This window comes from Melanotaenia boesemani, chromosome 19 (assembly GCF_017639745.1).
Source record: "Melanotaenia boesemani isolate fMelBoe1 chromosome 19, fMelBoe1.pri, whole genome shotgun sequence".
Taxonomy (NCBI): domain Eukaryota; kingdom Metazoa; phylum Chordata; class Actinopteri; order Atheriniformes; family Melanotaeniidae; genus Melanotaenia; species Melanotaenia boesemani.
Window position 1 is genome coordinate 18,873,092 of NC_055700.1, and position 52,244 is coordinate 18,925,335.

At 38.5% G+C, this 52,244-nt stretch overlaps 4 protein-coding genes across 5 annotated transcripts; 3 read left to right on the top strand and 1 right to left on the bottom strand.

Annotated features, from left to right (window-relative positions):
- The first annotated feature begins 440 nt into the window (after positions 1-440).
- On the top strand, positions 441-23,124 carry ulk1b (unc-51 like autophagy activating kinase 1). 2 transcript variants are annotated; one of them, XM_041969885.1, is made up of 27 exons: positions 441-1,084; positions 2,002-2,094; positions 2,378-2,419; positions 4,726-4,758; positions 6,545-6,581; positions 7,264-7,437; positions 9,238-9,311; positions 9,515-9,616; positions 11,462-11,520; positions 11,933-12,015; positions 12,269-12,319; positions 12,487-12,578; positions 12,783-12,948; positions 13,088-13,142; positions 13,293-13,379; positions 13,745-13,888; positions 13,978-14,126; positions 14,560-14,819; positions 14,927-15,156; positions 15,465-15,586; positions 16,116-16,238; positions 16,700-16,884; positions 17,126-17,307; positions 18,230-18,348; positions 18,435-18,592; positions 20,102-20,237; positions 20,436-23,124. In XM_041969885.1, the coding sequence occupies exons 1-27, from the start codon at positions 995-997 to the stop codon at positions 20,489-20,491; spliced, it is 3,102 nt and encodes a 1,033-aa protein (XP_041825819.1). In that variant the 5' UTR covers positions 441-994; the 3' UTR covers positions 20,492-23,124. The 2 variants fall into 2 exon arrangements, with proteins under 2 accessions (XP_041825819.1, XP_041825820.1); XM_041969886.1 differs by having other exon boundaries at positions 13,091-13,142.
- A 675-nt stretch (positions 23,125-23,799) lies between these two features.
- On the top strand, positions 23,800-28,609 carry si:ch211-222n4.2 (uncharacterized protein LOC101885505 homolog). Its single transcript, XM_041969887.1, has 7 exons — positions 23,800-24,376; positions 24,921-24,968; positions 25,199-25,316; positions 26,112-26,313; positions 26,462-26,562; positions 26,659-26,718; positions 26,876-28,609. The coding sequence occupies exons 1-7, from the start codon at positions 24,073-24,075 to the stop codon at positions 27,060-27,062; spliced, it is 1,020 nt and encodes a 339-aa protein (XP_041825821.1). The 5' UTR covers positions 23,800-24,072; the 3' UTR covers positions 27,063-28,609.
- Positions 28,610-32,760: 4,151 nt separating this feature from the next.
- Positions 32,761-42,593, top strand: crkl (v-crk avian sarcoma virus CT10 oncogene homolog-like). The gene is made up of 3 exons (XM_041970107.1): positions 32,761-33,982; positions 34,231-34,699; positions 40,358-42,593. Exons 1-3 carry the CDS (start codon positions 33,672-33,674, stop codon positions 40,490-40,492), a joined length of 915 nt encoding a protein of 304 aa, XP_041826041.1. The 5' UTR covers positions 32,761-33,671; the 3' UTR covers positions 40,493-42,593.
- Positions 42,594-47,968: 5,375 nt separating this feature from the next.
- LOC121630239 (T-box-containing protein TBX6L-like) lies at positions 47,969-51,626 on the bottom strand. The gene is made up of 9 exons (XM_041970394.1): positions 51,573-51,626; positions 50,984-51,131; positions 50,663-50,765; positions 49,930-50,094; positions 49,673-49,819; positions 49,432-49,508; positions 49,213-49,286; positions 48,887-49,100; positions 47,969-48,687 (listed from the first exon to the last, which is right to left on the bottom strand). Exons 1-9 carry the CDS (start codon positions 51,586-51,588, stop codon positions 48,498-48,500), a joined length of 1,134 nt encoding a protein of 377 aa, XP_041826328.1. The 5' UTR covers positions 51,589-51,626; the 3' UTR covers positions 47,969-48,497.
- Between the last annotated feature and the right edge of the window lie 618 nt (positions 51,627-52,244).

A 52,244-nucleotide genomic window follows, 5' to 3' on the forward strand; every position in this document is an offset into this window, starting at 1 on the left:
CTCCTCTTTTCAAACGTGTAGAATGACAAAAAGAATCTTGAACCATAAATACTTCACCACCAAGATTCCTAGAAAGCAGCGGCAGATAAAGAATAAATATATAATAAGAAGACATAAATAATATTAATTTGTTTTAGCGTTATTTGTTTTCCTCTACTTTTCGATGTTTTGTTTTTCTGTACATCATAAAACAGAAAGGTATTTTTATTATTTGTTCATTTTGTGCTATTAGTTTTTATGAACTTTACAGATACAAATATTATAAATCTTTATGTGAGTCGTTGTTCCTCGCTGGAAAACAGTATCCCGATGATCCCTTTAATTTATCTGGTGTTTACAGTCGCGTAACTTTTTATGTTGTCATTTTATGGCTGCCAAGAAAAACTGACGAGTGACGTCAAACCTACAGCTGTAATTTCACTGCGCATGCGCACTGCAAAAGCGAGACTGGAATCTGCTTTGTTGAGACCATCGATGCTTTGACTTTCGGCGAGTCAGCTGTTAATTGCAGGATATTGCGGGGAGTTTTCACGGTGCTTGCTGGATAATAAACATTGCTAACGTCTTGTGAGTTGACAGTTGACGCCTTTTTCGCCGTATGGACGCTTTAGACGACAGAAGTCTGGACCTCCTGTATATAAACAAAACGCTGCGAGCTGCTTTTTAAGGTGGCACGTCAAAGACAGCTGCAATCAGCAGAGTCGTCCGTTTCCCGTTTGTTAAGTTAGCTAACTTCGCGTTGGCAACTCGATCTGAGATGGAAATATCCAAACAGCTTTGCTAGGAGTTAAACTCCTAAACTTATCCGTGCGAACATGAGAGAAGAGGACAGTTTGTTGTTGGGAAGCCAGCCCCTGGCAAGTGAAAAAGGGGGTGAACGTCCCTGCAGCTGCCCCCAATTGACAGAGGAGAAAGGACCTGCCAACAAGAAGTGTGACCTGAGGCCTCCTGGTCATTTGTTCAGGTCATAGTAGAAGAAATTCATACCTTTGACATGGAGACGGTGGGGAAATTTGAGTTTAGTCGGAAGGACTTGATAGGACATGGCGCATTTGCTGTCGTCTTCAAAGGCAGACATCGAGAGGTGATTGTCTCTGCACTGTTTACACAGCCTTCCATACATAATGTGCAAATCATAGACGAGAAGTCATTTTAATGCTATCCGTTGTATTGTTAGAAATGGGCCATCTGGGGCATTTGTTGTCATTGTACGGCCTTAAGAGGCCTGGCCGCACATACAGGATATTCCTCGAAAAAACAGCCAACTAACACATAAAATGCTTGAATGCTTTTTTAAAAAATACTTGTGGCACATTTTCAAAATCCATGGTTGCTAATACAATGATTGTATACTTTTTCGGCATTTATGTGTCATAGATGTTGCTGTCAGTTTGGCAAATTCAAATATAGGCCAGCAGACTAGTATTGTTTCCTTTAGAAAGCTCCACACTGTGGCCATGAGTAGACATGTTGGTACATGTACTATACCCGGATTGAAAGCATATAAACTATAAATGCTGAGATTACATAGACAGCTTGATCTCCTAGCATCTGCTGAGACACCAAGGGGGACATTTGACCTGCAGCTTTTTTGTTGCTTCATTACTAAAATGGCTCTGGGATAAATCTTGTTCACATTAGGGGATTGCTGTATTTCATCACATACTGCAAAACACAGCTCAAACAATGCATTAAAATTAGTTGTGAATTAAGCAAATGTACTGATAATGGCAATGCATCGAATTAGAGAAAATAGAAGGGTCAATGATTGTGCAAAAAAAAAAAAAAAAAATCCCTTTGTGCCAAATAACAGTATGAGAACTACATATTAATTAACAAATATCTGCTTTTTAGTGACATCTCAAATATCTAAGTGCAACAAATGTGGCAGAATGCATCAATGTGTTAAATATCTTAACAACAATGGGTTTATGTACCAAGCAAAGGCAGTGTTTGTTCCTTTCACCAAAAAAAATCTTTCCATATAATCTGTTCCTCTAGAAACACGACTGGGAGGTGGCAGTAAAATGTATAAACAAGAAGAACTTGGCCAAATCCCAGACACTGTTGGGAAAAGAGATCAAAATACTGAAGGTAAGGCAATTATTGGGATGCAACGAGGATACACAAGACCATGCCTAATTTAACAGCATTAACTGAGACATCTGCTGTTCAGTGCTAAAAAGGACAGGGAGGTTCTCTCTTGCCAGTCAGATTTGTGAAATTGTACATTTGCTGTTGTAAAAAAGTTTTTAATTACAGCTTATGTTGATGTGAGCATTCTATGCAGCATGGGTTTGTTATTGTTAAAGGTTGATAAGGGTTTTTTGTGTACAAAGCAAACATCCAAATGTTTTCTCTTTTGTCATTTCTGCAGGAACTCAAACACGAGAACATTGTTGCATTACTGGATTTTCAGGTCTGTAATGCTTGAATCACAAATTGCATCTACACTACGTGTTCAGGCCTCTGTTTACATATGATATCACACCTCTTGCTCTCCCACATTTCCATCAGCTTGCACTTGTAAAGTAGAGCAGACACTTTGATGGACATATCTTTTCCACATGACACACATTTGTCTCCTGTAGTTTGAACAGCTCTGAAAAGCATTTCTTTTTTTTTTTTTGCCTCCCTCAGTGGGTAGCTAATCGTTCTAAATCTTCAGTTTGAACTCTGGCTTTGTGTCCTGTTTCGCTCAGTCATCATTTCCCGTGTTTACATTGTGTCTGCAGTCACGTAGCCTGTTTTACTGGCCTTCTTTATCAACATTTTCTGGAAAAGTGTAAATTTACTCCTGTCTCAGATGTTTCTGCTCATGCAAAGGAACAAATTAAATGACTTCCACACAGATGTGTTATATGCTTCCCTAACTGTAACTCTTGTCATGCTGCATGTTTCTTTGCTGGTTAAGCAAAAAGAATCCTCAGTAACAGCGATGCTGTTGCCTGTAGCCTAGTAACCAGTCTAAAGCTCACTGTTTAACACCTGCTGGATAGCTGATGAATCATGTACACAGTCTTATCTGAACTTAGCAGGTCTCTTTTTTTCTTCTTTCTCTTAGTCCATCATGGCAAAGTTAAAAAAAAAACAGGATGTTAATTTGCATCATACTAGAGGTCACATACACATTAGCTCAGTGGTAATCCAAGTATGCACTTTTGCAAGAATTCTACGTGTTAATGTGTTGCTGCTATTTATTGATTTATTTTCTCATATTAAACCTTTTTTTTGAAAGTTGAAGATCTCTTTCACATGAAATGGTTTCATCATGCAACAAGTCACAACCAGTTGCACACATTTCTATGAGCGTGCAGTGCAGCGTTGTCGTGTTGGTGGCAAATATGGACGTAACCGCGATGCTAGGTCATTATCAGTAGCTTGAGAAAAATCACTTGCAACAGGTTTGCAGTGTCTCTGCCGTGCAGAGCGCAAAGATTCTTCACTTTTATTCTCACTCACAGCGGGTGAGTCTGTACTCTTTCTGGCACGAGGACAGTCCAAGCTGCTCTCTAAGATTACAGGTTTCTTGTGACACAGCAGGAAGCAGTGAAGATGTTCTATGCAGGAGCTGCTTCGATCCACCTATTTAAGTAGGTCAGAAAGAAATTGACACCAAAGTAAACACTGGACTTCAGCAAAATGTGTTTTCTGCTATGTTGTATCCAAACGGACTTGAAATCAGTTTACATGTTTTCTAGGTTACAATAGCAGAGATGGTAATATATAAGAAAGAGTCCTAAAGCCATTAGTTCATCAGTCGGACAGCTGATAAATCCTTGGGTCTAGTTTTCCAAAAGGCTTTTCTCTGATCTTTTTTACCAATATAAACCAAACAAGCCTCACTGAAAATTTTCCACCTTATAACACAGGAAATACAGTGTTGGTTTTCAGGTCTGATGGTTGTATCTTTATCATGATAAAGTTGCAGCAATAACATCTCCAAACATTCTATCATAGAGGTGTGGTGCCTAGATTCCCAGAGACAGCCTGTGAAAACCAGGCCGTTGGCTCTCTGCCCTGAACCTGACTTGCTGCCTGTTTGCTGTCCATCTTGTCTAAAGCCAAAAGCAGCAGACTTCAAAAGCCCTGACTCAGCAGAACTATAGAAAACACGCTGGCCTCTGACCACTGCGTTCACATAGATACTGAATTGATGTAAAGAGTGAGAGACGGCAGTCATCTGTTGCCTTGTGATAAGAGAACTTTTTGAAGTTGGCTGCAGCATTTTTTATTTCTTAAACTCTACGTGTTTCTAGAGGACAGTGGCTGGCAGTAAATAATAGATCCAAGTCCCTCAAATTTACAATATTAAAAGCAGCTTATTATTTATTATTGTTGAATAAATTATATTAATATTACTAATAGTGTCAATTTTGAATGCACTTGTTCTCTTGCTTCTTTTCATAATTCTGTTGACAACTTTGTTTCCCCATTTAAAAAAAATAGATTATTGCTACTCGCAGATATAGAATCATTAAAGAGTTGAACCTTTTTTTGTTCCATAACTAGAAATAAAAGTCTTTTACAGAGATTTCTGCCAGACCCACAGAGTAAAGATTTAGTAGTTGTTGGTATCTGAGTGTATTCTGTACCTAAATGATGTACCTAAACATAGTTCATTTAGCTGGAACATGATTAGTGTGTTTACTGATGAGCATTTGTCTTGTTTGTCTGTTGCAGACATGTTTCTTTACGCCCACCTTCATTTCTCTTCTCTTTTAGGAAACTGCCAGCTCAGTGTACCTGGTAATGGAGGTAAGCTTGCTGCGGTGCTTGGTTTTGTTTGCTCAGTGCTGCATTGTCTAAATTCTGTCAGGGCCCGAGTTATTATTAGCTGACCCCTCAGGCATTAGGGGGTAAACAACTGCCAGCCGACAATCATATGGTGTTTTTGTTGTAACTTGATAGGTAAAATCTCTGGGTAATGCTCACCAAGGATAACAATATAATTTAATTCTTTTCTCTGACCAGTGCTCGAAACTGTTCTCTGCATATTAATCATTCCTGTCAAACCTTAAGGCTCTTCAGGTTCTTGTTTTTCTGTGCAGTACTTTCCAGTGACTTTATAGTCATTTTTTAGGTAGTTCATGTATGTTGTGAAAATACATGCATCATATTTTCCAGCCATGCAGAACAAAACTGTTCACACAACATACAGCAGAAGAAATACACCTTTGTAATATATATATTTACTACGCAGAGTTTAAAAAAACTCTAAAGGTCATATAAAATGACAATCCCATTGAAATATACATATACACTGTTAACAAATTGTTGGATAGATATTCATCGCAAGAATCATCACAGGACCTAATAAATTGAGAAATTATTTACACACACACACACATATGGATGAAGAATTCAGTAAAGTGGAATGAGATCAGGAGCTTGGTAAACTTGCTCACCAGAAACTTGCTAGTTGGAGTTGCTGGCTTGTTATGTTAACTTGGCCTATTCAGCCTCCCAGGTATGTTTTTTATGCTATTATGAAGCTGAATGCGTTCAAGGTTTCTGCTACATAAATGATCACCGTCACGGCAAAATAAAAGCTGTCATGCCTTCAGAATTATGATTTTTTTTTCCCCAGGTGTTACAAATGTAAATTATATTGTATGAATGGATCCATATGAACATAAAGTCTCTATATGCGCACATTTACAGTCCATATTAAGAGTGTCTTTGTTTTTATGTGCAATGAGCAACTGACCAGGTTATTTCATATTTAATGTGAAACTTCATCGGCGGTTGTGCACGTCGCTGTGTCATTAAATGCCAAATGTGATGTATACTCTTTTGTACTTTTTCACCATCTCAATCAGCTGTTTATTAAGTAAGACTAGTTCTCCCTCACAATAAAAAAAAAAAAAAAAAATCCCGATGGAAACCCTGGTGTTACGTTAATATACCGTAAACATATTCAGCCTGTTCTTCCATGTGCTACACTGTAGATGAGTAACTTGCCTTTCCAGATTAAATGTTTGTTCTTGGCCTTCGATTTTGTCAAATAAATTTCTAAATAAATGTGACTTATATGTGTTTTTTTTTTTGTTTTTTTTTTCTTCTTTTCTTTTCATGAAGCATTTTATGACAGATGCAACTTTTACTCCCAAAATTACGGTACCTGTATTGGAAAAAAAAACCTGTGTACCATCCTTGCCAAGTCGAAGTGTACAATCCCATGTCCCTGAACGCCACTGATGTTTGCTGGTTTTTTACATTCTCAAAGTAGATCATGTTCACTTTTTTCTCCTTCAAGTCTTTTCTCTGGGTCTTGGAGAACAAAATGACTTATGAAGCAGTATTAAAGAGACATACCTGTCCTTTTCTGGGTTCATTTATATTAATGGCAGGAACAGGAACAAGGTTGTAAATCTGTGAATGCGTCACTCTTCAGAAAATTACTCCTCTGATCTCATCTGTTTTCCAGTCTTCTCAGGGACAAGGTTAAATGAGAGTAATTGTACAGCAGCCCACCGTGTTTACTGAGTTTTCTAATGTCTTTCCTTTTCATCTCTCTCTCCCATCCTCATGTTGATCTCAGTACTGTAATGGCGGTGATCTTGCAGACTACCTACACTGTAAGTGCAACAATTTATTTGTTATTACTTGATCAAAGTGAAATGCCTCTCAGTAGGAAGAAAAACAGCTCAATTTAATCTGTTACTTGACAGCACAGTGAGAGTCCATAATTTATGAAAAGGTAGAGGCAAACAATGTTTACAAGAAAACAGGTTGATCATGAGTCATTTGAAACAGTTTGAGCGCTGATTGAAGGAGGAATCATTTTAACCCACTGAAACCTAATGCAGCATGCATCCCACTCTGATATTTAACCTTAACCTGAATGTGATACATCACCCATATTTTCTGTACATTGTCCTAATATATGTGTTCCTGGAGCAGCTTGTTTATTGACTTTTACAGATATAAGTAGATTTGACGTTGTAGAAAGAAATGTGTGCAGAGACGCCACTTATTTAATCATGTTTTAGTTTTTTTAAGTGCACCTTGGTTTTACCATAAGTACTGACAGAGTCAGCAGAAGACTTCATGAAAACTTTAATAGTAGTTTCAAATGACCTTGGGCTGCAGGTAATGCTTCTCCTTCTGAATCACATTACCTGCAGCACAGATCTGGGTAGGAGGACACATTAAGCTGCCTTGATTTAAGCTATCAAGCTATCAGCTTAACATTATGTGTACAAAGTTAACTAGTAGTTGATCAGCCTTTTCTGTATTAACTTTTTGCTTTGTTTGCAGCCAAAGGCACGCTGAGTGAGGACACTATTCGGGTTTTCCTGCAGCAGATCGCAGGGGCCATGAGGGTCCTACAGACCAAAGGAATAATCCATCGGGACCTCAAACCCCAGAATATTCTGCTCTCCAACCCACCAGGGCGCAAGTGTCACTCCAACAATACCTGCATCAAGATTGGTAGGTTTTAATGCGATGAGGGTGTGCAATAAAAATGGACGACCAGAGACGCAGAGATATCTAGAAATGATTAAAGGGAAGACAGAGGTTGTTGGGGTCCTCTGGGGTTTGATTGTAAAGTATTAAACTCCCTTACAAAGCAATAACCAGCTGATAGGAATGATTATTTCACTGTGTAATAAACCTTTTTACAGAGTTTTATTGTTACTGGATCGAACTGTGGTTTCCCTAAAGTAACTGTTGACTCCAAGATTAAACTGAACCAGAAACAGGAAATTGATTTAGATTAGATCTTGGATTTGATGGGTTTTTTTTCCTTTTAGCTTTTGATAGAATAGACAGAAAAATTGCAAAGACACAGAGGATCTGTGCAAGGATACAGTATAAAACAGATTAATGTACCCCCTTGGGCCAAATGGTTCTAAATTATATCAGGTTGAACTGTATTCCGTTAAAAAGAGGGGTTAAAAAGAGAGAACTCGGACTTCTGTTTTACTGAGATTTTGTATAGAATTTTTTTAATAACTTGTTTTTTTTATGAAAGACTTAATCCTCCTCACCATAGAGGATACTGGTGTTGCAGTCATTTTGAAAAGATGGTCTTCTACTCTTCAGAGATTTCATTTTCCATCTGTTCTATGCTGGAGGGGTTGTGCAGCTTGACCTTTTGCTCTAAGAGAAAAAAAAAGTCACATACTTGGCCAGGTCATAGCTCAAAGTTCAGACATTCATGGTTTCATTTATAATGTCATGTCCAAACACCTTTTGCACTCAGCAAACCTTCATTTGGTGGGCGAGGATTCTGTCCATAGAGGATGACATTGTGCAGCGTCTTTCATAATGACTGAGTTACCACAGAAACTCTGATTTCTACTGATAACATCTGTGTCAACTCAGAAGCCTGTTTTTTTCTGTACGTGGCTTCACTGCAAGTTTATTTTCAGTGGTCATAAGTTGGACAACTTCTTTGTGTATGCTTTCCAGATACATGATTTCTTTATATTTTAATTGCAGTTCTTTAACTTGTGGCGCCTTGATGCAGACATGTACACAGACATAGCCCTTAGATCCAAAACCACAAAAGTTTTGGCCCCGAGAAAGAGAGAGAGGGAGACAGGCAGCAAAAGGCCCCAAACCCGAACCTACCTGGCCTGTTTGAGCTAATAAGTGTCAGCCGCTACCAGAGTTAAACTACTAGTGGGAAAAGTTAGTATGGAGCCCAGTTATGATGATGGATTATGTTCAGGCATTTTAGAAATTCTCTTAATCCTTAAGCTTATTAATGCTTTTTTTCCCCCTCTGGAGTTTGAGTGGGAGTAAAGTGTGAGGCAGCAGCACAATGTTATAATCCTCATGACTCTGGGAAAGCAAGCTCGGTCACACACACACACACACACACACAGTGACTGTAGATGGGACCCTTCCACTCTTTGGACTTACATAGATGCAGGGATTACTGAAATGTTTTGTTGATATGTTTATGTTTTTTAAATGTATTTTGCTGAGCAATTTAGAAAGTGGAATCTGGCAGAAATGACAGATGTATTTGGTAGCTTGGTACTTTATAGTGGATGTTGCATTAAGCAATGGTTCTAAAATGTGTGAACTCCTATCTGCTTATTCTAAATTATTTATTGGTAGATTAGACTGTTTAACTGGGAATGTTATGCAGATAAAATATAAAAAAAACATTTTTTAAGCCCCTGCATGGGAGCGGAAGGGGTTAACTTGCTGTATAAAGATCCCTACAGTCAGTTTGTGTACCAGATAACTTCATCTTTTCTTTTTTTCTCTCCACAGCGGACTTCGGTTTTGCCAGGTATCTGCAGAACAACATGATGGCGGCCACACTCTGTGGTTCCCCCATGTACATGGTAAGCATATTGTAGAGTTTTTTAAATATAGGGAAGATAAGTATTACCATTTTTTTAATAGTTATCCTATCTACTAGGAAGAAATAATTTAAAATTGTGTTTAAAAGATGCCTTATCTTTGAATGTAGTCTAAGTGGCACAGGTCTGGTTATAATGTCTACATTAACAATAACTGTTCAGTCTCACTATTTTTTCCTTCACAGGCCCCTGAAGTAATCATGTCCCAGAACTATGATGCCAAGGCTGACTTGTGGAGTATAGGAACTATAGTGTTTCAGTGCTTAACTGGAAAAGCTCCTTTTCAGGTAATGCACACATGCGTTATGCTAATAAGACTGATCCAAGCCAACACTGAAAAAAAATGTAGGTTTGTTGCTTTTATTTATTAATAATTATAGTCAGCTATGTTATATAGAATGTCAAATATCATAATGTAAATAAAAAGGCATTTGTAATTAACATGCTGGCTAACTCTGAGACAAGAAACTCACATAAAACTGCAGAGGTGGCATTAAATTTACATTTTTCCCTTGAGAACTTTCTTCTAAATTACATTTAAGATAGTTGGTGAATTAATCATAAAATACTGTTTCGTTTCAAAACTCTGAATTTTCAAGAGCTGCACAAATGTCCTACAGCAGCAGGGACGAAACAAGAACGCCAACTTAGCAACTACATTTCAGTCGGTCTCTGACAGCAATCCATCGCTTCCTCTCTTCTGAGTTCCTTATCTTTGTTCTCATCATCTTACTAACTTGCTTTATTGCCTGTTGTATGTACATAAATAGATTTTTGTTTGCGGCAGTCTGAAAGCACAGGCTAAAATGTGGTTATATAAAACACACAAACTGCACAGAATACATACACTGGTGTTCTGGTGATAATGGACTTAAGGGAGGGCACTGTCAGTCTCGTGGCAGATAGCAGTTGTAATGGTGGGTAAAGGGGTGAGTGACGTCATTATAAACCTGGTTCAAAATTCAAGTATAAAGAAATATGCTACACACGCCAGATCTGGGACAAGAGTTCATGCTCTGGTATTTGTCTTCCAGGGTATGAACTAGTTACATAAGCTGTTAAGTTCTTTGTTTTCAGGTGATCATTGTGGCCTATTCACCTTGTCTCTTTGCTAAAATGAGACATAAAGCAGACTCTGCCCCAAAAGCTTAGAGCTGAACTCAACCGTTCTAGTATTTAAAGGCCGAGACATAAGCCTTAAGACACAGTCAGCCTCACATCTGAATGCTGCTGTTTTTCTAGCTGATTGATATAAAGAAGTTGGTGTTCATTTACAAGATGTCAAGACTAGATATTGTCTTACTGCTGTGCAGGCAGGTGCATCTAGGTCCTTCATTCCCTCTAAATGGCAAATCAACATTACTAATCCTGATATTTCAGCTTGAAGGTCACAGTAACAATGATGACCATGCCTTGTTTGGAATTATCTGAGTTGTAGCATCAAGCATAAGAAAAAGATTTATAACCATTTTCCGTTTTCAAATATCTCACCTGCTTGTTTTTAGGGTTGGAGATTTCTATTGTTTACCACTTTCACTGTATTAGCTGATGTCAAAGATGAGCACACTGCTATCGGTTGTTCCCAGATATTTCAGCTAAAACCTGATTCTCTCCTCCTTTTCAAACACAGTTATTTAGTTTTAATGGCACTGAGGCCATGGAAGCTGGAATAAAAACTCATTATTTGCTGTTTGATTGTGCATCCTGTTTGTTTCATGCAGGATAGAGGGGGAAGAAAACCTCTGTGGAACAATAGCTTTCACTTGTTTACTATAAAGATGTCATTTGTTACTGACTTCATTGGGGAAAATAAATGTATTATTGTATATGGAAAACACATCTAGTCATTTAAAACCATGAAATCAGCTGCATTCACACAAAACCATGTTCTTTAATTTTTCTTGTTATTTTTTATCTAAATTGCTCCAGCAGCATTTTTTTAATTAGATTAATTCATTCAGACATGAAATGAAGTCTTTGGTCATTATATGAGTAAGTAGAGACTGTCAGTAATGCAAAGACAGCTTCAGCTATAATGGAAAAAGCAATCAACAGTAGAATTAAAATGTGTCACAGCTTTGTGTGTGCATGCAGATATTTACATGTTTTCCACTTTTATCTCCGACCTCTAGGCCAGCAGTCCTCAGGATCTCCGGCTGTTTTATGAGAAGAACAAAAACCTCAGCCCCAAGTAAGGACTTACAGTGAGATGCCATCATTTATAGGACAAAGACATGAACTTCATGGGTCTCTTTTTTTCTGCAGTGGTTGTCAGCGTGTTGTTTACAGGAACGGAAATCTGTGCTTTGATGCTTTTAGATTTGATCAACTGGAAGAGAAGCTGCGACCACTATTTTTGTGAAAACAAATTTGTGCTGGCACAGTGCAGATCAGAGGAGTTTCCAGTTGGGTTCATAGCTGCCAAATAAATGCTGACTTTAAAGTCCTGTTTTCAGTAACAGCTGCGTTAATTATAAGCAATACCATATATTTCAAATCATGCTTGCTACTGTAAATCTTTGGTGCCAGTAAGGCATAAAGAGCAAATGAGATGCAGGTAGATGTGGTGCAGTGTCTGCAGTAACAGTTATATTTATTTGCAGCATCCCCAGAGAAACCTCACACCATCTGAGGCACCTGCTGCTGGGTCTGCTGCAGCGCAACCACAAGGACCGCATGGACTTTGGTCAGTGAATATCTAGCACAGTAAAATTAATGAAGCAGTCAGCTATGTATCTTTTGATGGCCTTTGGTGAAAATCTAGTTCTTATATCGGGATAAAATAACATTCCAAGAAGAACCACAGTGTATAATCTAAGCCAAAGTTGTGCATGGAAATAATTTTTGTACACCAGTCATGTTTCCTTATGTTAGTTTTGTATAGATTTTAAATGTCTGGTTCACTACTTCCCATTAATCATTATGTCTGTTTTTGGTAGATGACTTTTTTTGTCATCCTTTTCTGGAGGCAAGCTCATCCATTAAAAAAAGTAAGTACAAAAGTATTAATCTTCCTAAAAGCTTCTTTTTTAAAAGAATAGCTGCAAAACTTCATTCTTTTTTTGTAATATAAACAAACCAAATGTACATTTTGTGAAAAGTTGTGGTCTCCTTATTTCTAACGTAATTTTTTTTTTTTTTGCTTTGCCCTCCACAGCCACTCCTACAGTGACCATGACCTGTTTGCCCAGCTCTGCATCAGCTAGCTCCTGTAGCAGCTCCTCAACCTCTCACCTTGCCTCACCACCGGTTCGAGTTCATTATTTTGATATGTCATTGCTTCTCATCTTTTTGGCATTTGCACTTGATTTATAAGGCTGTATATTAGCAGCATACTTGTAGATGCAGGCTAAGCAGCTACCTGTCTGACCTTTCCCTCACCAGTTGCTATTTTATACATTCCGTTGTGCATTTTTTATTTATCTGGTACCCTCTGTCTCCCTGTCACTGCAGCAGTCTCTTGCTGAGACTCAGCAGATACGTGCCAAAGCTCTGGCCTCTCCGACTCAGGAGGCCACTGGTTTTCTCCTGAAGGACTCGTCTGGAGGAGGCGGCAGCAGCAAGAACTCCTCCTCCTGTGACACTGATGACTTTGTAATGGTGCCTGCTCACTTCACCAGTGAGAAAACCATTTTTTCCTTCCATAAATTCCACTACTTGGAGCCACATTAGACTGGCCACTATTTCTTTAGAAGGGCTGCCGATATATTTGAAATCATTGAGTACATTATTTACTGTTGTTTATGCTGCTTTTCCAGCAGGTGAGCTGACAGGTGACAGTAAACTGCTGCAGGACAGCCTGATGAATAGCGGGTGAGAAGCAAAGACTATTTCTTCATAAACTACAAACGTGACACAGAATACAGCCATGCTTACTGAATTTATCAAAAGTGAGAATACACAGTGTATTCCTTGTTGAGGATGTGATTGTGAGACCCTTTTTTTAATCTCTGCTTTAAAAAGCTCCCTTTTGGCTTCTGCTGGTCTGTGCACCCAAGACAAAACACCACCACAATCTCCATCTTACAGCGGATCTCCAAGTCCTGTCAGGTAACAGCACAAAGCTGATGTTTGGTGTTGGTGGTTTGAAGGGAGCTGTTTGGTTCAAATAACAGGACAACCCAAGAAATGTTTGGTTATTTTATAACGAGGAAGGAGTCATGTCTAAATCTGCTTGTGGAAGTAAATTGGTTAATTTTTGTCCTTCAGAGTAAGCTCAAGAACAAAGTTATTTTGAAGTGAACCTTTTTGTATTTAGACAGTTTGCGGTGTTGTCTTACATTGTCCTCATTGAGCAGCGTTGTCAGAAATGGAATATTTAATCTGGGAAATAACAGCTTGCATGTATCTACACAATCACAGTAACTTTCTTGTGCTTCTCTGCTTCCTTCTGTTCTTCTCACTTCTTTTGTCAGGCCCAGCGAGTTCCCGGGAAGTAATTGTCATGGTAACTATGGAAACCATGGTCAGTCATTACCTATCCCAGTACCCAGTCAGGTCCAGAATTACCAACGCTTGGAGCAAAACCTCAATTCTTCCAAACAGAATGGCTCACCACGGTCTGCATCAACACGTGCACTTTGTTTGTTTTAATATTTACATTTTAAGATTCAACTGCAGTGATGCATCATAGTTTTTACGTTAATAGGTTTTCAACACCGGTGCGACGTTGCAGCAGTGGCAGCTTGCTGGGCTTCGCTAGAACTGGACCCTCACCCCCTTATGGGCAGGTAGCGGCCCCCACCTCCCGCAGGCTCTCCCTGGGAGGTGCTAGACCATTTCAGCTCTCACCTCAAGGTAGATGAGATATTTCTGCTTTTATAACCCCTTCTCCAACCTTTTGACCCAGTAAAAGTCTGTATAAAAAACCTTCTCACCAATAGTTGGTTTCTTACAAAAAGGAAAAAGTTTTTTTTTCTTTTTTACTGATTTAAAGATTTACATTGAGAAACTGATCTTTGCATCATAGATAAGGCAGAAACACTTAGCAGTCTGGTTTCTTATATATAATTAGTCACTTTTTGCATGTTTGTATTTTAAAATAATCAGTTGCTAGTTAATTTAGTTAGTGGTATTGGATGAATCTTGGTTGTGCAGTCTTCCAACAAACAGGGACATTTGTCCACTTTTCACTTCATTTTGGGGACTTTGTTGTTTTCTTAAGTGCTTGACACTGAGTAATGTAAAGAAGAACTATTTTTATCAGCTTCTGTCCTACTTTACTTTGCAGCTCTGCCGCAGACCGAACCGAGGCCTACTTCTCAGCAACACCCACAGACTGTTGGGCTTGGCACACGGCTCAACAGTGCCCCCTGCCTGTTGGAGTGTGCAAGTGGTGGTGGCAGGCATAAGATAAAGAAGCAGCACTCTGACCCTGTGGCTGCCCCCTCAGCAGGGCTGATGACTGTCCGCCCCCTACACTCTTCCCCCAGACTTAGCGAACTAATGCAGCGTAACCCTCTCCCCACTATCCTGGGCTCCCCCTCCAGGGTGAGTCAGTGTGTGTGTGTGAGATTCATTTTCCTGAGTTGCACAGAACAAGAAATACTGCCAGTCAGTTTAAGCTAACTGTAGGTGACTTTCATTTCTCTTCTCAGACTATCCCCCCGTTTGAATTCCCCAAACCTCCCAGCTCTCCGAACCTTGTGACTTTCCTAACTCAGAAGGGTTTGGTCATCGGCTCGCCTGGCAGCAGGACTGCCCCAGCAGAGCTCAGAGACCTTGCACTTCACGAACGAGACTTCATCAGAGACCAAGCACCTTCACCAGGCTCCCACCCTGCCCACTGCATCCATAGACTGAATGATGACACCAAGAACTTTGGAAGGTTCAATTGTTGTATTTACTGTTCATCTTTTTATATTGAGCTCATTGCTTCTTATTTATATTATACTATATAATATTATTATTAATATTATTATACTATATATATATTATATATAAGATGTTATTCAATAAATGCAATAACTTATATACATTTCGTATCTGAGATAAACTGCTAATATTTTAATCATGAGCCTCATGGAGTGGATGGCTGGACTGCGAAAAAATGGCAATAAGTAAAAAAGAAATGAAGGCTGTTGGCAGCTACTAAAAATATACTCTCTGTCCCTGTTTCTGATTTGTTGGGCCCAGGTCACAGAGTGCCGGTCGTCTGTCCGACATGCTGCTGATGGCTGCATTTGGAGCAGGTGGGCATGCAGGTGACCGAGGCAGCATGGAGAACCTGACCTCTGAAAAAGCCATAGACATTACAGGTTTGTACTGTCAGCAAAGAGGAGCAAAACATGTTTGTTTGTTTTGGTTTTTTTTTTGACCATTTTAAATGTGGTGTCACATGCAAAATATTTTGTTTTTCTTTAGAAGATGTACCACATTATTTTAGTGCTATAATCAAGAAGTACAGCTGGTGGTGTTTGTGGTTTTGTGTAATTGAAAGTGTAGCTACACCCACTGTTTTTTCAGCCTAACTAAAAAAAAGAACAAGAAAAAAATGTGAACTGATTAAGAAGGACTGAGGAAGGAGGTCTTTCTCAGTTCAACACTGAAGAATGGATAGACATACCTGGACTCTGTCCATATCATTAATTTATTTTAATGTAATGTCAATATGAAAGAAGTTTCTGATAGCTCAATCCCTTTTTTCTAATAATTATAACTACAGTTATAAAATTCTGTTCTCATAAAAAATAAAAAAATAAATAACTGTACAGTGCTTCTGAAAAGAAAATAAAAAGTACAGGAAAAAAATAACTCACTTTTCTTGCTTTCCTTTTTGTCCATTAGTACCTCCTGGTGGTGGAGGCTTTGCACCTGGTTCCGGCAGCCCAGCGCAGGTGGTGTTTACTGTGGGTTCTCCACCAAGTGGCAGCACCCCACCAAATGCCTCCAGACAGAGGAAATACTCAGGTATAAAATATATTATTAAAGTGAAATACATTAAGTGGTCTCCACATCTCTTCTGTTTCTGCAGGGAGGTGGGCGGCAGCATTATGCTGCACATATCACACTATACCACATAGAATAGATATATAATACATACATTAAATTGAATGTTTCAGATATAAGAAATTAATTTTTTTCCATAAAGATGGATTTAGCTAATTGTGAACATACACGGGAGGAAAATTTCTACTTAAATTTTTGTTTATGGTATAAACATGAGCAATAAAGAAGCATGGGTGGCAGCAACCACTACTATACTTTTTATTCATAGTTTTGGATCAATCTATTCATGTATAATAATATCCATTACCTATTAGACGGTAAAGTGGGATGATTTTGTTAACCTAATAGTGGTTGAAATGCATTAAACTTTATAGTAAACTTTATTGATTCACATTATTGCTGTCATTTTCTGACCACCACAGGCTCCTTCACTTCAGTTAGTCCTGCAGGCTCCTACACCAGCCGCTACCCCCAGACAGGCACCCATGCGGATGGCTTTGAGGCCCCTCCCAGTCCTCGTTATAGCTTCACTGATCCCATCTCAGCCAACATGGGCGGCCCTGTAGCCTTTGAAGCTCCTGAGCTGCCTGAGGAGACGCTAATGGAGGTGAGGACGTGCAGGTTTCCCCACACCGCACTAGCATGCCTTAAGACAGGTGTTGAAGTGTCTTTATCTCAAAACAATGTGGCGAATAGCTCATGGCAAGAAACTTAATATTAGGATGCAACAAATGACCTGTGTTCATATGGTGCCAGTGTCCGATACAGACAGGATGCAAAGCCACACTGTGGTGTCTGCTGTTTTATCCTCTCCCTCTGTCCCTCTGCCTGCCTTTGTCGGAGTTTAGCAGGAGCATACGGACACTGTGCAGCACCTGCGGTTCACTTTGGAATTCGCCCATTGTCTAATGGAGGTGGCCGGCGCCCGCAGTGCTTCAGTGGAGAGGGGACAGGGCGACATTTCTCATCCCTCCCTTCAGCAGCAGAGCCTGGTAGCTGATCAGATAAGCTCCCTGAGCAGAGAGTGGAGGTGAGGTCAGCTTATCATCAGATACAACTGCCTGTTGTTTATCCAGCTTTGAGAGGAATTTTTTTTTTTTTTTTAAGAGTTTGGCTTTGCAGCATGTTTGCTGATTAACTTCTTGGTTTTGGCCACTGTTTTCGTTTTAGCTTTCTTTCTACGTCGTACTTAACACATTTCAATTCAACCATAACTACTGTACCACAAGAAACTGATCATTAAAAATGAATATAGCTAAATAATTTTATTTGTGTATGTGGCTAAAAGGAAACCTACATGTGTTTAATAGCACTGACTGCTATTGAGAGGGAAAATAAAAAAATCTATAAATTGTCTTAAAGTTATCATACAGTAAAACACTTATGTTGTAAAATAAACAATTATAATGTAAATATCAATTTCATAGAAGAACATTTTATGCTCTTTAAATACACTTTTTGTTGTTTCAGAATTAAGTAATTTAAGAAAACCTGACTTCATCCACTGTTGAGGCCATAAAACATTTTAGATTGAGATTCAGAAATTCTTTATTAATCTCCATGAGGAGATTCTTTCATTCTTTGGTTTGGATTCTTCATACTCTGGGTTTCAGGAAGCTTAAAGAGCTCCATTTATTTCTACTTACAGAGATCCTGCAGGGTTCAAAAGAAAGCCAAAAGTAAAGTCTACACAAGACATCTTTATATATTGTGGAAATAAGATCTGTCCAGTCACACTTTTACGTTTTAGTCAAGGTTTTTGCTCTACTTGAGAGTCGGGGCTCAGTTTGGTAGAACAGTAACTGTTAGCTTGAATGCAGTTTGCTGCAGAACAAACGCATTGTGACTTACACAGTGGAACTTTATCACCAATATTTTAGGTTTTATGTTTAATTTGTCAATGACTTATGAAGTTTTAAGTATTCTGTATGTGTGTGATTTTGTCTCTGCAGTCATGCAGAACAGCTGGTCCTCTACCTTAAGACTACAGAGCTTTTGTCCACAGCCTTACAGACAGCCATGGAGCGAGTTAAACAGGGCAAACTCTACCCGTCTGCTACTGTCAAACAAGGTATAAGCCTGTTTATCTTACTGCAAGAGAGTCTTTTTAACAGTTATTTCTAATCATGGTTTTCTTCTTATTCTGTACATAAACAGTAGTCAGAAAGCTGAATGAGCTTTACAAGTCAAGCGTGACATCCTGTCGCACGCTCAGCACCCGCCTGGAGAAATTCTTCTCCAGAAAGCACCGTCTAATGGACCAAATCACCTCCATCACAGCTGAGCGGCTGCTCTTTAGTCATACTGTGCAGATGGTAAGCCAAAACACACCACGTATAAAAGGCTTAAAGGCTGGCAGGCTATATGCAGGCCATAATGAAATTGTACATATGTATTGATGTATTTTTGTGATTGAGTCTACATGTGTGTCCCAATTCAGGGTCTACGTATGCGCTGGTGTGCACAGACAGTAGCTGCTATTTCCAATGCAGGTTTTTGCAAAATAAAAACGATATTTAAAAAATTTAGACGAAGTGCAGTTGCGATTTGCAGGCGTTTCCATTAAATGGTGTTTAGCGCGTTAGCCGTTATTCTGGTAGAATCTTGTTCCACTTTGAGGAGGAAGGAGAGTTCTAATTCTTTGTAAAACTCTGCATTTCGCTGTTGTTCGCTATCAAGGATGGCAGTTATATTTTTTTCTTTAATTATTTGTAAAAGGATTTCCGTCTCCTCCTGTGTAACATATATTTTACCCATGCTGCGCCATCTTTACTTGACATGAACTGGTCACTTGACCGCCCTACGTCACATCCAGGTAAATGAGTTTCCTTTAAACATTTGCGATTTACTTTGATATTGACACATCTGAAAAATCACCTCATGAGAGTGTAAAAACTTTTAAGCAGTATCTGAGAGGTTTTTAGAATTTAAGGTGTTTCCATTACCAGTTTTTTTATTGTGATACTTAGGTTTTGCGCAATTCTTCAGCTTATGTAGGCTATGGAGTGGCATAAGTAGTCTGCTTACCGTTCGTAAAATGAGACAGCCTACCTAGTTGATGAGAATTTCCCATAGCAGCAACGTAGAATATTGACAGGAACAAAAAGCTAATGTTAATCATGTTCTTATTAACAGTGTTAAACGAGTCATTAAATGAATAAATAATAATATTTTATTTTACTGTTAATTCAACATTATAAATTGTTACTAAATAGTGTTCGAATCAATTAAACCTCTGAAATTCCTAAGTTTTGCATATTACAGGACACTTTAGTGAATGTTAACACCGACCGAGTTGGTTCTATCTTAAAAAAGCATTTTTTGAGGCAACTTTAATCTTGCTTTGACCGTGTATGCCATATTGTTGACAGCCTGTGAGGTAAATTTAAAAATTAGACTATCATTTGTTTTCAAAACTGCTTAAAATCCACAAATATCAAATATTACAGGATTTTAGTGCCACAGTTTAACAAGCATGTTTTTGTATTTGGTTTTGTCACATTTCTACTACAGTGAAATACACTTAAAAAAAACATACTCGTTGAAACTGTGTTTCTCATTCGCCACCATCTTGTGTGAAATGAATTCTGGGAGAACAGAGAAGGGTTCACCAGTAGTCTTTGCTACATGCTAAACGGAGTGCAGGTTTTTAGGGTGGATTCAGAGGCGCCTTCCAAATGGGACAGTTCTTGGCGTGCCACTGTGAAGTATGTAGCCGTCGATCCTGCACTTCGAAGTGTGTAGACCCTGAATTGGCTCATAGCCTACATATGCACACTGGGGATTTACCAGCATTACAGTTAAACTTCCTGTCGCGATATTAGGTTCAAGCTGCTGCGCTGGATGAGATGTTCCACCAGGGGGAAGCGTCGATCCTGCGCTACCACAAAGCTCTCTTGCTGATGGAGGGTTTGTCTCTGCTGCTTACTGAACAGGATGACATCCTCAGTGTTAGCAAATGTAAGCATCACCATCAGTTCAGCTCAGTGCTCCATCATTTAGTTGAAGAGCTACATATCTCATTCTTGTGGTTTATTTGAGAAACTCGATTTGAGAGGAGCTGTGACTTGGAGGAAGCTGTATTGAGAAACAGATTGGAGATAACTTACTGTGTTAACCCCCTCTCTGGCTTTCTTTGCTTTCTCTTTCTCTCTGCAGGTAAAGAGTGCATTGAACGCCGCCTCACAGCTCTGCAGTCGGGACTCTGCGTTTAAGTGTTCCAGCATCATGTCTGGGCGCGGTTGTGATGTCAATCATTTGCATCGAGCACATTACTAACTAACCAAATCTCCCTCCACATCTCATGGTTTCACTTAGAAACACTTTCGTTTTCACGAGAAAACCTCAAGGCTTAAATTTACACAGAAACTGGAGGGTTTTTTTTTTTCTTCTGAAAATTTTTCAGTTCATCAGTGAATGTGGCAGGAACTTCCTCATTGTTAAACTTGGACCAGTGTTCATAAAGAGGACTTTGCTCATTGTTCTGAAGCTGTCAAGTAAAGCGGGAACAGTTATTGCCAAGTAGTCACATTCCTACATATTGTAGCTACCTACACATAAACACAGCGCTTTCTAAAATCGCCAAATATTGACGTTTTGACTTTGCAGCGAGCAGCTCTTCAAGTAAAATGTTTTACCAAGATCACAAGCTGGAGGAAAAGTGTAGCATCTGCTGCACGCTAATGACAACATGAGCTAATAAGGACTGATGGTGTTCAAGCATTCATCATATGTTGTCTTACACTTATTATTTGCTTTGATGGTTTTATTTTCTTCTGGGTTTTATCTCATTTCATGCTTGCTGACAGGAATGTATGACAACGCTACAGAAGGTGGCTAGAAATGTCACAAAAATGTTGCCAAAATAACCCCCAAAAAGTAATGTTTTTTTGTTTTAATGCTAGTATGCTGATTTAGAAGAAAAAGAAAACACTTTTTGACACTTTACTGATCCTATACTTGCTTAATATCAAAAACGCTGTCCTGATATTGACGTTACGATCTCTGGAAGGGACTAGCATAGTTCAAATAAGATGCCACACCCAGTAGCTTTTCATTTAAGCGAGACTGAAAGTGATCTGTCAGCGTCTTTTTGTTGCAATGACAATAAAGTTCTATTCATCACAGTCATGTAAAAAAAAAACATGATGCAATAATCTGGGATGCATTCTTCCAGCACATGAAATCTTGCATCTTGCTGGTAATTTATATTCATGATTCCATAGTCTTGTTTTTTTTATATATATATTTTACCTGTCAGTCATGTTGGTGTTTAGCAAGTATAATCAAATATGAATGTAGGGCCGTCAGGAGAGAAGCAGCATTATTATTAGACTGAATGTTAGATGATTAACATTTAGGATGTGTTCTTGCACTGTTGAAGTACTGTATTGAAAGAGTGGATCATGCTAAACTCATCCAGCTTTTTGTTTTTTTTTGTTTTTGATTTGGTGTAGTTTTTAGTTATTTTGCAGTTACTGTCAAAAAAGTAGTGTGTTCGATGAGTTTTGAGAAAGAAGACGGTATAAGCTAAGTTTTCTGGAAGGAGAAATAGAAAAAATGTTAACACTGAAAAAAACATTGCATTGATTGTTTTGTGTTGTTTCCGGGTAGTTGTTGTTTGCTTTTGAAAAGTTACATATTAATTGGGAGTGCTAGTGGAAAATGTGTATTCTCTGAAATATTTTTATTGTTGATGTTTAAATTAGGCTTTTACCCCTGAAAGATTTCTTAAATTGTCTACATTTTTTTTTTTTTTTTTGGACCAATTGAAAATTTCTTTCAAAGTTTGTGTGATTGGTTGGATGTGTGAAGTGTTGTTTTTTTGGGGGGAGCTATTTGAGTTATTACAGGAAGTAGGGTACCAGCTTTATTTATGAAGCTGGTACATTTAAAAAAATCACATGCTTCTCTGCTGTAGCCCACTTTTAGGCCCATTCCTAATTTATTTAAACTAAGATGTAATTTCTTTGGCTTTTTTTCCTTTTTTTTTTTTTTTTTTTCTAAAAATGTTGAATGAGTGCATATTTTATAAGATGTTGGCAGATAATCCCAGCTGAAAGGGGTTAACAGTGAAGCCCTACAGTAGCTCTGTCAGCAGAACAGAAAGAACAGTTATTGAAATAGCTATTGTGTGTATTTGCTTTGTTGCCTTTTTATCTTTTGTCATAAAAAAAACTCTGCATGTTTGTTCAAGTGTACATTCCCAATACAAATTTATTCACAGGCTCTCTGTCTCTACACATGCTCTTCTGATCTCTAAACGTAATGTCTTGAAAGAAAAGCTGATGCATTTGTCACTTTTTAATCGTTCCATACAATCATTGCAATTGGTCATCCCGATGCTGATTATTCTTGTTAGGAATCAAAAGCATCGTGAGGGGTACAATGTGGAGGTGGTGGAGAAGCAACACCCTATGATGTTCCACTGTTCAGTGTATCACATTGGAGATAAACTGAAACACATTTAACACCATTAATATTTGTCATCATGTATTCCAACAGTAGATCACTTCCTGATTTGCTTTGTTTTTCATAGAAAGTACCAGGATGGGTTTTAATTTACACTTTACATGACCTGATTTATGCTGTGCTTCCTGTTAATATTGTAAATTAAATTATTGATATTGTATATAGGACACTGTTGGCATAGAGAGAACGGTACGTTATGGCCTGTACATTTCCAAAGACTATAGGCTTTCTGCTTCATCTTCCATATTTTCACCTGCTGTTGCAAAAGCAGTGTAATGTCATATTCATAGCAGGCACTATCACAATGTCCTTTTGTGTGAGATGTAACCTTTCCTGTTTGGGAGCTGCATTATGAATAAAGTGGAAGGAAAGTTAATTCGGCTCTAGATGTTGTAAATTGCCAAAGCTGATGTGTCACTTCAAGTTATAAAGTTTGTTTTACTGGAAGGGAAAGCAATGGGCTTCTTTAGAACTGATTTCTTTATAGCTTCCAGGTAGGACTTCCCAGTTTACTGTTCTACTTTGTAATTAACCTTGCCAAGCCCAATTTCCCCCACAGAAAGAAATCAAACTGCTGTTATTGGCTGTTCTCCTTGTTTGTCCCCATACTGCAGGGTTTTGATACTACATTGCAACTCTGATTTTATAAAAGGTAAATAATTAAACCAAATAAATACTTGTAAATCATTTAACTAAATTTTATATCACTTAGATTCTATTATTTACTGGATGCTTCAAAGGCATTGGTTGACTTTTATTTTTATTTATCTATTTACTCCACAACGAGCCAACTTACTAAACTTTCATTTTTCCTCGGCAGCCTGCTATTTTGTGAAGTTGTGATACATAACTTTTTCTCAAAATTTATGGTCGCTATTGAACTGAACGCAAATATTAATAATTTAATGGGAATACCGCCCCCCGCAAATTTCACCAATCAAACGGTTATGTGTCCGCATTTGCCTCTTTTGATTGAACGGTGGACGTGTCAATCATTTTTAAAACGCAAACCTAGCCAGAGACCTGTTTGGTTAGCCTGAAATACCGGCGTCAAGAAAAAAATGTTGCCATGGCAACGCTGTGTATGAATGCAGTGCATGTCAAGTGCCAAAGTAATCCAGAGTAGGCCTATTTGAACTGGTTACAAGTAATATTGTTATCGAGTTAACTACTTGCTTGTTTCATGACAACAATCTGCTAACGCTAAAATGTAATGGGACGAGAAAACGGCTCGCTTTTTAGTTAATCTAGTTAGTGCAGAAAGCAGTCGTCGCCCTCCGGCTGAGGGCTTCACGGGGGCTCGTTAGAAGAAATAACCAAAAAGATGTCAAGTAAAAACCTCCCACCTCTCCAGCATTTGCCACACTGGACCAGGGTCGGACGTCTCGGCAAATCGTGCTTTTCACGACGTTTACCTGTGAGCCAACAACTGCAGTCGCCGCATGTTGCGCCGCTAACAGACAGAGGAGTGCAGGAGGCAGCAGCAACAGAAGAGACGTCCCGTGAAGGCCGCATGGACCCCCGCATCGTGTCATTGCAGAGGAATATCCTGTTCCTGCAGCAGCAACACAAGGAAACTCTAGAGAAACTCCATGCAGAGATAGAGTATCTCAGGAGGGAGAATAAAGGTGTGAACTCCAACAATATTACTGTTAGATAATGACCGAACAAGGGAGACGTATTTCACATTTTCTTGAATATGCAATACTTTAGCTTGGGCTTTTAAATGATGCTTTATTGGACCATGTAGAAAGTTCCAAATGTTAATTCCAAGAAGGGACTTGTAGGGCTGTGCTATTCATTAAGGAATCACCCAGTGCTCATCATTATTTTCCATTTACAAGCAGGGAACTCAATGACTTCTGTAATGAATTCAGGTTCATGACAAAGACCTGACTGTTTCCTGATTAAGTGCTGACAACTGGGACATTCAATCTAGGTATGGTGGTAGCATAGCAACTCTGAGGTTTTGACAGTTTCTCAGCAGGAGGTGGACAGAGATCTGGTGTCAGAACAGGGCGACAGCATCTCACCACCCACCAAGGGACCCAGTTATCTGTATAATCCTCGGTCAGAAGAGTCAGATCTTCATTGACACATGGGCTCTTTGCTGGGACATTTCCTTCCTGCAAGGTTTTTTAAACTAAAATTTTCTTATTATGGATGTTGCAGAGTTGCAGTATAAGCTGATCATGGAGCCTCCCAAGTCAAGTAGAAAAGGTAAGATGCCATCCTGGCTTATTATTTTTTCCATCATGTCTTATCTTTAATAGATCATATATTATTAATGTTCATAATAATATGAAAATAATTAATAAAAAATAATTAATATTTGAGGTAGGCATGACTTACATTCAGATTGATCACATTTTGAATATGTTTATATTAGCATACATCCAGATCCGAAAGGAGTTAAATTTTATTTTCTTGCTGTGTTTTCTGTCTTGTAGGACTGGCACACAGCCAACGAGCCATCAGACCTCCCACTCAGGGCAGTGAAGCCCACGCTTCTCTCTACCTGGAGGAGCAAATCCAAGACACACGACCCTTACAGGACCAGGTTCTTCGGTGAATTTCCATCCCAGCACAATATATCCATATTTCAACTACCTACTGTACCTAAAATCTTAGAGTGTGGTTATGTTTATGGGGGATTTTTCAAAAGTTATACATACACACACACACAAACTCAGAAAACTGAGGATGCAGTCAAGTTCTATAAATATAAAACAGACTGAGCTAATTCTCTCTAGCTTGGATGCTCAGATGAGTCTAGCACTCAACTGTAAATCAGCTGTGAAGTCTCATTTTTTCATTAGTGCTAAATTTAGGTTTTTATTGTCTTTTAGAAAATGTATAACTTTCCTGGGAATGAGGTTTGTAATTCAGACTTCCCAATTCGTAAAAATGTTGAAACACTTGGCGCAAGGGAGATGTGCATGTGCAAGCAGACAACAATAAATTGTAGATATTTGTTTCAAATTCAGATTTTTGGTTCTTCTGACGCAGATTTTTTTAAACTGTTTTTTTATAGCTTATCACATTCATGCTCATTAGTGAGCTTTTGCCTCTTTGTGTCTTAGGATTTAATACGTGTTTGCTTTTTCAAAAGATTCAGCTTAAGTTATTTAACACATGACCACTGCAGGTTTTTACGAGAACATGCGGAAAATTTGATCCAGACTTGTTCCACAGTTGTTGTTCACACATGCACATTACAGAGGGAAATTCTGCCCAGTGATAATGTCCAGCTGAGTAAGTCTTGTTTCATATCTGGAGGTGTAGCAACTACACACTGACAGCCAAATCTGCCCATAACAAGTATGGTGCATTTTCATTAAAATCATCTCTCTGACTACTCAGAAAAAGCTTTGTTGAAGCCAGCGAAGTACTGGGATCAGCCAGGCAGGACCCTGGCTCAGACATGAAGGGTCGCCTCATCACTTCCTTACAGCCTCTACGGATCCACAGCAGTCCCTCCCATCCACCGCGCCCTCCCACACTGCGGGAGTGTGAGGTCATCATCCGGCAGCTTTACAATGCAAACAGTTTACAGTCTCAGGAAGTGAGTGCCTATCACCCAACACTCAGTGAGAATCAGATTATATTTCTTTATATGGTGCTGTGAATCATGGAAAAGCTGGAGAAAATTTTATTTTATGGCTTCTACCATTTCTGCTTAATTACAGCTCTTAGACCTTTGTGTCTTCTAGATTACACGTGTGAAGGCCCTGCTGAGAGATATTGTCCTGAGCAAGAAAATCACCCCTGAAAACTACATTCTGACTAAGGCCTACCTCATCGATGGAACTTGGTAAACCAATTTCATCATTTTCTTCATCGAAAACTTTGAGTTTAAAAAAACGTTTGTGCAGTTGTGATAATGTATTGTTTTATGTGTTTTTTGTAGCAAATCTGTAGAAGAAAAGAAATTTCCTAAACTCAGCCTTCAGTCATTTCCAGAAAAAACGTATGTTGATACATTTCCTGTACATGTATTTTCCACTAATGTTTGCAACCCATTGCTCAAATCTCTGCTCTACTACTTTTCATGAAATGCACGTATATAATGGCCTAAAACTGTGTTCTGATGGAAATTTGAGTGAAATCCACATGTCCTCTCCCAGGTCTGGACTGTCTCAGTCTGGGGTCGTTCTTCCAGCCCTCAAACAGAGCTTCACCTCCAACATTGCAGACAGACAGAGGAAGACCCGTGCTTTGCAAAGAGAACGCTTGAAAAGGATCTCTCTGACTGGGACAAAACTACCACAGCGTGGAGGTTTTAATGATCTAAAAAACTTTAGTCATAAATAAATCATCTTTAAAGGCTTTTCATTCAAAGTATTCATCAAAATGAATTAGAATGGCTCTTTTTAAGCAGACATTTTTGAGCTGTCACAGCAAGTAAAATTCCTGAATAAACTTGCATGTCTGTAGCTGGACCTACCCTTAGTGGAATGTAGCCACCGTGATTACACATGTGCTTTTCCAGCTATAACATGTCAACATATAGGCTGTTAAGTCAAGTCTGTGACCCAATCCTATTCTCTACCCAGAGGCCTACTCACTAAACCCTCACAGACATTATTGACGTCACAACTGCAGTGACTAATCTTGAGTTCGTGAGGGCTTGAACTGGAATAAACAGGAGCAGAGCATCCTATTGTGACGAAAACACGGTGCTTAGAAACTATGAGCCATTAAAAGAAGGAATACAAATAGCCAAACTCCCTGTATGGACTTGCCAGTTGTGCTAAAGGATTTTATTTCGTTGCAGTCATTGTTTGTGGCATTTAAACATTAGCAAACACTGATATTAGCCACAAAGCCACAACCATCATAAAAAAATGATTAAAAATACAATAAACAATACAAATACAGTAAATAACCACAACAGCTACAATTTGATATCTGTTACCTAAACGTTCACTTCCTAATAGATTTCTTATCCACATTATCCATATTTGGTGTGTGTATATGTCATTGGGTCAAGGCAGTAGTGTACATGTCCTTGCATTGTACCATGAACTATTTGCAAAACATAGACTGGAAGAAACTGTGCTAGCACAAATGAAGAGTGCAAACAGCACTGAAAAGTTTGCATGAGAGCACTTGAAGGAAATTTAATGATGTAACAGTGGGACAGCTCTGAGTCCTCACACACCGAGTGGGAAGAGCGTGAGTATGGTGTCTAGTTTCAATATGTGTTAGCCAGTAAAGGTTGCAATTTGAATCAAGCCTTTAAGGACAGTAATTACCTCATAAAGCACAAGTAATATGCAATGAGAAAATTAAAAAAAGGCGTGGTGACCTGAAATCTTTTTATTTTTAAGAGAAAAGATAATTTCTGCTGTTAAATGGCATTTTTGGACATTTAGATCATTTAAGTGTCCATATCTATGTGGAAAGTCAAACAAGATAAATTATTATTAATATTATAAACCAATAGATTTACATACTGAATCTGGTCATGTTTCACTGCTACATTTTTACAGTTTGCAATCAAAGAGTGTTTTTATGTTGTAGCAGTCACTGTTGGTCACATTTGGAAGCGGGGAGAAGGAATTCAGATTGTTTTAATCTGCTACTTTTGCTGCTCTATTACACTATAGTACCAAATAATAATACTGTACACTTCTTTTCAGGATCTTTTTATATGAATCAACACTGTACCGAGACATGTCAAGCTTTACCTGAACAGGGGATTTCTAGTCATTCACCTCTAAAATAAGATGAGCACAATACAAACTGATTGTTTTAACAAGAAACAGCTCTGTTATGTTTAGGCCTAATTTATGCCTCTTCATATGTATAATTTCATTATATAATATTTTTCCTCATGGTCAAGATTGTATTATATGATCCAGTTTCTTTTGGGATTAATAAAATATAGCTCAATTTGATGTATGCAGTGTTTTGTATGAATGTATTCATTCCTTGTCTGATACCTGCTAATGCTGAGAAAGTGGCACACACTAAAAATCAAGGTTTAACTTGTAGAAATCTTAGTTAAAATTATGAGGAAGTGGGTTTTTTATAAGCAGCCACAGGCTTGTTGCATTTTCTGTTTCTAGCAAAGCTTAAATATGAGGACAGATGACCACAGTGGGTGATGGCACTTCTGTTTAATGTGACATATACACACACACAAGAGAAGCTTCAAACCTCACCCAATATTTAGTTCATTCATTGCAGAAACCTTCATTTTCAATAATTATTCAACAACAAAAACAATACTCAGCAAATACAAAAATATTTGGACTATTTTTCTATTATGAATACTTAGAAATGTGCAGCAGTGTCTGTAAGGAGGAACTGCAAGCAGCCAGGCCAGACAGACAATTCCCAGAAAGAGTCTAAAAATCAGTGACTGGATTTTTATGTTACTACCTGATGTAACCAGCTCTAGCACCTGTTTAGAGACCTGCCTGAGACAAGGCAAATAAGAGGCTGAAGGTCTGAACAGACCTTTCTTGAGCCCTTAGTAATATTATAATAAATCAGACTAAATTGTACTGAAAGTTCTCCTTTACTCTGCACAGTTATTTCTCATACTCATCTGAAAGTTCATCTGCACATTTAATGTGATATCTTTTGAAATAACATTACATTAGGATGATCAAAACTACAGATCAATCATTGGTGTGTAGATTTTCTGCAAATCTATCATCTATATCACTGACTCTGTAAGCATTAATGGACAGCTAGACACTTTTTAAAATGATACTACTTAGGGAAGCATGATATTGCATCCGATATGCCGATATTTTACAAGTCATTTGGCCGATAACTGATACAATATTCCTTCCCAAACCTAATCGCATAGATTATCTAGTTTCCTCTGTTGTGAAATTAAAATACAGCATTATTCTGCATACTCTTTCCCATGTTAGCCTGTTTGCAAATGCAGACATAAAAAAGCAAACAAAAACAAATAATATAATATTCACTCCTTGTGCAAAGTAAAAAAAATATTTTAACTTATATTATGTACATGTCAACTTGAATCCTGACAATAGTTTTTAACTATTGTGCATCCTATCCTACTTAACAGACTTAGATTATGTGCTCCCAGCACCTGTTATTTTATTGGTTAATTGTATGGGTGGAATGGCGGATATCAAATATTTAATTTTGAAGCTGATATCGCCCGATACTGATATTGTACCGATTATATCATGCATCCCTACAGTAATACTCCTCAACTCATATGTACAATTTAGTGAAATTTCCTGTGTAGTTGCACTGATTCACATTGCTTTAAAATAACTGCATCGTTGGACTTCCACTGAAGTGGTGCATTTTTTAGTTGTTGATGCATTTACCTAATATCATTTAGCTCGACATGTTTAACACCGAAGTGATGGCCAGAGAAACAGTCCTGAGTTCCAGCTCATGCTCCGATTTTGTCCAGGAAACACCACTAGATGGTGATGTTTCAGAAGAAACCTGTCAGTGACTCACAGTGAAGTTTGACAGGACGTCACACAATTCACCTCAGTCTTATTTTCCAAAAATGCCAACTTTTTGTTTATTTCTTTAAACTATTATTATTTTCTACTCAGGGTGGATAACACAACTATTTACATGGCTTATAATGATTTACCAAAGTATATGGGAAAGACACAGTATGGTTCATGTAAAAGTTATAAAAGTAATGATGCAATATGTGTCCATAAATATAAGCAAATTTCAGAAGAGGAAGATTTCCCCCCCCCCTAATTTGCTGCATCACTGCTTCTTTGTTAAAATGTGGGAATCGGCAGTCTTTAGCTATTTAAGACCCAGTGGGTGAAAATCTATTAACATTCAGAGAGTGTTCCAGAGAGAGCTGCTCTGTGCCAGCTGTAGCCTCATGAGGCATGGCCACTAAAATCAAAAGCACTGAGCTGCAGTTTTTAGATATATTTTACTTTCATTACCAAGCAGAAGCAGCTCTGCTGCATCACACCGTTTGACACGTTGACCGTTTGACTGATACATTCTTTTGTCTGTATTGTGTTATATCGTGACTTTTTTTTTTTCTTTTTTTTAGGCACTGCCCCCTGCATTTAAATAGACTCTCCCTTTCAGCATATTGTACTGTGGGTTGGGACAGAGCTTCAAATCAATGTGTCACAGCTCTGTGCCTCAGAATTCTTTTTATGTGACTGAAGGGAAGGGGAAGTTGAAGAGCAACAGGAAATGAAAATAGAGAAATGTGTAAAAGACTTTACTGGTGATAACTGAGCAAAATATACGATATTTATTAAATTAAAGTCAACATTTCAGTTTATTACATAGGAAACAGTCCTGCAGTATATTATGCCCCCTGTTGTAGTTTAAATAGCTTCACATTAGGTAATAAAAATCTATGTTCTCAGCCAGAGGCCACTTCATAAAAGACTGGTTGTAGAATTGCATGAATTTTTACAGCTGGAATCACTTGGTAATTCATAGTTTAGAGAAATTAGATATTTAAATCAGCATAAAAAAATCAACTAATAAATAAGCTTGACTGGAACAATCAACAGTGAAAAACTGCTCACATGTAATTAAAAATAACAAAGTTTAACATAATGTATCTACAGAATTTCTCTGTATTACAAGTTTATATACTTAAGACTGATTAAAAATGAAATAAAATTAAGTTGACAAACTACAGGAACGTGTAAACAGAGTAAGGTGTGGCTGACATCTCTAGAGATCAGGAGGCTGTTGTGTTTGCAGCTTGGCAACAACTGAGCTGAAGAAATCATGAACAGCATCTGACTAAAAGAAGTCATGCAGGGGACACATCATCTATACACAAATGTAAATGCCCAGTTTCAACATGTCTCTTTCATTTTTAAGTGGTATTTGATGTCTTTATAGTATTTAAAACATCTGTACCTTCTTGGGTTTTGATGGGTTATACAGATGCTAATAGAAAGGGGTGCGCTCACACACTCTTCCCTGCAGCTCTTCCTGTTTTCTTTTTTTTTTTGTTTTGTTTTTTTTTGTGTGACTGCTAACACGCTTAAATTTTTCTACTTTATATTTTAGCAATATTCCCCAAGATTATTGAAAGAGGAAATGGTTTAAACTTCCTCCTCTCCTTTCTTTCAGTTTTACTCCTATCTGAGTTGTCGCCTCAGCAACACATCTGAAGATAAGTTGAGATGAGTTTGGAGATTAAAATCAGAAGCTATGAGCCATAACAGTGCTTGTCAGACAGAAGGAAAACATTTAAATATGCTACGTTTAATAATGTTTCAGAAAACATGTAATAGGAAAAGTTCCCGGTGAAAACAAATGAAACAACAATTTCTTTGTGTAGATGTCTGGGATTTTTCTCTAAATTTGAAATCTCCAGCCCACTTACACTTAGACCTAGCTTTCTGAAGAATATCTACTGAGTTCTAATGTGTTTTATTTTATATTGTGTATAGAGCTTTACTTTAATCAACATAAAGAAGGATAAGGCAGAAATGGGGGAGGGGGGGGAACAAAAATTTATATTGTGGCTTTATACACATGGAGATTCAGAGAACTAAAATAAAAAAATAAAATAAAAATCCTAATGAACCTAACTACTGAGGCAATTTAATACTGATTCGGATAAGTTTACGAGTTTACCATTTAAATTCTGGATTAGGCTATTATTTTGTCTGGGTTGTATAGGATATGATTCAATGACTCTAAGGTTTATTAATTTATTCTTAAAATTTCTTTTACTATGTGAAGATTTGGCTTTTTAAGTAATTGTAATGGAAACTACTTTCATTTAATAATTTTTCAAAAGTGTCGTGTCGCTGCTATAATTAAGTCTGAAACTTTTTTCTGATTTTCACATCGTTGGTTAATTATCGTGTGATGAATAAGTCATATCCTGTCTTACGTATCATGGAAACATGAGCGACACCAGTGTTTACGTGGGGGGTGGAGGCCTGTCAGCGTCCTCGTCACCCGCCCAATTTTCTTCCCCCCCTCCCATCTCTCTCTCTCTCTCTCTCTCTCAGCGTCAGTGACGTACAGTTAGGAAGCGGGACCTGCCCTCCCGTCGCCATTTTTCGGTCTCGTACTCGCACTTCTGCTGGCTTGGAGTGAGGGGTGGACTAACCGAATTAAGGGAACGTATTAAATATACAATCCTCAACTCGGGATCCCTCGTGAGCGGCTGGGAATGCACGTGAGCGCTTTAGCGTACGATTCCCGCTCCTGAGATGCACGCGCAGCAGACAAGTGGCGGCTGTGAAATCATTTTTTGTGTGAAGACGTGTTGCGGGCCGCCATTTTTTTACTGTGTTGCCTCAAAAGTCTGCTCCGACCAGAGAGAGGGGACTCGGAAACCTATTTCCATGACGTGTGCCTTACCGTAAAAACGACTGGATTTAAACTAATAGTTTTTGTTTCCTACCTGCGACCCCTGCTAAACTTATCTGTGCAGACATGGGGATTTATCAGATGAGATACTGAGGCAACCTTTTCCGTTCTAATAACTGACTGGAGTAGATAAATTATTTGAAAAAGAAGCCTGGTGTTTTCTCGGAAGGCGGAACAAAAAGGGGAAGCTTTATCGATCATTTGTTGATTCGGCCTCCGTCGATGTTTGGCGGTAGTAAGTTAGTCGTTTTCTCTCTTTTAGCTGTTCCAGGTTTTGCTCAGCCGTTGGCTGCTGAGCGAAGGAACAACATTATGCTACAAAGTTGGATCAAGTTAGTCGCTGTCTGTTCCTGAAAACGTCAGGTTGATTTTTTTCTTCTTTCTTTTTGTAAGCCAGGGTTCACCTAGCCTGCAGCGTTTGTGCAGCAATCACTCGAAATCTTACAGGGGGACGAATGCCCTGCCCTGCATCTTCCAAATCTTATAGTGTGCTGTGATAGGCCGGTTGGATCCCCACTTTTAATTTATTGTATACTCACTTTTTTGTTTTTTATATATTAAGTTATTTTCGTAGCAGAAATGTCAACTGCTCGGTTTGACTCCTCTGATCGATCCGCTTGGTATTTTGGACCCGTGTCACGACAAGAGGCACAGAATAGGTTACAAGGACAGAGACATGGCATGTTTCTTGTTCGAGACTCGTCAACCTGCCCCGGTGACTACGTGCTGTCAGTGTCTGAAAACTCCAAAGTTTCTCACTATATCATCAACTCTTTGCCCAGCAAGAGGTTTAAGATAGGCGATCAAGAATTTGAAAACCTCCCGGCCCTCCTGGAATTCTACAAAATCCACTACCTGGACACGACCACGCTAATAGAGCCTGCCCCCAGGTATGGAAACCAGCCAGTAACCTTCCAGTAAATATTAACTAAAATATTCTTTTATATACAATGGCGTTTATTATCTTTATGCACCTGTTTGACCCAGCAGCATGGATAAAATTTTGTTTTGAAGGATTAGGGCGTGTGATATATGGTTTGAAACTTGGTTTGAGTTAGTAGTTTTGGTGTTTTTTTATTTATTTCAGTCAACCAAAATGGGATGTAATACCTTTAAATTGTTACTGTGATATTTCAAGGTACCCAAGCACTATCAGTGGTCCCATCCAGCCTATGGTTGGTCCAGAGGATAACCTCGAGTATGTGCGGACACTATATGACTTCCCTGGCAGCGACGCAGAGGACCTTCCATTCAAGAAGGGGGAGATCCTCATCATCCTGGAGAAGCCGGAGGAACAGTGGTGGAGTGCCAAAAGCAAAGATGGACGGGTGGGGATGATTCCAGTGCCCTACGTGGAGAAATTAGTACGACCCTCGCCCCATCCTGGCCAGCATGGATCTCGCAACTCCAACAGCTATGGGATCCCCGAACCCTCCCACTCTCTCGTTCACGCCTACGCCCAGCCCCAAACACCTTCTCCACTGCCCCCTGGCACCCCTGGAGCTGTTATCGCCCCTCTACCCTCCACGCAGAATGGCCCTGTTATGGCAAAGGCCATCCAGAAACGAGTGCCCTGTGCTTATGACAAAACAGCTCTTGCTTTAGAGGTATTGTATTTTATTTATTTATTTTACTCTCTGTTAATATGTGTGCCTTACCTCTTTTCCTTCTTCTTCCCAATTACTTTTACAGGGATAACACTGACGTTAACTGTTAGTAAGGTGATGCGTTAATGCATAACATTGTCTTATGACTATTGCATCGATTCAGCCTTATTTGTGTACGATAATGTTTGGTAACAGTACAGGTATTCTCCAAGCCAAGTCAGAGCCAGAAACAAAACAGAGATTCAGGTTGAAGCTGTACTGACTCAAAGTAAAAATAACATCCAGCTGCATAATTTAACCAAACATAAGCTTGCCCACTCTAACCATAAACAAAAAAAAAAGATTTTTGTGTTTTCTCAAATGATCACAGCCTGACAGAGATCTCTCCTTGGCAAAGCTGTCATTTTTGCATGAGCAAAGTCAAACGGTCTCAAGCTGTAAACAGAGCTCCAGTTATTTTGTTTGTTTGACACATCCTAAATTTGGACACAGAAAAAAAGTAGTCCCAGCTAAAAGTGCAGGTGTAGAAATATTATCTTTGGCACTCACTCACTTGATATTTCTTTTTGTGTAAGAGAAGAGGGGTAAATACCAGTGCAACCTACTAAGTTACTTTAACGGTAGGTGTGAAAATAACTTAAGATAAGCTGCACCACTTCTCTGCTGCTTTTGTATTTTGTATACTTTGTTTTTGCAATCTGATCAGATCAACAGATTTATAGCCAAACAGTGGGAGCTCTTACTGCTTGTTGCCTGTTTTTGTCTCTAGAATACAGATGTGTATTGTTAGCTTTCTAGGTCAGGAGGTTTCCGACTCTTGTCTGTGTTTTGTTAATTAGCACTAAACTGAGCTGTCCAACTTCCTCTTGCTGCTCTGTGTTCTACCATCTCCATAAAGATGTAGTGGTGCTCAGTGCTAACTGAAAATGAGCGAACTGTATGTGTTACTTGACGGTTAAGACATGAATTCTCTTGCTCACCATGAGATGAACAGTCGTATCGAATTAGCAGTGTTGAATATCTTCAAAGTGTATTTGATTGGTTTGGTGGAGTTTTAAATGCACAGTGGCAGCTGTGACAAGAGATTGGGTGGAGGATCTGTGGAGAAGCCGCAATATCATGACTTGGTTTCCACCACTGTGTGGGTTGATTGATAGTTAGTTCTAGCTAGCTGTCTTACAACATGTCAGGGTCACTTTTCCTGGTAGCACTGTTGCTACTAAGTTGGCTGCTGCTTTAACTGCAGCATTGTTTCATTTCACACGTGTTGCACTTCTCAGAAAGGCACTCTTGACAAATTCTGCTTTGGCTGTGGCAACATGTTAAAACATGCAATCTTGTGTGCTTGGTGCATGCTTCAGATATAGTGGGGCTCCAGAATACTTAACAGATAGAGCTGTGGTATTTTTTTTTCTTTTTTTTTTTTTTTTTAATTCCTCCCCCCAGGGGTGAGATAAAAATGGCTTTGCTTCCATTTATTGACATCAGTGTTGGTCAGCAGTTGTGTGAAGTTATGTAGGCCACTAGTGATGAGTAGTAAGATACACTTTGTCCCTGTGACTCTTGCACAGAAATGAGTTTAAATTTTGCACACAGAACAAACCTGATAAGTATTCATGGTGAAGGTTAAGGCACTCTCCTTAGCAAGAACAGTCCTTGGCTTTCTACTGTTTACTCCTTGTCTTTTGAATTGATTTTTTAAGGAAAAAGGCTCATATTTCATTCAAAGCATGTGAGAATTTAAACTAAAATGTTACTTTAATATCACTCATCATACTGTTTCATCATAGTGAAAGGTACAGAGCTACAAGGATAAACTAGACTGCAAATAACTTGCTAAAAACCTTTTAGTGAATCAGTGTTAAATGCATCAAGTCCTTCAAGAGAACAATTATCTGTTTACTGCTATGCAGATGATATGCATTTGTAGAGCTTGCTTCACCCAAATGTCTAAACTCCACAGTTTGTTAAAGTGCTTAGACTCTTGGTAAATGGTGGATGGCAGTTTTCTTAAATAAAATCAAGACAAAACTAAAATTGCATCAGAAAAATGCATGTGATAAGGAGACACCTGGACCTCTTGGTTCTTTGGCAAAATCTACTGTTAGGAAACTTGGCATAAACTTTTCTGGTTTTACTTTGGATGCACATGTTTATGGCTCTGGTTTGTTTCTGTTTTTATTATCTGAGACATATTGCCAAACTAGGCTCCACTGTGTCACACCCTGAACTGGAAATAATAATTATGTTTTGTATTTTAAATAAATAAAGAAAAGTGCTTTTGCCAACATCTTTTCACACCCGATCGAAAACTTTGTGCAAGACTGAAGGTTCAGGTGCAGTTTATTTATTTATGTTTTTACCCTGTCTTCACACTTCTATCTGATTGGGCAGTTTGATTTCTCATTATCCAATCAGAGAGCAGACAGCTTCCTGTCTTTCTGCACTGTTGCAGGCTCTTTAATGAGAGTAGGTACATTTTAAAGATGGGTGATGTTGCAGCCACAGTGGTTTATTAAATGGCACTGGATGCGACGACTACTGTGACAAAATGAATGTGATGAAGTGAAATTAATGTCATTCAGTCTGAGTCTGGAGCTGCAAAGTGAAAGTGATAAACTGATATTGTTCAGTCCGAGACTCGAGCAGCAGGTGCTTCAGACTCTTTTCTGTAAACTGACACTTTTGCATCCACCTGGTTATTATTGTGGGTCACCTCACTCTCCAGCTAGCCTCTCTGTGCCGCAGTTACTAGGCTACATCAACAGCATTTGGGTTCTGGGGTAGCTGCTTCTGCATTAGGAGGCTCACCATGGTTCTCCAAAAACCACATTCTGTATGAATGTGCTGTATGACTCACTAGATGAGTCTTTGTTTGTTGTTCCTACCAGTCCTGCTTCACACATTCTGTAAGCTTTGCTCTGTGTTTCAAGTGTGATCTGTTTTTATTTAGTGCATTTTAGACTTTGGACTTGCTTTGTGTTATGCTGGTTTATTTTAGCTAGTGTCATCTTTTAAAAGTAGTGCTGACTGTGTAATACCTGTAGTCCTATTAAAACATAGATAGGTGATTTATTTAAACTTTAGTTAGACTCATTCGTGTTGTCCAGGTTGCAAATCTCCACAAATAGCCGTGTACGTGTTGATGTCTCTGGTGTTGATGCCGTTTTGGCTTGTGTTATAAGACAATATAATTATTGACAAATGGTCTTCAGCTCTATCCTGGGCCTATACTCTGTTGCATACGGGCAACATTGGGTACCACACCTCTTCTCACAACCTTTATTTAATCCACAAGGACTAGTACTTTGATGCTCTGGGATTTTTTTCTAAGGAGCTAAAATCATTGAGATTTTGGTTTGTTTGATTCTGCTGGGTGTCAGAGTATACTGACTGAATCTACAGTACAGTGACAGAAGTGAAAGGAGGAACTCTAATGGAGATGCATTCACTCAAAGTGTTGCACCTTATTTCGGGGTTGTTTTGGTAGGTTTTTGTAATTTAAGCTGTATTTTGACAGTAGGTGCTTTTTCTAGAAAATTGGGTCTTCTGGATTTTTTTTTCTTAATTTTTTTCTTTTTTGAAATGCACATTATTTCCCCTACCATTATTTTAGGGTGGGCATCCTGCCCTCCCAAGAAGGCCAAGTTCATTTTGTTTAAATGTGTGACCCATCTAGATTGAGGTTTGGGTTTTGACTCGGTCATTCCAACACATTAAAACATTTACCCTTAAACCACTTTGCTGAGAGATGAGGTGTTGGGTGTGTAACAGTGTTTTTCTTGATTTCTTCTATATGTATTTTGTCCATGACCTGTTTGAAGAGCTAATTGGGCTTTATGGTGTCACTTTCTTGCCTCATGATAGTGCGATTGCACGTTTTCATTTTACCAACTTGGTCTATTTTGTGTAGATCAGTTACAACACAAACCATGTAATTAGACACAACAAAACCAGAAAAAAGGGAGCTGAATGCTTTTGCAAGCCACTGTGTAAACCATATTAAATGTAGCTCATCTCTAGGATCATCTTATTGGGGTGAAATATCTCCCCTGTGCTCTGAGCATGCAAAAGGTCCTACAGTTAAATATGACTGTTGTATCTGTAGGAAGAATTGTACTTGAGTGGTTGGACATGAATAAAAACAGTGTTTTCTTTGCAGATATTCTCACAAGAAATTGGGGTACACTGTTCTCCATAGAGACTTATGATCAGTAATGACCTTCTAATAATGGCTTTTACATCACGAACACCATGAACTCCACCACAGCAGACACATGGGCTCTTTTTAACAGAAGCAAATATAAACCCGAAGGGTTTTCTGAAGGCGTCTGTGCTGCATTGCAGTGCAGGTACACTCACTGCTCCTCTGGGATACGTTTCTCACTTGTCTCCACTTTACTGAGAGAGTGCTAAAAAATACGTTTTGAGGAAAAACATTTCCTGGTGTGCAGTCTGTTCTTAATTACTTTTTGCTTAAATGTTTAATAGAATAATAATAAAATTAATGGCTTTTTAAAAATGTTAGATTTCATTAGTTTGCTCAGTAATACTCCTTTTACAAGAACAATCCACTAAAACAAGATAAATAATTCTCATCCCCTGCTCAGTAGCCTTTAGAGTAGTCATTACTCTTAAGTCTGCAGTACATTCAGAATCAGTCCAGTACTACCACAACCTCCCAGAGGACGAACCTGTAACTACGGCCTTAAGCAGGGTGGTCTTACTGCTGTATCCTAACGACTGTGCTGGACTACAGCTGATAATAAAACACAACTCTGCCGTCAGTTTCAAAGCCACCATGTGTGCCCATTCTTTCATTCTCAGTGAACTTAATCAAATGTTATAAACTAAATCTTGAATTTGAGTTGATAAGATCAATCTTACTATTCTTAAAGGGAGATGCTACCTTTGGCTCAGAATAGGTGATGGCTTCTAGCATATAACCCTGTCGTGACTATTTTGGGGCCTCTGGGGTTCAAGAAACAGAAGCTATGAGTCATTACTTATTCATTTCAGAGATGGTGCACAACAACGTAAATTAGGTTGTGTCCTCAATATTTCAGCCTTTGAATTTTTTTTAATGTTTGTTGAGCGGTGTGAGATGTGACTCTTTTTATGCACCTGTACGCTTTTTGTCTTCACATTAGATTTGATGTTCTTTAATACTTGGTGTTTATTCAGATTATCATTGACTTGCTGTGCTCGGTTTAAAATGAATTTCAGGACACATACCCTGACATATTAGGATATAGAAGTGAACCAAACGTTACAGTCAAAGATCTAAATGATTTTTTCCAACATTGCTTTCATTCCAGAGTTGTATGAGGGATTGTTTGATAGTATCGGTCGGTGTTGTCCTTGAACCCTTTATTCAAGTTAACGCTATGAATGATGCACCCTCACATTGTAGTTTTAATCCTGGTGTGAATGGAAGAGACTTTCCTTTCTAATCCTGCTAAAAAACATATGGCTTTAACAGATTTGGGTCACATGGGTCTGACCCCCCTTCTCCTCTTTTTATTTATTTATATTTTTATGTGTGGATAAATATCTGTGGATGTTTAATCCCACTCATGTTTTGTTAAATATCATAAAGTCACAGTATGGAATATTTGAGCTTCTCTCAAACCAATCCTCTTGTCTTTCTTTCCTCAGGTTGGTGATATTGTCAAAGTTACACGGATGAACATCAGTGGCCAGTGGGAGGGGGAGGTGAACGGACGGAGGGGTCTATTCCCCTTCACCCATGTAAAAATCATAGACCCCCAGAATCCAGACGAGAACGAGTGACCCAGGAGTTGGAAATGGAGCCTCGCACCAGAATCGACGTGTTATCTAAACCTGCTGGCCATCGCCACCTCTCCCGCCAGTGTCACGGTTATGCGCTTGCCTGCTTGGGAGGGAGGGGGCCTGTACCATGAAAGCGACCCCTCTAATGTTGCCAGCCTTTGCAGGGCTTTCTGACTGTTTACAGTTGTGGACGTCAAACTTCAGACTAAAATCCCAATCCCTGCTTCACCCCATTTCCCTTTTCCATGTCATAGTTGCAAGCTGGGCAGTGTTTTTTTTTTTTTTTTTTTTTTTGGGGCATTAGTGTCCTTTTCATTTCCTGATCACTGGGCATCAGTGTGAGTGTGTATGTGTGGTTTTATCTGCTCATGCGTGTGCCTGTTAAATGGATATTTACCACATTTCATCACAATGTGTTTTTTTTTCCTCAATATTTCTTATCTTTCTTGTCTTGGGGACTTTTGAAAGTGTCTGTTTTGTTGTTGTGAGGATATTAAATGGGGAAACGCAACATCCCTTATGGACTTGGGAAAGCACTGAAGCAACGAGGAACTAACCAGCCAGTCAAATGTTATTTCTCCAAACAATCAAGTCACTATCGTACCTTAACTATAAGCAAGCACATACAGACTCATTGGATATGATTTATTTGTCTTGATGGATTTTTATTTTTACGGATGAGTGTGTATGTATGTGATGCTTTTTATGTGTCACAAAGAAACAGAGCATCTAATTTGAATTATGCCATAGTAGATCACATCCCATCCATCCTCCACCCGGCTGGCTGATGAGACGTATTTATCTTACTTTAATAAGACATGACAGCCATATGTGATTTCCTTCTTTTATTATTTGTGCCAGATGATCAAAGAAAGTTTTTTTTTTGGGGGGGGGTCATTTTGTGACATGTCGAAAGGGTAACCGTTCGCCTGGTACCTCTTCACCTTAATTCTATTTTAAACTCAGACATTGCTTAGATATTAGCTGGTTTTTAGTGCTAACAGCATCAAGCACTAAGAGATGTTTCAAGTTTGTATAGGAGTGCCAAGCTATTAATACGTTTAAAATGTCAAATAATGAGAGCAGTAATGCTGGCCAGCACTTTCCAAAAGCATCTGACTACAAGGCAAAGTGAAAGTGCAGTGTGGGCATGAGGACTGAGGTGAAAGACTGCGGTTGTCTGAATGAGATCCCGTCAATGCCTTCTTGGAGTAAGATGTATCTTACTTTTAGCACATGCAATTCTATCTTTGACCTTTGTTTTCTAATGTGGTACATATGTCCATGTAGGATAACCTTTTCAACCTGCTTTATTCCCTTTTAAATATTTGATCTGTGCACATTTTCTTTAATGCAAACAGGCTCAGATTAGGTCAAAAGAATGTTATTTTGCAGTTCTGCTGATCAGAAGGGACTGGATTGAACAGCTGTTCAAAGAATGCAGATTTCTGCTGTAAATCTAACAACCCCCCTCCCCCCGAACATCTCTTTTAGTGCTTACATTTCAAATCGTTGCCCAGCCATTCTCTCAGCAGTACTGTGCAGCTTTTATTTGTATCCCCTTTTTTATTTTTGGTCAGTACGTAGTTGGCTTTTAAATAAAGCGTATTGAATATTTGAATATTAAACAGAAAAGTGACATTTTACAAAAGGGAAAAAAATGCCTGCTGGTTGCCTTTGTGCATGACCTCTTGGCCAGGAGATGGTTTCTTTACCTGGCCATATGCTGCTTATTGTCATTTATCGTCTCATGAAATAAAAGGCTATTTTAATTTTCTCTGCTCTGTGCCAACGGCTCAGAATTGGTTTTCATTATCAGGCTTAATGAAATCCACTAATTAAGCAATACATCCTGATTATTTCCTTACCTGAGGTGAACTTACTTTTTGTCTTGCTTCTGAGTTATTTTTTAATGGCATTAACAGTATTACTGTTCTCATATTCTAAGAAAGCCTGTCTTTTACTCAAGAATTGAAAATTGTGCCTTTTTTATTTTCTTATACCATTTACATGTGTTAATATTTCCCATGGTTAACACCTGTGCTGGTATTGACCCTTTATGTACAGAACAAGTAAATAAAATTTACGTCTACTTCTTTAATTGGCTTTGTAGTGTGTGTGTGTGTGTGTGAACTTGTTTGTGGCTGCTTGGCGTCACTGGTCACGTTTCTGGAGCGCAGGACAGTTGTTCTAATTTTTGACAGCTCCAGTTTTGATTCAGTTTGTGCCCAGGAGAAAGGAAGCAATTAATGAATTTTAATGAAGTGCTAAGAAAAGAGCATCAGCTGACCTGCAGATGGGGAACAGAAAACTTTTCAAGGGCGATGTTTTGGAAGGCCATGTTCTGTGTTCAGCACCTTTCAAACAAATGTGGTCTACAGCGGGGTGGGGGGCAGTCATGTTTATTGTTCTACCTGCAGCCATTCCGTCCTTTACACTTTTATAATGTATACAAATCAGCACGATAACTGTCATATTAGATGAGGTGTGGGGGGTATTTTTTATTTATATTTTTGCAAGTGCAGTTTGTTACAGACAGACATGCCCACCCACATCTCGTTTTAGCAGATAGAAAAAAAGGACCTACAAAATTCACGCAAGGCAAAGTGCCATCTTAAAATCTAAAAAGGTCTAAAATACAGTAATGGTTTTTTTACAAAGAGTATGAAGCCAGAATGTGGTGCGTTTTCTCTCAACAGTTTAATGGATTTCTGCATTTCAGCTTTAAAAGAGGATGAAACAGAGGGATGCAACATTTCTTACTCTGTCCTTTCTGCTAAGAGGGTGTGCTTGAAGGTAATGTTTTCAAGGCAGCATATGTTGTGCTGGAATCTCAAAAGTGTTCTGCATTAATGTTCCCATCCCAGATTGAACTTTGCAAAGGGCCAGATACAACCCTGCATCATCAAACAGCCTGACTTTGGGACTTTGATAACTGTTGATGCTCTCTACTGATCGGGAGCACACAGTGCCCATTTACTCCAGAAAAGATCTGGAATACTGATTTGTCTAAATGACAGTCTACATTTTTACTTTTTTTTGCACCAGTGAGCCTTGCTGGTGATTTAAAGTATGATCTGCTTCTTGTAAAAAAAAAATATTCTGAATGTACAATCAAAGAATTTGTACCATTGGCATGACCTGCTCGTTACTTGCTATGAGCACACTGAGAAACCTGGATCCTCTTCATGCAACAGAAACTAGGATACCACTGCACAAAGACCTTATCCTGGTCTATGAACACAGATGTTCAGAAACTTGAAAACTGTATCAGTTATATATATATATATATATATATATATATATATATATATATATATATATATATGTATATTGAGATATAAATAGCCTGATGATTGCAGTGCCATATAAACACCATTTCCCAACACCAGTATGAGAGCAAATGTGACTATAAGTACAATGATTACGTAGTACATGCACCACAAGTGTACAAATACAAATGTGCTATTTTCTTTTATCTTTCAAAAGAAGAAAAAAAATGGATGAGTTATAAAAGGCATTAGGTCTACATCATAACTATGTTTATGATGCTGTAAACTGTTAACTCATGGAAATGTTCTAACAAAAGTGTGTGAGGCATATCTCCCTCAGGTTCTCTGTATTTCATAATTATTCAAGAAGTGTATATTCAGTTCTGTCCCCTGTCCTTTATCCCCGGACATCCCAGGTTAAACAGTCATTAAGCCAATCAATGTATTTCTTTGGACTGCATGCGACTGCAGCTTTAGTGCAGATGATATGGTGAATCCTTAGTCTGACCTCTCCTCAGGGCACAGTGAGTGTGTTATTGTGTGTGTACCTTAATAGATGTGTGGCATGATCGATAAGGCCTTTCTACAGTCCATTACCACCACTGCCCTCAAGCCAGCTTTGATGGCAGCTAGCTGTTTGGGCTCGTGGTAAAAGCACTGCAAATCTTTAGTGTTAGCTTACAAGAGCAGTGTAATTTATTAGCTGTACTAACATCAAGAAATATCTTAAAATGCAAACAAATCCCATTTAATCACTGATTATTCAGGTATTACATGCAAATTTGTTCATGTTGACATAAAGAAAAGACAGAACTGATGCCTAAATGTAATGAGAATATTGACTCAAAGTCTGTTTCAAAGACAGGAATGGGTTAATGTTGCTGTTAAGTGAAAAATAAACGTACATCTTGTTTTCAGTCATTCTGTTGTAGTTTTTCTGCTGTGCTTGGGATCACTGTCCCACTTACATGACCAGATATTAGTCAAGCTTTAACTGTCAGACAAATGGTCTCATATTTGACTCTAGAAAACTTTATTATACAGAGGAGTCCATGGTTGACTCGATGTTTCCAAGGTGGCCACAAACTATAAGCCCAAAATCATCACCCCTCTACCCCCGTGTCTGACAGTTGATTGGAGTTGTTAAAGTTGTCATATTGTGTTTGGTTTCCACCAAACGTGGCCGTGTACATCTTGACCAAACATTTCCAATTTGACCTTGTCTGTTCAAAAGACTTTTTTTTTTTAAGTATTGTTGTTTCTACAGTTGTGACCTTGCCAACCAAAGCTGTGCTGCCATGTTGTGAGAGAGAAGATGCTTCTTCTGGTCAGTAGTGTCAGGGTCACTTTGACACTTGAGTATTGTTCTTTGGTTTTGGTTGTTGCTGAATTACATGCGAATGCTGGACCTGATAGGGGGAACAAGGGATAGGAGAGAGTGAAGACAGGAACAAAGGACACAAAAATACAAAAGATAGAAAGCAACAACAAACAACAAAAACTTTACAATCAAAACCTGAACAGAAAAACCAAACAACCAGCTGCTACTCCTTTAAAGAAACTTAACAGAAAACATTGTATGGTCACTGAAAGAAAACAAAGCAGAGAATCATTGGGAGCACCTATAAGAACAAATGTAGAAATACATGAACAATAACAACAACCACAGCATTTCATAAGTTAACTTTAAAACTTAGCTTGCTTGCATATTTCCTTTTGGGAATTCAGTATTTCTGAATATTTCTAACTGTGGGATGGTTAACTCCTAACTTACTAGCCATTGTTTAAACACCTGAATGCGGCAGACCATCAAACTGCCAAAGCTTCTGCTTTTGAAGAGGGGCTCATCAAGAAACGAGGTCTCCACGCAAGTTAAACTGCAAAACAAAAGCAAATCTATCAGGGATAAACATATATTTGTTTGGTTAACTAGGTATAAGAAACATACACACAAACTGTAATGTTCAAATTAGATACCAGTTAATCGTGATGTTTATTATTATGACAAGACATGATCCCTCTGTGTTAGTTTGGAGGCTTCAGTGTCAAGAAACTCGTAACTGTGATGGAAGACACGAATTCCAGCTGTAAATCAGCTGTAACCCTCTCAGTAGTACGCCATCTACACACCTCACTCTAAGAACTGCAATTAGCTGAATGTGCTAAAAGCCTTAACTAAAGCTTGATTCAGTCCAAGCCTGCCCATGTTGCAATTATAACCCAAACACACAAACAGATCCCATTGCTCTTCTCTAATTGATTTTATAGCAACAGGTCGAGCTGTGTGAGTGACCCAAGCTACCTCAGGGAGACCTGAAGGTTTTAATTGCCCTTTCTGTGATCAGATTTAAAACCAATTTGAATCTGATATTAATGAAATGTCCTTCTCAAACTGTACCTGCAATATAACAAACTTTATATGCCTCTCTGTAAGCATTTTCCCCAGTTAAAAAATGCATAAAAACATGTCAGTGTACTTGGTCTAGAAATTTCCTTTGCAGCTCTGCTCCCTGAAGCTTTCTAAGTGTCCCAGATATGGCTTCCCCATCTTTCTCCCTCTCGTAAAACATTTACAGTGCAGACGTTCCTGCCTTCTGCTGGGGAAACAAGCCAGACCGTGATGGTAATTCCACACTAGCTGTCTGTCATGGCTTTATCAGGTCAGACATGCTGCTGTAGGACAGCCTTGCTTTGCTGCATCGTTTCTCACGCCTCTGTAGGCTGCTGTTGTATCCTGCTAGTTATCAGAAGATATCAATTCGGTTTATGGAGACATAAATTTTTCAGTGTGACAGGTAAACACTACTTTTCCAAAACAGCACTGTCATTAACTAACAAGGAAGGTTGTTTCTTGGACATATTTTTTCATATGGTACAGAAAATGTGCTGGGCATTTTAATAATGTTAATTTTTTTTAGCTGTTTAGCCAATTAAGGGGTCTCCTGTACAAACTGAAATTTGTTTAACTGTAAACATAAACTTTAAAAAAAAAATTGTTACCAGATCTGGATTTTGCAGTTCAGCAGACTGCCACAGCTTCTGCTTTTATAGAAGGGAAATAGAAATTTCCAAACTTTGCATCAATAGCTTCCTCAGCTGAATTATACATCGACCATTTCAATGAATGAAAACAAGTATGAAACAAACTGCAATAACATCTGGTGCCTATTTTAACATTCTGCTCCTTATTTGATCCCTTAACTCCTGATGATACCTCTATCTGGTTGACTAATCCTTTATTCAACTCTTTAGGGATCCAATACCTAAAAAGTAAAAACAAAATATCCTATAATGCATCTACAATTTTACGTTTTATATACATGCTAGCATGGAAACATTTACTGAACATCAGGGGTGTGCTCAAAAGCTTTCTGGTGCAAAACACTTTTTTTTTTTCGAATTATGCCATTTCTTAAAGCCCTTTTTAAAGTTATAAATAGATCCTGGTAAAAAAAAAAAAAAAAGAAAAGAAATGGTTTAACAAAGCATCTTAGCCCTTAAGATAGTTTCCAAGTTGGAAACTTTTCACTGTCAGGGAGGAGAGCTCTTAAGAATCTTAAGAGCTACTGGAGAGAAGAAAATGTCTTACATAGAACTACAGGGAATTAATGAATTGCTCCACATTAGATCATGCAGGGAAAACATTTTTACGCACCCTATATACACTAGAGATGTGCCAACATCCACACAGTGGTTATTTATTAGCTAAAAGTAACCTGCTTGCTTGTTCACTAGTTACTTAGCATCCCAGTATGTGTATAAGCTACTGTGAAAGTAAATTTCTTAGATATTATGTTGACAGCTTTTGAAATATGACTTCCACTTTGTATGTATGTTCATTGCACTCATTTTGTGATATAAACCAATTCATTCATTACTTCCTTTTAAAAGATGAGTTAACTAAAACATCTCAATAAAATGCATGTCACATTCTTCCTTTGCAGTTCTTCGAAATCTCTAAACTTGGAGGTATCCAAACATTTCTAAGATTAGATACAGCTCAACTTTGTTAGCACGGCCATTTGGTACAAAGCATCATCATATGAATCCCTGCAGAAACGCAGGTTGTTTTCTTTTATTATTTCACATTCAGATACATTCAGCAAATGATTTTACATGAAACAGATGAGCTGTAAATCCCCAATTCTTCCAAAAAAAAAAAAAACACCTGAAAATCAAACAGGTTTAGCAGTTTGTATCAATCTGCCTTTATTATTGTATTTATTTCAACAAAATCAAAACAAAAAATTACATCTTTTAAAACAGACTCCAATACATCACACCATTTCTGATATACAATAAAGGTTATGAAGATTTTTATGTGTAATTAATGCTGTTTTGCCTTGTTTTATATATTGTGTGTCATTTAAGCAGTTTCAGTGTGTAGAAGTAGTTAAGCAATATTTTGAACATTTTGGGCATCCTTGTGCCTTGCTATGATATTTATTCTCATATTTAATTCCCGGCTGACATTTAGAACAGTGTTCGCTCAGTCTGGTACAGACGACTGCAATATATGTGGGAATATCCAACAAATATAATATAACTTTTCTGTGCATCAAAATTGGCTCATTTTAAAGCTTCTTCAAAATGTATAGCAACGTCTTGGAAATATTTGACACTTGATTGTCAGTTGCGGACTTGTTTATAATAAACAACATGTTTTACCCTCCTTCAATCTGTTATTATTCACAGCCTTCCTACATGATGTCACCAATGTATGAGATCAAAGTTCACCAACAGGAGTAGCAGAAGAGCGGATGCTGGCTCCAATCTGCTGCATTGCTCTGGTGGTGGTGACTGTGGTGGTAGCCCTGTTGCTGCTGTTCAGTAGTGGAGGCTGGGTGAGGAGGAGGTCGGAGTAGGGTCTGTGCTGGATCTAAATCGCTTGATGGGAATGGGAGTTTACCATATTCCAAAGACCTGGAGGAAAATCAGAATCAGAACAAGTATGCAATGCAACATCATAAGGATGTATTGTTTAAAAGTCAAACATTCCCTGAGTTTTTTTTTTTTTATTATTTTTAATTTTGTTTCCAAATGTGAGGTACATTAAAATATTTCTTGATGACTTTTCAGTCTCATTAGATGTTAACTTATCCTGCATATTTGATATTCAGACCTGTAAGGTTGGTATGCTGTGGATGCGGGCACCATCTGCTCTTCACAGCTGTAGTCATATTCCTGCAGCTCCAGGGGCTCAGAGTGCACACTCTCTGATGAGTCTTGCTCCAGAGCCCAGGAAGAAAGGTGACCCCCATTCAGTGACTGCAGAGTGAAGGCCTTATTCGTCTCCGTCTCCACCGACTGAGAGGTGCAGGGCATCCTCTGCAGGCCTGATTTGGAAATACAAGAGTTTTAGACATAAGCTGACTACTTTGCTATCTCCTCTGCTAATGTAGTAAGATTTAATGGAGACAAACTGAATGAATTTTAAAAAATGACTACCTGGAGAACTTTTGCAGAGATCTTTCCTGTCCTCTGGAAGCCTTTTTGTAGGTGGGCTTTTACTTGAGCGACACCTGAAGAAAATGCATTTAAACATTTGTTTTAAATTTCACTCTCATTTAGATTTAGTGTATCATCAGCATTTAAATAGTCCTGAAACAGAAGAAAATCAACAGAGTCTTGGCACTATGTCATAGGTGCGTCAGCTAAACAGAATACCTTTTACTGTGAAAATGGGTACCTCCCTCCCTGAAGCCTTTAGCGAATGGGTTGTGATCAATCTTTAATTTGGTAATCTGAACAAAGCAGAAAAAACATTACAAAACATTAGTGTTTTGTTTTAAGCAAAAGAACAAAACAGGTGCACGTGAACAAAGCAGAATGATGTTAGATGGGCTGCTAAATAAAAAAGAAGAGTGTTAAATGGAAAATTTGAGAACTGTTTTTTACAGTTTTGCACCTTTGGGTTCTGGTAAGCAGTAACAGCAGTGAAGACTGTCTCTGGGAACGAGAAGGTCTGAACTGAGCCCCAGCAGACGGTGTATGGGCTGTCTGCCTGGATCACATGAAACCGGGGGTAGTAGCGATGCATGGAGTGAAGGATGATCTGAATTTTTTTTTTTTCAAGGAAAGAAGCAAACAAGGTCAAACAGAATGGATATGACATTGTATGATTTAATATATATATATATATTTTTCATGAAAGTGGTGCCTTACATGGCCGTGCTGATCCAAGGTGTTGTTGGTTAGCTTCATCTTAAGGAAAGACAAAGACTGCTTCATCCAGTGTCCTCCTACAGCAGGAGAATCAGGATGCAGGTATGTTCGGCACGGGGGCTGGGGCTCTGCCTTCCCTGCGATCTCCCACTGATCCTTCTTCCACTACAGAGAATTGGGGGTAGGAACAGAGGCAGCGTTACCAAGTGTGAGACCTCAGGATATGTGTGATTAGTAAGAGTTCTCCATGAATACCCAGGTGCATTGCAGATACAATACAAGAAAGTATGTGTGTGACTGTGTGGTGTATGTTTATTGCAGGACAGTTTGACCTGCTGTGTAACAAAATACAATGTTGTGGCTACTTGAGCTGAAGGAACGATCATAAAAAGTCAAAATCCTCTCCACAAAAATCCTTAAAACTTCCCTACAGTGCTTTGATTTGAACTATGTCATTTACAATGGTGTGTGCTAAAAGCAATACATGTGACCAAATGATAGGAGGTGTCTAATGTATGGATGGCTGACTGCTCCTCTTTCACTGATTGTGAATGAGGAAGCATGCTAATTGATTGGGCTTCCAGCCGTGAGTGCACAAACAGGAAGCAATGAAAGGCTTTGATATGCAGGAGTGGATGGCTTCAGCCTGGGCAGAGCAGTGTCTGGCTGCAGATAGCTTCCTTTCACAAACTGCAGTCTGAGCACGCTCAGGATGTGTTGCATATGATCATACCTTGTATTTAAAGCCATCTACAGGAACCATGTCCACCATGATGACATAATTGGCAAAAGGTTGTAACCCTGACAGACTGATGCTGCAGTGTGGAAACATTCTCCTAAAACAAATGCACAAAATCAGAAGTCATTATTAGTAATAAAAATAATCTTACCAATATTATCAGTTTCCGTAGCCCTGGAAACACAATCATGTACTCTAACATATGCTTAAATCTCAGCCCTGACACTTTAGTTTGGAATATTTATCATTATGTTTTTAAATAGCAGAGCAACATCCAAAAGTGGTGGAAAAGCTTTTAATTTTTCATTAGGTTACCTTCCATGCTTTGTTATGATCATTTCTGTTCCGATCCTGTGGAAAGACTTCCAGAGTTCAGCGTTCTCCAGGGTCATCCTGATGCAGCCCTGCTGGTATGAGTGAGCTGCTGACTGGGACAAAGGCAGGCTTGGATTCAATCTGGAGTCTGGGGAGAAATTAAGAACAAATACAGAACAATTATAACTAAAACATTACATGGGGAAAATAAAGATATAAACAGTTTTCCAGCTTTGTTTGAAAAGGTGGCTTACCACAGTCGCAGTCAGCTAAAGTATGAGAAGTATGTGCTCTCACAGAACTGGTATGATCATCTTTGTGAACAGTTTGTTCCACTTAAAACATTTTATACAAATGCTTAAAAGTCAGGATATATTCACTCATCTTGATAGTTCTCTTTAAATCATTAAAACATGATGCACAATTGCAGTTTATAATGCAATGGAAAAAATGTTGTCTACTGCATGAGAATGTACAACATCTAAATACTTTACAGCCTTTGTGATCTTGCATATTCTAACCTGCATAACCAAATCATATTCACACTGCATGCTTAAACTACAGGTATATCTAAGAAGATGCAGCTTACCTGAGATGTTGGGCATGTTGTTGTGTCCAGCTGTTATCTCTACCAACCACCCTTCATGGGTACTGTTGCTCTTAAATGTTTGAACTGGAGAACATATGCTCTGTCCTGGAGTCTTGAACTTGATTGGTCATTACAAAGAGGGTGTGGTCTAAAAGCCACCCCTAAGGGGTGTAGTTAGAAAGGATTGAGAAGGCAGGTGAGAATCTTACCTGAGGACTTTTTTTTTCTTTTTTTCTTTTTTTTAACTGTCACTATATTATAAAATTGTAAATGTTGACATCCCCTCATTCAAATTTCAAGACTATTTTCCATGAGATGTTTAGTATGCTGCAATGAAAGGTGTATTTTATTTTAATTCTGAGGCTTTTTGGAGAAAAAATATATTAGAGCCAATGTTTAGACACTAAAACACCCCCAGTCTGCAGACATTTAATGCATAAAGTATTCCCCAATTTCCTCTTGCAGTCCAAGAAGCAGCACAACGATAAGAATTTCAAAGTGTTTGGTGGGACCAGCAGGCCCCTTCTCCGCAGATTTGAATGTGTATTGAAAACAAGATGAGAGACTTCAATTAACTGGAGTTTAGGTCTGGCCTTGACAATGGTTGACAACGTTCCTAATCCAGCCAAATGGCCCCAGTTCTTGCAACCCCCCACACCTAAATCATGCTAT

Coding starts and splice junctions, on each gene's coding strand:
- ulk1b (XM_041969885.1), top strand. CDS start 995: ATGGAGACGGTGGGGAAATTTGAGTTTAGTCGGAAGGACTTGATAGGA. Junction 2,095..2,377: donor AAGAGATCAAAATACTGAAG/GTAAGGCAATTA, acceptor TCATTTCTGCAG/GAACTCAAACACGAGAACAT. Junction 12,949..13,087: donor GGTGCCTGCTCACTTCACCA/GTGAGAAAACCA, acceptor CTGCTTTTCCAG/CAGGTGAGCTGACAGGTGAC.
- si:ch211-222n4.2 (XM_041969887.1), top strand. CDS start 24,073: ATGTCAAGTAAAAACCTCCCACCTCTCCAGCATTTGCCACACTGGACC. Junction 24,377..24,920: donor TCTCAGGAGGGAGAATAAAG/GTGTGAACTCCA, acceptor TGGATGTTGCAG/AGTTGCAGTATAAGCTGATC. Junction 26,563..26,658: donor TACCTCATCGATGGAACTTG/GTAAACCAATTT, acceptor TGTTTTTTGTAG/CAAATCTGTAGAAGAAAAGA.
- crkl (XM_041970107.1), top strand. CDS start 33,672: ATGTCAACTGCTCGGTTTGACTCCTCTGATCGATCCGCTTGGTATTTT. Junction 33,983..34,230: donor CTAATAGAGCCTGCCCCCAG/GTATGGAAACCA, acceptor TGATATTTCAAG/GTACCCAAGCACTATCAGTG. Junction 34,700..40,357: donor AAACAGCTCTTGCTTTAGAG/GTATTGTATTTT, acceptor TTCTTTCCTCAG/GTTGGTGATATTGTCAAAGT.
- LOC121630239 (XM_041970394.1), bottom strand. Junction 50,766..50,983: donor ATCATAACAAAGCATGGAAG/GTAACCTAATGA, acceptor CATTTGTTTTAG/GAGAATGTTTCCACACTGCA. Junction 49,287..49,431: donor ACCCATTTTCACAGTAAAAG/GTATTCTGTTTA, acceptor CATTTTCTTCAG/GTGTCGCTCAAGTAAAAGCC.